Source organism: Ursus maritimus, unplaced genomic scaffold (genome assembly GCF_017311325.1).
Source record: "Ursus maritimus isolate PB19 unplaced genomic scaffold, ASM1731132v1 scaffold_11, whole genome shotgun sequence".
In the NCBI taxonomy this organism is placed as follows: Eukaryota; Metazoa; Chordata; class Mammalia; order Carnivora; family Ursidae; genus Ursus; species Ursus maritimus.
Window position 1 is genome coordinate 16,146,132 of NW_024423453.1, and position 69,273 is coordinate 16,215,404.

At 38.8% G+C, this 69,273-nt stretch overlaps 1 non-coding gene across 1 annotated transcript; it reads right to left on the reverse strand.

Annotated features, from left to right (window-relative positions):
* Positions 1 to 46,426: 46,426 nt before the first annotated feature.
* Positions 46,427 to 46,535, reverse strand: LOC121101913. The gene has a single exon (XR_005833952.1). It is a non-coding gene; the product is annotated as a U6 spliceosomal RNA (small nuclear RNA).
* Positions 46,536 to 69,273: the final 22,738 nt, after the last annotated feature.

Sequence of the window (69,273 nt, forward strand, 5' to 3'; positions counted from 1 at the left end):
TTGAGACCAAACTAGAGGAAGGTGAGAAATGTACACTGAAAGTGTGTTCTGCGTACATATCTGGTGCACATACCAGGCACTAATATGTGCCACAAATAAGGTGACATTTCAGTAAGGTAAAATGTGACACTGTTTGGAGTAATTGACTGACACACATCTGTAGAAGTTTTGGGACACTCATTGTCTTATTATGTTAACAAAGCGATATTGCTGCCCTGACAGGGCTCGTTGGAGAGGCTGCCTTGCAAGTGAAGGGGAGGGAAGATGGACAGTATTTTGTGCCCGTCCACCCCTGCTTTCATCAGAGAAAATCCTCTTTTATCTGTTTCACACATGGGGTCCTGTGTAAGATCTAGTTTTAAAAAAAGGTTTACCCTCTAGGAAAAAAAAAAAGTGTTAAAGTGACTGATTGAGCTTCCTATTTACCGAGCCCAGGGTAGTGGAACTTCTGCCCATGCCCAGGTGTTCTGCCTTGGGTGAGGAAGCCACACCATGGCCCACAGAGGGTTTGGCAAGCCCACTTTTGCTCCGTGGCCCATGGGTTGCTGATAGATCATTACAGTTAACGTTTATTGGGTGCATATTCTGTGCCAGGCGTTATTCTCAGTTTTGTACATATTCTACCTTTTAGTATTCTTGGACAATATATTCATGTATTAATATATCATAAACCAGGCTGCCTCTTACAATCAATGGCAACTTTGAGTCAATGAAGTACAATAAACCACCTAATCCTCACCTTTGCGAGGCAACTATTATTATCATTCATTGTAGAGATGAGAGAACAGGGTATGGGAAACTTGTCCAAGGTCACACCTGTAAGTGCTAATGTGATGTCTGCTGCTCAGACACATTGGCAAGGTGGTAAGAGGCCCACGATGATTCCTGTTAGTGCTGGGAACAGACAATTCAACATTGGAACCAGTGGCATTCTATGAAATTATGCGTAACCTGCCAGGAAAAGGAAGCCTAAGACTCACAATTCTCTGTATTTCTATAAACTCTGCCCTCTGTCACTAATCTTATTCACAGTAAAAATCATCAGTCTTTTAATGAGAAAGATGACAAGGAAGTTTTTGCCTTTAAAGGGTATATAGTAAGACCATTAAAACTGATCCTTGCACATAGCAGGGACCCATTAGCAGGGATCCTCATGGATCATACTTTTAAAATGTCATAGTGGTGGCTGCCACATGTTAAATTTATTTGCTAAATAGGCATTGGGGAATATTGTGGTTAGAGCTTTGACAATCTCAGTTGATTTCTGAACAGATTCACAAGATATAAAACAGTTTTCCTGACTACTCGAGAAATAGGAAAGGCCTTTAGGCAAAGGGGGATCATCTATAATTGTTCACTATAAGCTCACTGGAATAAAGGTGAAGAGAATTAAAATGAATCGCTCTGATCAGGTACAGAAAGTCTTAATTGTTAGAAAGATGAATAAGAACAAGACCCACAGGGGAGCTCGGTATACTTCTGCTTTGTGTGTGCGTGAGGTGGGGGAAATACACGGTTTCCCTGTCACCTAGTGAGAGCAAATGGGCAAATGACGTGAATTTAGCGTATGTCACCTAGGCGGCCTGTGGCTTAGGAACATGCTGAGTCAGTTTGCTACTTGTGAATTTACATCACCTTGATGGCGGACTTCCCCAAAAGTGGAATTCTAAGCAACCTCACATCCCTACCTGGGGAGAGCAGAGATTTCCTTTTTCCTCTCTCTGACAGTCCAAATAGTGAGGTGGATTTAGACCAGACCTTATTCCCTCCACCCACATTTTCCTTTACATAACAACAGAAAAAGATTTTTCCTACAGCTTAGTCACTGGCAGATTAAATAGCATTCTGAAAATTAGGAGGCAAAGTGACAAAACTGCTTTCAAGGAATTTGTTTTTCATGTCTAAGTTGATGAGTCTTGAACTCATTATTCAGCACTTACCATAAACATGTACCAACCCAAAAGATAAAATAAGTTGCTACTTAAAACAATAAATAGGAAGCATTACATCATCAGAAAACACTCATGGAGCCTGTGTGTACTTGGTATTTCTTGAGATGCTATCAGGTCACTGCTTTGTGAAGACACACGGCAAACCTTAATGACACGCGTGCTTGAGAAAATGAAAGCACATTGGCCTTTATGTGTGAAAATGACACTAAATGTGATCAGACAAATGTGCGCTCGAGGTTTGTTTTTCAGTCGCACTGAGGTTTTTTTTCCCATAATTTCTGTTCACATTTACTGCTGGTGACCCATGTCATGATTTTAAGATGATTAGCAAGAGTTAGAAGTATCATCTTTGCTCACAAAATGTTTTTTGTCTTCGAGATTTTCACAGGAATTAAAACCGTGAGCAAGTGCTTCGCATCACGCTATGAATCTTCGGTAAAAATAATCTGGACTTACATGAATTTGGGGACAGGCTAGTAACACACACGTTAAGACATTGGTAAGATATGGAAGTCATAACAATATTAGTTACATTTGAATTAATCTGATAAAATTAGGCGAATTATTATGGAATAAGAATTTCAGCCATTTAACATGCTGGTGAGATTCCTTCCTTAGGCTTAACATTAGAATTCATCTCGATGATATTGGGTTAAATTCCTTGGTCATTTTTTCCCGTTTTTAGGCAGCACCTCAGATAACTGCCACCTGCCACAGTGTAAAGACACTGTATGACTATCTCACTTGCAACTTTCTTTCCAGGGTCTGGCACAATGTCTGGCACAGAAAGGTACTTAATAAATATTTGTTGCTTGTATGCATGAAGGATTGATTTATTGAATGATTGAAAGACTCAATTCATTAACTGATTATTGGCATGTACAGGAAATGTAATTGGATACCAATCACCTGCCCAACCCTGATTCTTACAAATAAAATGAGACTTAGGCACCAAAATGAGAGAGAACAAACCTTAGTCTTTTAACCTAAGCATCCAGAAAGCGGATAACTCAGGTTCTAGAAAATAGATAGTGACTTCCCTGCAGTTATAGCCACCCAAAAAACCCTGCAGGTGTACCCTAGATAAGACAGTTTCCGCTCATGAAACAAGCACTCGTTAATAAACGTAGAAGCGGTCACTTGAACAGAAAGCTAGGCAAATGTCTTGAGCCGTTAAAAAAAAAATTTCCTTCAGAAAAGCATTTCTTTTGATGATAACTTTTTAAAAATAATTTATGTAGTTTCTTTTTCAGTAGCCGTGCTCGATCTGTATCGTGCAGCATTATTAGCATTTGTTAACAACAGAAGTGGTAAGGAAATTACTCACCACAATTGTTAGATTGGGTTATTAGAGGCAAGGAGGGAAGAGTGGCCTTCATGAGTACTCAGTTCAGATTGCTGCAGTCAGCAGAGGTGTGGGCCATAGTGGGGGAGGATGTGAGAATGGAGGAGGGAATTGGCTTGCCTCAGTTTCTGGTGAAGCATTAAAATTTGTAATGCAAGCCACCTAGCTTGCAAGAACAATTGGTTTCCTTTGTTCTAGAAAAGAAGTGTTGCTGGGGAATACATTCAGATGAGGAATAAACACGGCTCTAAACTTTTTTTGAGTTTGAATTTCATGAAAGCCTCACAGAAGTAAGGTGATGGCTCAGGAAAGCAGTATATATACTAATTTTTCATTTTTAAGATTGGAAAATTAGATTATATCAGTCATTTCTCAAGAATGGTTTGGTGCCATGGCTTAGTCTCCAGTGACAAATTTGCATGTTCCATGCGCTTTGGTCCCTGTGTGTCTGCGCATAATGAAGACATCTTTGTTTATTTAAAAATCATTCATTCAACATTTATTTGTTGAACAGCAGCTAGTCACACTTTCTCTATTTTTTCTCTGTGTGAAAAAATGGAATGGTCTTTAACTGTGTTTTATTGCATACAACTAGCAAATGTTTTAGCAGGATTTTTGTAAAAATGAAAAAAAAAAAAACCCAACCCCCTCTCTCTGCAAAAGAATTATTTTTGAAAGTGCCCCTGCCTCTGAGAGGAGGAAGCCCTACGTCCTGGCTGAGGGGAGTGTATTCTGGATTTCAGCCCCTAGGTGGGCACCATTTTGCAGTACACAAAAAGTATCCCTATATGTGGAATCTAGTCTTAGGTGCAGCCTTACAAAAACAGTTTGGGTTTTGTCCACTTTTGGGCGATTTGGACCAAGTATCGGGAGAGTTCCTTCAGTCTATGTTAGACAAAGAATCTGTATACCAAAGACTCTGGTCTCAATTGTTCATCTGCCAAATGAGGGAGTTGGACTAGATTCCTTTTTTCTTCCCCTAAAAAAATATGTATTTTGGTTATATAGTAGGGAGGTCAAGAGCATGGGCTTTGGAGTCAGACTACTTGAGTTTGAATTCTGGCTCTATGTATGATTTAAGAGCAACTTCATCTTGGAGAATCTCTCTGACCCTCAGTTTCTTTATTTTAAAATAAAGATGATAGTACCTAGTACCTAGTTCATAGAGTTATTATGAGAATTAAATGCGATATGGCATGCAAAGCACTCAATACAATATCTGGAATAAGTATTCAATAATCATTATACATGACAATGTTTATGATGATGACCATGTGATTCCATATCTCAAGAAAACCAAGGGCAGCTAATCCCGTCTTTTGCCTAACAGAGTTCTTGCATCAGTAATCTCATTAACACTCAATAGTTTAAATTATCCACATTTTCTGCTCAGCCAATTATAACACCTTCTGGGTCACTTATCTACAATAAATACGGACACTCATTTCGTAGGCCTCGATAAGGTTACTGCCCTCTATCACCTAATACTATTGTAATACTCCTTTAGATACTATCTTTGCTATCTTTCTAGAGGAAAGTCAACTAGCGCGCAATTTTGCCTGCACCAAATAATTGGTGTTTGGACTGACACCTCTTCATACTTCCGAAAGCAGCCTCTAAAGATTCTCAAGAATACACCCTTAAGCAGATGAGTTCCTGAAGCTCCTGAGAACCATAATGTATCAGTTAGCCATTGCTGTATAACCAACAACCCCAAAACATAGTGGCTAAAAACAATGACCATTTATTATTTCTCGTAAGCTGTGGGATAGCTTAATAGCTCTGCTGATCTGGGGTAGACTTAACTGATCTTGGCTGGGCTCACTCATGTGTTTGCAGTCAGTAGCAGATTGGCCTTGGTCTGGACACTAGGTTCTCCTTACATGGCTCCCACGTCTCTCCAGCCTAGGCACATTTTGATGGTGGTGGCAGGGCTCCAAAAAAGAAAGTGGAAATAACGAATCTTTTTTTTTAAGTCTTTCCTTGGCTCAAGTTTACTACTATCTCATTAGACAAAGTAAATAACATGGCCAAGCCCAGAGTCAGCATGGAAAGGTACCACCAAAGGATACGGATAGAGGGAGGCATGAAAAACTGAGGTCACAACTACAATCTACCTCATACAGTAAATATTACTTTGAAAGATTTCTAACTTAGAATTTTATCTTATAAAATTATCTAGTAGCCAGCTTCATTGTTTTAATATTCAGTCATATATATATACATACATACATATATATATACACATACATATATATATATACATACATATATATATATACATACATATATATGTGTATGTATATATATATATGTATGTATATATATATATGGTTGTTTCTTGCTTTATTCACAAGAAATGTCTTGAAAAGCATTACAAAATCTAGAAATAAGTTGCTGGTTTCTAATGAAATTATAAAATAATGTCTGAAGCATTCTGTTTTGTTTTCTACTTCCCTGCATAGCTTAGTCAAGATCTTCAGAGAATTAGTCATCTCAAAGATATAATTGTCACCGCCCAGTGCAGCTTAAAGACTTTCCTGTACCCCAAACATTGTTTTATGGAGGACCCCTAAAAGCCCCATTGCACTTTGAAGAACAGAAATTTGCGTGTTAAAGATTGAGCAAAGTCTTGATCAAGTTCTCTTCATGAACTTCCTCTATATGGTCTTTTAGAAATCAGTTAGCAAAATCCTTCTAAAGAAGATAAAAAAATAAAAATAAAAAGGGAGGCTGAATTTATCCCTGCTAAGGTAAAACTGAAGCATTGAATTATGCAGTTAAGTCATACGCTAGGGGATGACACCTAAAACAGTATGAAGACTGGGCTTCCCCTTTTCATAACAATTAGGTGTCCTGGCTGCATAGAAGCCAGCTCAGAGAAGGGAGATAGCACTCATTAAAGAGCTGGTTCGAAGTGGCTTGCAAAATCCTAGTTATCCAACCTTCAAGTCCTCCAAAGTGTAAGTTGTCTATTAGAATTCTCATTTGGACCTTCACTTTAGGATCTGCAAAAACACTGTTGAAATTGTCAAATATACCTCCTAATTTAGTTTATATCTCCATAATCTGTCATAGCAACACAAGGGCTCAGACCCTTAAGAAAACCTCGACATATTTCAAGACACCATGTGGTCTGCTGTCCTCTAACTTATTAAACCAAGCCAGTTTAATATTTTCTCATAGGACCTAGTTTCCAACAATATCATCATTTTGTTCTCTGTTTTTCTCTAGACCTTGCAGCTCTTTGTCACATCTGCTCTTAAATATGGTGACTGTGCTGCCCAGAGTATGATAAATTGGGACAGTTCCCAGGTTCTACACCTTGTGTGTCCCCTCCCACCACCACCACCACACCACACACACATTATAATGACAGGTGGCTAGGAAATGACTCAGGAGGTAGAGTGTGCAGGAACAAGAGGAGATTTCCAGCACACATGTAGAAAAACACTTGAAGGTTTCATATATAAATGTACGCCATCAATAAATTCATCCTTCCTTACCACAACAGTTAGTAGCAGAGTCCTTCCATTTTTCCACAGACTCTGTAAGATAAAAGTGACTAATTAAAGGATTCCTATCTCCTTCCAAGTCTACCTTTAATATTCACTATAACAAAAAGTCATCTGAACTAAGAGTCAGCCCCAAATGATGTGATTTACCCCCACCTATCTCACTGCACCAACAATTTTTGGTAACCACCAATTATAAGTTATTCTTCTAACCATGCAGCCTGATAGCTGTTTCTCTTTTGATCAGTACTCCAATGCTTACTATATTCAGTTGGACTACTATAACTCCCTGGTCTTTTTCCCCTTGTTCCTTTTTTCTTTTCTTTTTTTTTTTTTTCTCTTAAGAACTCAAATCTTAGTATTTTCTCACAAAAGTAGCAGGAGAGAGTTATCCCTATGGGTCCCGCTTTGCATACTTGCCTCTTCCTCATGGAGTATTGCATGGGACAAGTCCTCCAGGATCCACTCTGAGAACTCTGGCCTAACTTATAAAGGCACATCCCCAGCACAGAGCACAAGCATCCCTCCCAAGGGAAGTAGCTGAACAGAACAAGCTTCCCCCACTCAGGTTTTCTACCTAGTCATTGAATTCCAACAGACTAAATTTAGCTGCCACCACTCAGAGGTAAATGGGGAGATAATATAAAATACTCTTAAAGATCTCTTTGTTAGTAATCTAGCATGTAAGTAGGGATATTTCCTGTTTTCTCCCACTGATTTTTCAAATCTAGAGTTTAGGATCATTCATTCAATCAATGAATATTTGAATACATATTTTGTGCCAGGCAAATAAAGCAAGAATGTCAGAACTCATGGAGATTATATTCTGGTGGGTAGAAACAGATAATGAACAGATAATAACACATAATGTAAGGTATGTCAAACTCTGATAATTGCTTACCAGAGAAACAGTAGGAGAAGATAGGGAATGTGGGGGTTGGGAATAGATGCTGTTTTTCATAGGTACACAAAAAAGGCCTAGGAATGAAAAAATGAGGAAGTAAGCCATGTGAATATCTGCTGGAAGAACACCACAGGCAGAAGGAATAGCCAGTGGAGATGTAAAGTAAGCAGTTAGATGTACAAGTCAAGAGTTTCAGAGAAAGTTCAGGTCTGGAAATATAAATTTGAAGTGATCAATGTGCGTATGGTGTTTAAGCTGAGAAGTTGGTTGAGATCACCAAGGGAGTTAGTGTAGATGGAGAAAAGAGGAGGTGTGAGAATTAAGCCTCAAAGTTTGAAGTTTGGGGTGATGAGGAATAATCAGCAATGCACACTGGAGGAGGAATGCACACTGATGAAGGAGAAAAACCCAGAGAGTGGAAGCCAAATGAAGAAAGATTGACTGATTGATCCTATGAAATGCTAATAGATGAAGTGAGCTGTAGGCTGCAAACTTACCTGGTTATAGCAGTGGGAAGTTGTTAGTGAACTTGAAAAGGGCTATTTCAGTGAGTTCATAAGGACAAAAACAGAGTTTAAGAGAGTAAGAAAGGAGAGAAAATAGAGTCAGTAAGAAGAGATCATTATTTCAAAGAGTTTTGCTATAAAGGGGAGCAGGGAAATGAAATCATAGGGAGAGAGGGGTGAACAGTCAAAAGTACTGTTTTTAAGATTTATTTATTTATTTGAGAGACAGCACAAATGGGAGAGGCAGAGGGAGAGAGAATCCCAAGCAGACTCTACACTGAGCCTGACCTAGGGCTCGATTTCACAACCCTGAGATCATGACCCAAACTGAACCCAAGAGTCAGATCCTCAACAGACTGTGTTGCCTAGTTGCCCCAAAGCTATTTTTAAGATGGGAGAAATAGTAACCTGTTTTTATTCTCATGGAAATGATCTATTAGAAATGAGAAAATTGATGGTTAGGGGGTGGGGAGAATTGCTACAGTGACGTCCTTGAGTGATTAAGTGAAGGTGGGATCTAGTGCACAAGTAGAGGGCTTGCCCTAGAAAGGAGTACAAACTGTTTCTTCGGTGTAACAGGAGGGAATGCTGAGTATATGGGTACAGCTACAGCTAGGTAGATAGATATATAGGGTGGTAAGAGCATGAAGAAGTTCTCTTCTGATTGAGAAGAGAAAATGGAAATAAGGTCATCAACTGAGAATACGAATGGGGAAGTAGGTATTGGAAGAGAAGATAAGATGTCTAATAATCATATGGGAGTGGGAAAGAGTGAATGAACTAGGGAATTTTGTGAGATTATTGGGTGGCTCTGTGGCCCATTTGAGGTTGATGGTCATGTATTTTTAGTGAGACCAATAGACATGGATGTGTGTTTCTCTGCAGCCAAGGTCAGCTGTGTGAATGTGAGCCCAGAGTAGGTATAGAGGTGGATTTAACCATGGTTGTACTTTTGCCATGTAAAGACAAGGGAGTAAGGGGATGATAATGGTGGATAAGAGGCAAGTGATGGCATGAAGATGGAGTAGGGGACAATCCAAAGTTAGTATGATCAATAAGTTTCAGGAGGTGACATGAAAGATTGTTGGAGCTGGGGCACTAGAGAGTATAAGCTGAAAAAACAGGAGGTGGTGGTCAGAGGGTGGGATGCTTAGAATTGAGGTTATAAAAGGATTAAAAGATATTGATAACAAGAAGGTCTAGTAGGATATGACCATGGAAGTGAGTGGCAGAAGAATGGTATAGGCAAGATCTTTGAGAGAGGTGAGTCAAGGAACTGACAGGCCAGAACATCAGGAGGATTATTTATGTGAATATTTAAATTACCAAGAATTGTCAGGAGCAATGTTGAAGGAAGTAAGTGACAATTAACTAAGAGTTAAAATTTCAAGGAATGAGGGAAAGGGACCTGGGATATGTTGTTAGGTGGTGGGGGCATTGGTTAAAGACAAACAAGGAAACTAGCTGGTGGTATGGGCATTATGGCATGCAGTTCAATGCACATGTTTTGTTGTTAGGGTGGAGGAAGCAAGAATAATCTGGAATTAGCAATATGGAGCAAGTCATTTGCATCTTGTCTTCTTTGTTCTTCATCTTTTGTATCTCCTGTAGTATTTCTTTCCAGTTAGGTATTTTAGAGGCATATTGCTTCTTGGCTTTCTTTACTCCTAATCTTTTTTTCTTATTGTGTTCACTTAGCGCCCTAGGGATCTAATGCTTAGGCCTGACTGTACATTAGAATCACCTGTAGAGATTTTTGAACATGATACTATACCTAGGCCCTTTGAGCTCTACTGATTTAATTGTCCTGGGGTCAGGTCTGGGCATCTGTAGTCTTTAAAGTTCTCCAGGCGATTCTAGTGGACAGGCAAGTTAAGAATCACTGCCCTAGGGAAAAGTTTGAAAAGGTTTGAGTCTTTGTAGACATATGCAGTGTTATGGGGAATGGGTCATGGTTTTCATCATATCCTTGAAAATATTCTTGACTCAAGAAGATTAACACTAAACCCCTTATTTTTCGAACGAGAAAACTTTAACCTTAATTGATTTTTTAAAAATCTTTTTCATTAGAGATGAAGAAGAGAATTGGGAAAAGGGAGAAATCTGGAAAGAACCATACCAAACTAGGTAAAATGATGGAGTCTTTTCCAAAACATCAGCAGGAATTTGAAACCTCCATGAAGTGGAATCCAGGAGACTAGCCCACTACCCTGTGCATCCAAGATCATCTCTGCCTCCCTTCCTGCCCTCTAAAAATGTGAAATGTACACAGGTCGCTGACTCTGGGGCTCTCTCACGGATGGTTTCTGCGTAGGAGTGTTGCACACACCAGGCTCACTTAGCACCTGCATTTCATGATGTGAAAACTGCACATCCATCATATGAGCATCACCTCAAATTATATAATTTTTTTCTCACAAAGTGGAAAAAAGAGGTTTCAGAATATGCATTCAATTTCTGCTGGCCTCCTGAAGGAGCAAGATGGGTCAAGAATGAGGTCGCAAAATCGGGGAGCTCTGGAGGCAGAGGCCCTCTTGGGCTGTGACGGCTGCCACTGTACTTTGCTTGCTGTGTCCACACTCTTGTCCCTTCACTGCTGCAGCAGGGCCAGCTGCCAGTGCCCTAGGTTTTGTGAATTTGCTCACATATTAAAATGTTTGCCAGCATTAATTCTATGGTTCTGGTTCCTTCACCACAGACCTTCTGATAGGGAAGACAGGAATGTCTTGGAATCACGTCCCTTAATCATTACCATCATTTTAGCCATCCTTTATCTTTTCAGTTTGGATTCTGAGATGCTCAAACCAAGCTATGACATTTCTAAGCAAATGGTACAAAGATAATAGGGAACAATTTATAACTTGTTAGAAAAGAGAGGTTCTGGTGAAAGTGGTAACCGAAGAAATTACTGAATATATCTGCCTTGGCCATGAAATTGCCCATCTCTAGCCTAGTGAGTATTAACACTTGCTTGGCCCTGCACATATTAGGGGGAAACAATTGGCAGAGAGAACAAATGCAGTGGGTAAATTACAAGTGGCTTCTTTGTCTCTCTTTTCTCTCCCTTTCTTCCTATCATTGGCTGTAGTTCTCCCTTTTTTCTTTCTGCTTCTAGTCCTTTACACCGACCTCACACGCACACTTGACTTCCACCCCCACATGTCATCCACTGACTCATGCTCTCATAGCCACCCACACAGTGGCTCACTGTGTGCTCCTTTCATGTCCATTTCTGTCCAGATGCCTTGGCTTTTTAGTTTTTGCCTGATTCTCCACAGGAGTAGCCTACAGGTCTGCTAACCCACCATGGGTTAATCTGTCACTCTCCCCACTCCTCGATAGTATTTGGATCAACTTGTGGAGGAGCCTGTGATGCCACACATAAATCTAAAGAATTCAGCACAAGATCTCCAGAGTGGAGGCTGCAAATTAGCAGCCCTTAGGTGAATCTGGTCAGTGTTCTCTTTAGCCTACACAGGATCTTAAAAATACTCTTGGGGCCATATTATCTTTAATAAAAATATTGAGTCAACATTTAAAGTTAGGAGATACTAATCATTGGTTAGAGTTGATTCACTTCTGTGCCCCTAGATAGGTTTAAATTTGCCAGTTTCCCACAGTCCCCACTACCCCTCATCCATCCCAACTTCCTACTTCTTCACTCATTTATGGTACTTTTCTTGCTTGTGGAGGCGTTTGTGCTGGGCGTCTTCTCTACAGCAACCACAAAGGAATCCAACTCAGTTGGCCTAGAACCCAAACTCAAAAAGATAAACTACCATGGTGGTTGTGAAAACCCAGAAGGAAGAGCTGCCCTCTGGCTCTTTGGTATAATAGAAAGAGCATCTGCTTGGGAACAAACATGTCTAAGTCTAAGACCAGCTACTTGCTAATAGTTTAACTTTGGGTGAGTCTCTTAGCTGCTACAAACTTAAGTTTTTTTTTTTAATCAAATGGAGATATTAGTTGAAACATTGCTGTGAAACAATTTATTTAATAAAATACCTTACACAGTAAATGCTAGCTGCTATTAGTATCTACTTCCCCTCCCCTTTCTGGCCATACACATTCTTGAGTACTAATGAGTACATGTGCACAGTACTAATGAACATGTCAGCAGGGGCGAAGGGGTGATGCCAGCAATATTGGCTGATGATGAAGCCAAGAAGGTTCAAGAGTATTCCCAAGATTTGAGGGTGCCGCAAAGAGTTAGATGGGCAGAAGCTCTTGTCATAGTACCTACAAGCAGGACACTAAAATTCATCAAAATTTTTTATAATAATTTTTATTATGTTATGTTAGTCACCATATAGTATATCCTTAGTTTTTGATGTAATGTTCCATGATTCATTATTTGCGTGTAACACCCAGTGCACCATGCAATATGTGCCCTCCTTAATACCCATCACCAAATATTTTGTATCTCTGCTATGTTGATAAGCAGAAGAGAGATGCCAGGGATCTGAACTAGAGCAATGGTAGTAGTGAAGGAAAGAAAGGGGCATGTTTAAGAAAACTATAAGAATTAAAATTGATTGATATGTAAGGATTATGTCGATTTTGTACTCATCAACATTGCTTAGTTGGAATCACATTTCCCAGAATTTCCTTCTCTGTATGGTTCTGGTTCAAGGGTGGCCACATAGGCATTTGGCCATGATTTGGAAGGTGGAAGTGAAACAGCAGCCATCATGTTGTCACTGATCTGACTCACCTGGGCAGCACCTGGCCCACACCTTGTCTAGCTGTTGCTCATCTCTTCCTTCAGCTTCTCCAAGTACTAGGCTGGGCACATGAATGGCCCTCAGACTTATGGTAGCAGCTTTTCCTACTTCATCATGATTAAATGCAGTGAGAGAGACATGAGTTCCAGTATTTCGTTTTAGGTTCTAGTTTATTCTTTTTTTTTTTTTTTAAAGATTTTATTTATTTATTTGACAGAGACAGAGGCAGCCAGCGAGAGAGGGAACACAAGCAGGGGGAGCGGGAGAGGAAGAAGCAGGCTCATAGCGGAGGAGCCTGATGTGGGGCCCGATCCCATAACGCCGGGATCACGCCCTGAGCCGAAGGCAGACGCTTAACCGCTGTGCCACCCAGGCGCCCCTAGTTTATTCTTGATTCTCGTTTTTCCTCACTCTTCTCCGCATATGTCCATCTTTCCTTCCTAACTGCTAGCCCTCCTGACCAAGAGTGACCCCAGGCTTACGATCAGATAGTTCACTAGGATTCACAGAGGTGGTTGCCACAAAGAGCCAACAACCTTCCATAGACTTCAACGTTAGCCTTCTTCATAGTTCCACTCCAGCAACTGGTTAATGATTTTTCTCTGATCCTTTCAGGCCTTTATTTCCCTAGCTTCTCCTATAATTGTATGAGGTCTAATTTCTACAATGAATTCCTTAGTCCTTAATGTCCACAGTGTTTCTGTTTCTTAAATGGAACCCTGACCAGTATGGGGAATAATGGAAGGAAATGATGGAAGGTTTCCAGGTCACTGGTTTGGAAGATGAACTTGGATGGACGTATATGAAGAATGTCCAAAAGATAGCTAAAGACACCTATCTAAAGTTCTTGAAATAACTCCCCTAATGGCTCTCCAAAGAATGGGAGAAGCATTGAATTAATCTAGAGAACCCAGATATCTAGGGAAGCTCTCATTCCCAACTCGGGACTCACTTTCATCAAGGCTTCCATCTCTAGGTCACAGCTTCATCCACGTTACTACTCTGGCTGTGCATACTCTAGAGATGAATCTGTCTTTAGATATATAAGATACTATCCTCAGAGAAGTAATGGCTGTAAGTATCTTATGCTAGATTTTCACTTCTTTTTCTTGTTGTTGTAACGATCACTTTCTGATATCTTATATAATTTACTAATATGCTATATTTATTTATTTTCTGCATCCTCGCACTGGAGTGTAAGCTCCATGGAATCGGGTCTTTGGCTTTCTGTACATTGATGCTCACAAAATACCCAGAACTGTGGCACATAGTAAGGACCCAAAAAATAATTGCGGAGTTAAATTGAATGCTATACTACATAGTAAGTTTCAGCAATTATAGTATAATGGGCTCTACTATATGTATTCAGAATCAGAAACAAATGTGCAGAAAGATAAGAAAAAAATTGGTTGTAGAAGGTATTGGCCACATATGACATGATATGAATCAGAGTTAACGTGCTTACTGCTTTTGAGTCCAGACATGATGAATGTTATTCAATGCCACACCAATATCACAGCCACCTGTTGTCCTAACGGTGATAGAAGCAGCTCTCTCAAAATATGAAAAGAGTGAAACAAAGCAAGATTTAGAAGGGTACTCAAGTACTGGCATCTGAAATAAGTTGCCCTTTTGGTAACATTTCAGGACACAGAATTGCTAATAATTGAGATCTTTTAGACTTTAATAGCTATTGCATGCTTCCAACTTGGCAGGCACTATGTGAAGCACTTTTTGTGCTTTCACTCATTTTATCGTTCCACAAGCCAGCAAGTCAATATTATCATTTTGCAAATGAGGAAACTAAGATACAGAAGTGCTATCTAACGTCCTCAGTGTCACACAAATAGTAAATGATCTTTCCTGTACCACGCTACAGGCACAGCCAGAGTAGTAACGTGGATGAAGCCAGGTTTCCTGAGCTGGTTTCTTTGGTGAATATATATATTTAAAAAAAAAATTACAGAGAATTTTTATTTTCTTATTTGTAGTTGCAACATGGACAATCTCACTCTCCCTTCCCCACTCTTTCCCTCTAAAAGAGGATTCTTTGCTTTCGGGAATGGTTCCTGAGCTCTCCTTTGCTGTTGTACAGAATGTAAATACTGAGAGGATACGAAAGCTGTAAAGACAAGAGGTTAATATAGATCCACATAATAAAACCCTGATCAATGAAGGGAGTGACAAAAGCCTACTTGGCTTGAGTTTATGGTACACTTTTTTGGGAAGATCTTGAAGACAAATTTTGAAGCTAATTTGGTATCAAGGCAATATGGAGTATAAGATAGGGAAATGAGATTTTAAAGAAATTTAGCTAAGTATTTTGAGAGTAGTCCTCCTTCAGCACATTTAGGAGAGACAGTTGTAAAGGATTAAACAGAGTTTATCTACTTTTCAGTTGCCAGACAATTATTTCTTTGAATGAAAGTCCACACGGGTTTGGATCACAAAGTGGCTTGCTTATATGGATTATGTTTTGAAAAGAAGGAAAATGGGTAATTAGCTCCATCATCACCTGAGTTTGAAATCATGAAATAATCTGATGCCTCCTCTATTTGCTATCTATTGTTACATCGTAAATCATCCCAAAATTTAGTAGCTAAAAACAATAATAAGAACTTATTATGTCTCAGAGTTTCATCCCCATGTGGACCTCTCTACAGGACTTTTAAGTGGCCTCACGACATGGTGGCTGGCCTCCCACAGAGTAGGCAAACTACGAGAGGCAGTGAAAGCTGCCTTTATGACCTAGCCTTGGAAGTCTCATGTCATCACTTCCACCATGTCCTACTGGTTGCACAGGTCAGCTCTACTGTGAGAGGGACTCACCAAAGCATGAATACCAGTAGGCAAGGATCACTGTGGGGAGGGGGCTCATCTTAGAGACTGGCAACCAAACGTCCCTTTCTCTTTCTCCCTATATACAAATGGTCCTGAATACTGATTGTTCTTCCTCTATGGCTTTTGCCATTTCCACTATCTCCACTATTCAACTCCTACACCTTATCTTGAGTATGCCCTGACTAATGCAAGGGCCTCTTAATTGGTTTTTTTACCTCCAGTCCATTCCATATTTCTTTTTATCATATCTGTCATTCTTCTTTAACAGAGCTCGTTCTGTAACTATAGTTAATTATATTCATCTCTATCCATTTATTCCCCAACTAGGTTGACCGGTTTTGAAGGTAGTTATTGTTGCATGTATTTGCATATCTCCACAGCCCCTAAACTGCGCCTCGGAGAGGTATGATAAAGGAAAAAACAGTAGAACCTAGTGAGTAAGTGCAGAGTTGGCTGAGCCAGACAATGCTGAATTTAAATCCCAGCTCTGCTACTTTCAAGCTGTGTGATCTCAGGCAGTTATTCAACCTCTCTGAGCTTCTGTTTTCTCACTTCTAAAAAGCAAGTTTTTCATAACTAATAATTAATATTTATAATAACTGATATGAGTATTAATAATTATTAGTAATAATGATTATTATCAATAATGTCTGCATTTCAGAGCATGAGTATTAGATAAATGATGTGTGCAAAGGGCTTAGCATTATGTCTTGCACATACAATGCTTAATAAATTGTAGCCATTCGCATGTCACATAGTTGGCATTTAATGGTCTTTTAAAATATTAAAATTGAAGAAAGAAGTATTTGGCCTGAAGGCCCTGACTCTGATAGTTCTTTTTCTCCAACTTTCAGGGCCTTTCTGAGGCGTTTGGGAGCAACAGCATCCAGTAGAACTCTCTGCAGTGATGGAACTATTCTATATCTGCACTGTTCAGTGGGGTGGTTACTCACCACATGTGGCCGTTGAGCACTTGACATATGTGGCTAGTGTCAGGAAGTGTGTTTTTAGTTGTATTTAAATTTAAATGGCCACATGTGGTGAGTGGCAAGCACAGCATTCAGGACAGTTCAATAATCTATAGTTCTCTAGTCTATAGTCTATCTAGTTCTATAGTCTATATTTCTATAGTCTATAGTTCTCTGATTTTATAGCACCATGTTAGGCATTCTGCTAGACAGACCTGCTTTCCTTCTTCTTCATGGACAGGTATGGTACTATAAAAACCGCTTTGCGAAAATCTGAAGTTGAATGCTTAGAGATAGAGCAAGGATCATGTTATAATTCCCTTACTCAAGAAGTACTGACTGACTTATCCTCTTTCTGTGTCGATGAACCAGGTCTGCCAGAGAATAAAAAGAAGATGTGACTTCTGTTTTGAGGAAGATATGAGGATCTAGGACATTCAGGCTGTATACGCACCAGAAAATAACTTGAGTTACTATGATAAGTGAGAGAATAATTAGCATACAATTGCAATTTATGATTTTATTGTGAATTAAAACTATTTTAATCTAATCACATGTATATCATCCTCACCATCTTCACCATCTTATCCCCAGGACCTCTGCCTCATATTGTGTTTAATCCTCACAACACCCTGTAGTGTAGATGTAATACTCTCCCTCCTTTTTATAGATGGGGAAAGCGGGGCTCAGGAAGGCTGGGAAACTTTCCTATGGCCATACTGTAAGAGGGTGGCAGAGCAGAGCTTTGAACCCAAGACTTTCATGATCCAAAGCCTATTTTGTCAACCATTCTGCTGCACTGCCTCATTCTTTATAATGTGTCCTTCACAATGCTTGCTTGGTTTTGAGTGTCCATCTATAATATTATTTTAATTGTACAATTACATGTGTTCATAGAAGGAAATTTTTAAAATATAGAGAAGCTAAGGAAGGTAGGAAGGGAAGGGAAGGGAGGAAGGGAGGAAGGCAGGAAGGAAGAAAGGAAGGAAGGAAGAAAGAAAATTTAAATTAGCATTAGTTGTAGCCTTGTTGACCCATTTTTACTACCAAGCTGTCTCCCCGAGGGAGAGAGGGCCAACCCAGTGTGAATTTCTTTACAGGATCAGTTCACATGCACACAATGGAACTTCAGCCTCTGAAGGGATTTACTGAATACAATTGATTCTAGGCTGATTTCCTCACTCTCAAAGAGAATTAAAGGCCCACAAGTTTGAATAACTTGCAATGATAATTCTCAAGAAGGTAAAATTATTCCTCACAGAGAAAAGGCAGCAGAGCATTCAGAAACTCCTCTATGCACAGATAGGTTATATTTGTTTTATGATATTCCATAATTCATTTGTTCATAAATTTGGTGACAGTCTATAGGCAGCCACTACTGCCATCTGTTGGTGGTGGGCAGAGTTGATGCATTTCTACATAGGTGCATAAAATGGTTCTTATCTAAATCTATTAGGTTGAATCGTCATCACAAGAACCTCTGTATTCATGAAAAAAAAAGCACATGTAGAATCAGATAGACTTGGGTTCACATTTTGGCTGTGCCTCATGTGAGAAGTGTGACCACTTTCATTTTGGGTTTTCCATTTGTTCAATGGGGATACTATCAAGTTCATATGAATGTTGTAAGAATTATGTAATGAATGTATATTAGTTTGGATAGATGCTAGCCAAAATCTCAGTGGCTTAACACTGTTTCTTGTTAACATCATAGTTCTTGCTCGTAACACAGTTCAAAGTGGGCGCTAAGAATCACTAGGCAGCTCTTCTCCAAAAGGTGATTCAGGACCAAGCTTCTTTCATCTTATGACTCTACCACCTTCAACTCTGGCCTCTAATCACCCTGGAACCCAACATCAACCATCAGAGCAAGAACAGAGGGCATGGATGTGTGCAAGGAGGTTTTTATGGGCCAGACCTGGAGCTACATACATTACTTCTATTCTTCTGTTTTCATCTCACTGCTGGTAAGACTGAGAAACATGGTCCAGCGGTCTCTCTGCCACAGCCATAATTTTATTTTTTATTTTATTTTATTTTTTTAAAGATTTTATTTATTTATTTGACAGAGATAGAGACAGCCAGTGAGAGAGGGAACACAAGCAGGGGGAGTGGGAGAGGAAGAAGCAGGCTCATAGCAGAGGAGCCTGATGTGGGGCTCGATCCCACAACGCCAGGATCACGCCCTGAGCCGAAGGCAGACACTTAACCGCTGTACCACCCAGGCGCCCCTGCCACAGCCATAATTTTAAGTAATAAAAACATAAGCGTCACTTTAATGCAGTGGTGAATTTTTCTTTATGTATTATGTAATACTATTTATAATCTCTATGTTATTAGCATGATGCAGGTATGAAAGTAAAAGGCAATGTGGTGTGATGAAATGGGCAGTGGTAGCTTCTAATTCCATGTAATCTTGGACATATCACTCAGTCAAGGTGAACTCCAGTCCCTATCTGGAGACTGACAGGGGTAAAGCCAACTCTGCATCTGTGCTGTCTGTCTCCACCTGCATATCCCTAGCTCTAAAAGTTTACAGCTTTTTGCACAAAAGTAATACAAAACAAAATGTACAGTGACTCTCAGAGTAGACAAGTGATAGAACACAAGTCTTGGATGGGCCTAGATGGGAAGATTTCTAGAAGAGAAGCAGCTTAATGCTCATTCGTGAAAGAAGGGATGGCCCCCAATAGAGGGAATGAAGTATGGAAAGCCATGCAAGGAAGGCATAAAGAAGATCATAAATAAGAATTTGGGGGAGGGAGCATGGTACAAAGAATAGCCTGGCTGAAAATGAATGTGTTAGAGTGAGGCTGGGGGGAATTTAAGAAGTAGTTTGATGGGTTAAAAAAAAAAAAAAGAAGAAAAGAAAAGAAAACATTAATGGTAAGCTGCCAGACTTAGGAACTCTTATTTTATCCAAAAAAATCCCAGAAGAAAGCCAAATATGGTTTTTGTATGGGCAACTGACATCATGAAAATCTTGTTAGTCATTATGAAAAGAAATGTGATTAGATCATAGCATTTGACGTGACAGTACCTTCTATTGAATTGCTGAATGTCAGAAGTCTAAATGCTCCATAAATATTCTTCCAAATATGTTAGTTATCTGAATTCTATACCCATTTCAAGGAAGAAGAGTTTTACGTGGTAATGGAGAAAAGATGAGGATGTGGGAAGAATCAAATAGTTTACATTGAAAGAGAGCCCTCATTTCTTCGCTTTATTTTGTTTTATTTTTTTTTTAAATCGAGGATAAAAATGTAGGTAAGACATGAGTCAGAGCAAACTCAGAAAGTACCTAGAAGCCTTCAGCATTTGAAGCCTGCTGGCTAGTTTCATGTGGGTGAAGTTCGGTTTTCAGAAAGACAAATTGAAAATAGAACTGTTTTGTTTAGATTTTGCCATTCTCTAGGGGACCTACAAGAATGTTCAATGAACTCTGAGGGGGAAGAATTTCTTCTTGGGAACTGCCCCAGAGAGCCTTGTTTGTAGAGAATATGGCCCTGGAGCAGAGCGTGAGCGCATTGCCGTTTTTCTCTGGACCAAGTCTGAGGAGGTCAGCAGAAGCAGAAGCTCAGTCCCATCCTCCAAGCAGTTCTCCAGTAAAGGTCCTGTCACACTCTCAGGAAGCATGAGAGGATTGAAACATTCCCCCGGAAAGCTATTGATGACACCTTTGACTCTTCTTCAGCTCTAATAAGCTCTCAGGAAGCACTATTTTTGTTTCTATTTTTAAGAGAAAGGTTATTTTCGATGGGTAACTTTTTGTGATTTACTGCATATTAACTTTTTTACACAAATGAAATATTCTATTAGTAACTACATGACTGTGGCAAGTCACAAGCCTTTTCGGGGCTTCAGGCTTTGGTTTTCTTCTCTGACTAGATTATATAATCTCCGAGGCCTCTTCCTGATCTGAAATGATAAGTTCTAATTCAAACAACTTCCTCTTTCTGGTGAAGTAACATGAAGCCTGAGGTTACTTTATCACATTGTTCTAAATCTCTATCACTCTTAAAACGTATTGGAAAAAAACTAACAGCCCATTGAGCATGTACTGCAAGAAGAACTCTCTATTCAGCTCAACGGCATGTTGGTTGGGAGCACTGAGCTCAGAGCTACTTCCCTCCCACCCCCAGGACCAGGGGGAGTTCACATCTTTATGCTTCTTAGAAACACCAGTGTTTTTATTGTGGCTGTACAATGGGTTCTCTGGCTGCACTTTCCAGTTTGGCAATAGTTTATTTGCTATCTATTCTTATTCTTTATTCTATTTCCATGTTTTTAAATGGGTTCTACTTCTTTCTCAGGAGGTAATTCCCTCTAAAGAAAGACCATATCCTAAATAGAGCAAGTTTATGTATGGTGTCCAGGACAGAGTATGTGTTGATGATGAGATAGGCCATGAAGATGAGAGCCCGAAAAACATCAAAGATTTCAGAGCTGGATTAATATGATAGCCATTAGCCATATGCGGCTTTTTAAATTGAAATTAGCTAGAACTGAATTAAATTAAAAATTCAGTTCCTCTGCCATACTAGCCACATTTCAAGGGCTCAACAGGCACATGTGGCTAGTGACTACCATTTTGGACGGCACAGATATGTTACATTTTCATCACCACAGAAAATGTTCAATTGGCTAGTGCTGCCTTAGAGATCAGCTGGTCACAGAATCATATTCTTAAGGGATGTCGGGAAACTTAGAAACCACATAAGACATTTTTCTATCCCCGGGTGGTTCGGATCTTTCCACTACCAGAGAATTTATCACCTTACAAAGGGATCTATTTCATTTTTTGAAAACTTTATATTAGGCAGTTCTTCCTTAAACTGGGTCAAAATCCATATCCCTTTAACTCCAGCTGTCTCTCTAAACACAGGATAAGTGAATGGTTCTTCCAGCAGGAAATTTATCAGAGCATCAGTGCCTCCATTGTACCTACTTAGACTCCTCTTTCCCAGTTAGCCCATGCCACAGGCGAGGCAGCTGAAGCTTGGGGAAGTCCTGCCTCACCACTCCACGGCAAAGCTGGGACTGAATCCCTGTTTCCAGTTGGTATGTTCCAGTCCAGCCTTACTGCTTCCAAGTCGAACAACTATGTCATTAAAAAATGTATGCCTATGAGTTTGCAGAGTTGAAGTTCTTGGTCTTTATCTCTCTTTCCATTTTGTTGTTGTTGCTCCATTTTTTTAAATTTTCTTTTTTCACTGCATGCTTCCTAAGAGACTCAAGGTGATTTCTTCCCCAGTAGAACAAAGAATATGTGAAGTCTGCAGGAATATTTCAGAACATAAAATAATTACCGTCCCCCAAAATAACCTCAGCTGGCTAATGCAGAAATCACACAAAATGGCTTGCTTTAGTTCGCTAGTTTCAAAGAGTATGAGGATACAAGAGGAAGCTAGAAGCACTGAAGAGAAATGACCTACTTCTAAATGGTGTCTAGTAGAGAGGATGCCCTTGATGACTCTTCAGTAAGAAAGGGCATCTACCTCTCCATTGAGCTCTGTGGAGACTGCTGGTGAGCTATTGTAAATGCCAGTTACAGCTTCAGATCTGGGCGACAAGCACTCACTGAGGTGTGGGGTCTGTGCTGGAGCAACAGAAATGATTGAACCATTGTCTTTACCCTCCAGTCACTGGCAGGGAGGCTAGGTGGAGTCAATAAACAGTCAATTTCCACTCTAGACCACTCCGTTGAGCTCAGATGGATATGTTTCAAAGGAACAAGAAGATCAGTCGTGGAGCTCAAATGGTCACAGAAGTTGCTGTCATGGGAGCAACTTCTGAGAGTCACTAAGTAGGGGGACCCACAGACCAGGATTCCTAGGAAAAAGACTGCCCACACCAGACGGGGCCCAACAGAAGATCTGGCACTGCATAAATAGCTATCTCTCTAACAACAAACAGACTGCTCCCTGATTCACTTCGTTACATTTGGCATTCCGTCGGAAGTAATGCCATCAGTCTCTACCACCAGCCATGCCCCTTCACATTCAGGTCCAGGTTGACTATATATATATATGTGTGTGTAGGTTTGTGTATGTATGTATGTGTGTGTATATATCCATATGTATATATAAACAACACATATACATAGGACAGACAGGACTTTATATAGAATTATTTTATATATATGTATATATACAAATACATATATGTGTATGATTTTATATGTTATGTTTTATATTTAAATTGTCTTATATTTGTATGTATAAATATTATACATACATACTTACAGTTATTTATGCATACTTCTGGTTGTATACACTTATATGTAATATTTTTATATAACACATATGTATATATATGCACATTTCTGAAGGACACTGAAGACATTTCTGGAAGGATACACAAGACATTTTTCATGGTAGTAACCTTAGGAGAGCAGGGATAAAGATCTTGGGGGGCAGTGGGGAAGAATATATTGTATTTTATTTTATAGCTTTTGTGTGTTTTATGTAGTTTTTACTGCCTATTAATTACTTTTAGAACAACAAAAACGTTTTTATTAATATTTGGTTAAACTAAGGACATCATCACCAACTTTGCCCTGTTTTCCAACAAGAACTCCAAAGTGCAAATAGAGTTAAAAGACTTTGTTCCAGGCTGGGCTCATCCAGGTACTTTGCCTCAGATGACTTAAGTCACTGTGTTTTTTCTCCACTGCTGACTGGAGATTACTAGGCCCAAATTAAGATTGTATGAGATGATATATGTGACATTGTGACAGTGCTTTGCAAACTGTAAGCCTCTACATATGAGTCCATAATCCTGGCTGGTGGAAGGGTGCCCAGAACCACCCAACTCAACTGCTGTCATCTGGGTCCTGGTATGTGTGTGGCACACGGGGATGGTGATGTAATGACAGGGAAAGGAGGGGGAGCAGGAAGAAAAGAAATGAAAAGGGGCAGTAGAGAGGTTGAGATAGGATAGGGTGGATGGGAGGCCTCCAGGAGTCCTGATGCAAAGTGGGCCTCCATGCAGAAGGGTACTTCACTCTGGCATAAGGCTTGAGCCGCCATAGCTTTGCCACTATTCCCAGCTGATACCTGAATACCCTCGTGGGGACAATGATATATCATTCCAGATAATGTCATGAGAATAGGGTGAATTCATGTCTTTTTGTCCAAAAGCAGAGCCTCCTCTCACTGTCGCCTGCCAGAGTCCTTTTTTAACTCTCTTAAATCCTCTAATTATTAGTTCAGCCAGCATTTATTGAGTTTCTCCTCTCAGCTAGGCACTATGCTCCATCCTAGGAACATGGGATGAATATAACATTGTCCCAGCCATCAGGATAGTCCTGTTAATAGTGGGTTAGGACGGGGAAATAACAAGTGCAGTCTGGCATGCTTTTACAGTGGCGAGATGTGCAAGGTGCTATTATGGGGACTCTGCATAGGGAGTGGGAAGAGATATTGAGGGATAGGTAGGAGTTTGCCAGACAGAGAGAATTTGAACAGAGAGGCTTGAAAATGCATGAGGGATTCAGAGGAAAGTGAGTAATTGGGTTTGGCGGAAATAGAGAGTGAGGGCAAAGGCTGGGCTGGGTCAGTTGTAAATGGCATTTTGTATTGTGCTAAGGAGTTTGCACTCTGTCCAATCAGCTAGAAGGGGCTCAGGAAGATTAGAATCAGTTCATTTGATTTTACATCTTTTGTGAGGGAAAATTTATGTAGCTACACGGTTATTTACCTTTAAAAAACTAAAACTTTATTCATAATAAGAACCTCTCAACCTACTTATTCATTCCAAAGGGCAATTTGTCATTTATATTCTATTTCTCTCAAATAATTGATTAGCCACTCACTATTATTGGGCATAAAACACAGAAGAAAATTTAACCCTGTTTGGGAATCAGAATCCCTGATTTGATGAATTGATAAATTTATGATTTTTCTCCCATGAAAATGTAAATACAAAATATTGCATATAACTACAGGGAATTCATAGAATTCTTTTAAAAATTCCTAAGTTCAAGGGTTGTATAGACAATCAAATGACAGTGTTGCTTTGACAGTTTGTTTTTTTTAACAAGAAAATTATGTAGAGAGTCTTAGGTACTGACCTAAAGCCTCATATTAGATTTCATAAAATGAATTCAAAATCTTTTTTCAGTGATAAAGTCTGAGGTCATCTCCCAAATACAGTGTAGAATGTTGAATTATTTTGAAGTCTTTTTGATTAAATGAATTCTAACTCATATTTTATTAATAGAGAGAGGGTCATTAAGCTATCTTAGGATGCCCAAACATGAAATGAGAGAGGAAATAATCTATAAAATAAGATGAAAAACAACAATTTGATCAGATATCAAATTTTCAAAAGCCTTCTCCTGCTGCTGCCACATAAATGCTAGAATGAGTCTAGCCATAAATACAGATGTCTCAAATTTTAAGGCTTGCTAACATTCAGAGTAAAATATGATTCCTTTATCGATTTATTAGCTCAAGAGACCCTTGAAATTGCAGCTCTTTTTGCACACGGAACAAGGGTCACATCTTTCGGGAATGTGTTACTGGGCTTTCCTATTTGGAACCTGCAGAAAAGGCCCGGGGCAAGGGCGGGGCTTGAGGTGGAGGGAAGGTTGTGTATTTGAACCTTTTGTGGCAGGAGTGCAAAGAAAAAGATTCACTGTTTGCCTTCTGAAAACCAAAATAGGATTTTTTTTTCCTGATCTTATTGAAAAATAAAACACTTTTTCTAAACACCTTATTGTCCTATTAACATGGGAAGAACCTGATCTGGTGACTTGATCTTGAAGTTTGATGTGAGGAGGGAGGATTGGACAGCTGGAAGAGGGCTGTGGCAAGAACCTGTGAACTGGTACAGGTGGGGAAAGAGGCAGGTGAGGAAACACCGAGTCCTGGCCGCCTCCTCTTGGGTGAAGCCCTGCAGGGACAGATCTGCTAGATAAGCAGAGCGGCATGGTGGGAGAGCACTGGTTTGCAGGGCATGCCTGGCCACTACACGTTTGGGGAGAGTACGAGCTAGCCCTCTTGAGCTCCCCTTGGCCCTCAGACAACACAGTGAGTTCTAAAGTTTCTGCTGGCAGGAGGAGTGAAGAAGAAAGCCGATGGTGTTGGCTGTCCAACTTGGTGGCAATCTCCAGGCGAAAGCAAAATGGCTTTGAAGCCAGGTCACAGCCAACCTTCAGGGGCCAAATCACCAGAGAGAAACCTTGGTCTCAGACCAATGTGAGAGAGCACAGACCAGTCACGCCTGCCTCAGACCTCAGGAGCAGCTACCAGCGGGATGCCCAGGGGAAGAAGCAAGGCAGCCAGATTGCAGAGGACAGCAGCCAGTACATGGCCAGGGATGCCACAGTGAGCACAGTAACGCCCCTCAGACACCCAGCTGCTACCCAAAAGGGAAAGGAGCATTCGGGAAATCTGAGCGTTTACTGAAAGATGGAATCACCCAAAACAAAACATTAAAGCTAGCTCTGATGGATGGTATCACATCATACTTGAAGAGATTGAAATTTAGACCAAAAGGATACTGTTTAAATCATCAATTATTTGTCGGTGCATCTAAATGTCTGCTCCATCCAGCAGGATGAAGGCTCATAGGAGAATGAAGTCAACCACAGAGAAATGAAGAAGCTACATTTCCTTTGCACATGTAAGTGTGCTGTGAGTGAATTTGGAATCCAGCTACATCTTTTTCCTGCTACACAATTCTACCACAAATTCGGGATTATACCATAATTTATTACTTTTTAAATACACTAGGCAAATATCATTATATGTGTTTAATAAATTACTGACTTTTCTGTTACATAGACCATGTATTTTGTATATGCGCATGTGTGTGTGTGACATACACATGTATATATCTTACTATTCTCTATTTCCTTTTTTTTTTTTTTTTTGGTTACATTTCCTGTGTGCTGAGCTGGGGTATTTATTCTTCTGAATGATGCAATGGGTTAACAAGATAATAGGAAGGAAATCTTTTAAGGTACAAGGACCTTGACACTACAGTTTGTTTCGGTTTGATTAAACAGATGGAATTCCACGCAAGTGGAAAGTTGTGAAGGCGGACACCTATAGCACATACAACATCACTGAAAAAAAGTGGTGGGAAGTCACTGAAATGAAAGGCGGTAGAATGGTTTCTAGCATCTCACCTTTTACCAACAAGACTCCGCTGCTGTGAGCCTTCTTTACATTCAAAATCCAGGTTTTGTAACAACAAGAAAAAGTGCTATTTTTGTTTGTGAAATGCTAAATCCTAACCGTCAGAGAATGGAGTGGGTGCTTGCCTGGAAAACAACTCATACATTCCTTGAACTTCTCTCTCAAAGAGTAATCCATTTATGAACATGTAGAAGAACCCCTGGGAACTACAGTAAATGTGGGAGTTTTTTTCTGAATAAAACTATTGAAATCTATGATAAGAATTATTCTTCATTTTGTCATACATGTTATTGAGATGGCAAAAGTCAACTTTAAGTGTCGTATTTTAGAAGGTTTGGGTACGACCTAATTTTACTTTACCAGAAAAATTTCTAATTAAAAATGAATATATTTGAAGTGACAGAATGCTTAAAGGACACTTTCTTCCCAACTAATTCTGTAATGTTGAAACAAGCATTAATGAAAAACAATAGTATGAAGACCCAAATATAACTTTCGTCATTTTTAAAAAGGATATAAATCTTGTCATTTTAACCAGAACCTATTTTTTCTCTGCTTAGTTGCATTTTTGTAACACACAGAGTTGAAGAAATTATCAGCACCATGGTAACTATTTTAGCATCATTAATTTTAGATAGATTATTTAAAATGAAGAAGAAATCTCCAATTTAAAGCAGAGAAAATATGCTTAACATTAGTAGATGTCGAAGGTATGCTCCCTGTAAAGAACACAGCAAAAGGAGAGCGTATGTTTTAGAAGGGTATCCACCAAGGGGGTAAACGGAGAAATTATGATTCTTGCCGTTTAACACTCGCACCATTATTGCATGCTTGATTTCCCTTTGTTTCTTCTTCTGTTTAGTGGCACCAGTGGTTTGTGGCCAAAGAAAGTGCAGACTGCTTCACTAGGTGCCCTCACCGACATGCACCAGCGCTCCGAGGAACAACAGACTGCTCGGTGATGGTAAACGGCACTCACGAGGAAACCACTTCAAAAAGCTCAGGTCAGTGTTCACAAGAGGACAGTTTTCCCGCCAAGTGCCATGTAAAATGAACATCGCTTCTACACGGGGGAGAGCTGGGGGAATAATGCTACCAAGGGAGGAAGGAACAGGAAGGAGACTCCACAAACTCAGGGGTTTGTTTGGAGGAGTGATTGCCCTGGGTTTCAATCCCAGTTTCAGTACCCGCTGGGAAAAATCACTCAAGCGCTCTGCACCCCTGCCTTCTCAGAGGAAGGATAAAAGCTTTATGAGGTGGTTATGAGTATTAAATAAGTTAAATGGATAAAGTGCCTGGACTTTAGAGGAGCATATCAGGTCCCCTTCCTGGTATTCCTGCTTCCATTAAAGAATAGGTACATGGGGATTAAATGCTTTATAATCACCTGCTTGTTCACATGTACACACGTGCCATCCTTGGGCTCTCACCCTGAGGAGTCATTTGTCCCTACCCTCAGCAGCTCTAAAAGCCTCACATCCAGAGGCTTCCCTGCCCCACCTCCAGTTGTAAGGCAGATAATTCAGATGAGTCTTCTGAGCTATATCAGTTTTATGCCTCTGTTCTGCTCATTCAGAGGAAACCAAATGTTTTTTAATTCTTTCTAGAATAATTTGGAAATTATCTACAGAGGGCCCTCCTTTGCCAGGGAAGTTAATTTCCCTCACTTCCTTCTCCCATTTAATGTTGACAATAATGATAACAGTAAACACAATGACAGCTATCATTTAGTGAAGGCCTGCTAGGTACCAAGCACTGTGCTAAGACTTTGTGTATATAATCCTTTCAATAATTCGGAGAGATGGGTATTTTTATCCACACATGGGTTTCTTGATATCAAGGACTATCCTTCCAAAGGCAACATTCCTGAAATATTTTGGACTCCCTTAGAAGAGAGCTTTCTGGACATTCTGCTTCTGCCAGCCAGAGGTCCCCTCAGCTGACAGATCACTTCTGCCACCTGCCATCAGAGACAGCATGGATCCCCAGACCATGTGGCCTCATCCAGTAGCGACTTCTAATTCTCTTCTGCTACCTGATGTGGCCATACTTCCCACACCCGTCCCCTGAGCATGGGAGAGAAGAAAACCCAATGCTGGCCCAATTATACCCTTTCTTATTAGTGCAGAGGGTCCCTTAGCTCTTTGTGTCACCTTTTTTTAGCCCAGAGCTCTGGGGCAAGGTCCTTGAATGTCCTCTTGACTCTCTCACCTCCTTCCACCATGCACTTTCACTGTACACAACATTAGTGATTCCACACCTCCCTAAATTGCATCAGTGTAGACAAATGCCTCTCTGTACTGAGCACTCTCACATTAAATAATCTCTCTCATAATACTCGTAATAATGTTCAGAAATTATAGCTAAGGCTGGGACTGAAGTGTAGAGATACCAAAGAGTTTTGTTTAAGATGACCCTGTAGTGACAGCTGGGACTAGGATTTAGATCTTTTTTTTTTTTCCTTAAAGATTTTATTTATTTATTTATTTGACAGAGAGATAGAGACAGCCAGCGAGAGACGGAACACAGGCAAGGGGAGTGGGAGAGGAAGAAGCAGGCTCCCAGCGGAGGAGCCTGATGTGGGGCTCGATCCCAGGACTCTGGGCTCACGCCCTGAGCTGAAGGCAGATGCTTAAGACTGAGGCGCCCCTAGGATCTAGATCTTTTGACTTAAAATTCAGGCGTTTTTATATTTATACTATGCTATTCTACTGGTCTTGTCAACAATTAATATATTTTCTGGGATGTCAGAAACAAGACACCATCCTTTCATATCTCATTTCAATACTTAATTCTATGGAAAACGATGATCTTACAATGCTATCTAGCAGCATTCAAACATAGTAGCATTTAGCAAATGTGTTAAGTGTTGAATGCTAAGGAACATTAAGTACTTAAAACATTTTAAAAGAGTGATTCACTAACATTACTCAGAAAATATGCAATGAGGATGATTCACCAAAGAAAGTTTAAATGAGACTTTGAAGGAGACAATGTACAAATCATAAATAAAAAAAATTTTTTAAGAGAGAGAGAGAGAAAAGAAAAAAAAACCTTTGTGGTTGCTTTTCTTACAACTAAATATCATTTTACTAGAAAAGGGCTCGGCTAACATATTGATTCATCCTGGACGGATGCTGTTTTTTGTTTTAGATTTTTTTTTTAAGATCTATTGTTCATTTTAATAATTTCATTTCTTTTTCTTCTCCTTCTCATTCTTGATCTACTTCTCTCCTCTTATCTTCTACCTCCTCCTTTTCCTTTTCTCATTTTTGGGTGTATTAAAATTAGTTCATACAAAGAAATCACATATTGTACTACACAATTAAAACCTATTAAAATGACCTTTACATTTGGCTTCTGTTCTTTCTCATTGTCTGTGGATAATGCCTATTATTTTTCTCCAAGAAAAATAAAGGTATTAGAATGGTCTGTCTCTAAAGGTAGAATGGAGGAGAGACAGTGTTGAGACATTATGAACTCACTCTTCAGGGAAGTTTCCAAGTTTACATAGGATAGGGTCTTAGGACTCTCCAGAGAATCAGAACCGACAGAATGTGCACATACTTATAGAAAAAAAAATTTATTTTAAGGAATTGATTCACACAATTGTGGAGGCTGACAAGTCCAAAAGCTGCAGGGTAGACTGACAAGTAGAGACACAGAGAAGAAGTGTCCATGCTAAAGTTCAGGTCTGAAGGCAATATGTTGGCAGAATTCCCTGTTATTCAAGAGAGGTCAGTCTTTTTCCATTAAGGCTTTCAACTGCTTGGAAGAGATCCACCCACGTTGCAGAGTACTGGTAATTGGTTTTACTCTGCTGATTTAAATGTTATGTCGTCTTAAAAAAATATTTTCACAGAAACATCTAGAATAATGTTTGATCAAATTTCTGGGTAACATGGTCTAGCCAAGTTGACACATAAAATTAACCACCTTGGATGCCCAGATACTCCAATACTCCAGAGAACATTACCGCATGTCCCGTTTTCAACATTATCAGAATAAGTAGAGTAGTCCCTTGGTAAATGGTTATCAGATACAACTCCTGTTCTTTCTCTGGCTTAGCCAGAAATGTTTACCTTTCTATAACCTAAAACCTGGTTCCCTACATTTTATGGAAATTCAGAAAAGAAAGCATACCTCAAACCCAATTGGGGTGTGACAAATCAATAGCAATTTTCAGAGCTGGCAAAGCTGGTGAAATTCTTTCCTGCAAGCTCCAGAGATTTAACCATTTCTTCCCTGCTAGTCATTATGAACAAAGGTATAAATTTATGGAATTATTAGAATCACTTTCCCAGAATGTCATAATTCCAGTTCTCCATTCCTTTCTTTAAGCTTCTAATGTTGACTCATTCCTTACTCTGTTCCCCATTTCTTGTAGATGTAAGATTAGCCCAATGGCAATTAAATCAGACTTGGGCAAAGCAGGGGAACTTGTGGATTCTGACTCCTCACAGTCCTAAGTAATTCTATCCTCCCCAGGGCTAACACCTGAGGAAGTTGATATATTCTCTCTTTCTCTCTCTCTCTCTCTCTCTGTATCTTTGAGGGTGAAGATCAGAATTCAAAGAAAGCTGCAGATGACAGAAAATAAAGAGGGAATTGCAAATTTTGTGTGTGTTTTTTCCAGTTCACCGTCCCTAAGTGCCTAAAAAATTGGGACTGAGTAGGTNTAGGGAAATTTAGAAAAGAGATGTTCACTGTATTGTAAAAAGTTTCTCTAGATCTTTCTCCAGCAAGATTGGCCTCACACTGGTGCTGCAAAGGATGGGGTGTAAAAGAGTGAGTCTGGGTGAGGGAGGCATCCCAGGCCCTGGGAGTATGAGCAAGTGCAGCAGTTTGTGAGAACGTGACCAGGTCACCAGTATGGACAGCAGGGAGAAATAAGGTTGAAAGAAATAAGGAGCATAAAGCCACATTTTGGAAGTCTTGGAAATCCACCTAAGATGAGACTTGTCACAGTTGCATTGTGATGGGGGAGGAGCAGGATGAAGAGGAATGAACGGAGGGCCACAGAGGGAGCTTTGGGGAAGGCCCAGGCCTAGAGGGTGAGTGGACATGTGGGTATCTTGTTTCACGACTGATTTCCTCCCTGGAGTTAGAAGGAGGTCATCTGATGACGGTAAAGGCAAGAGGTTAGGATTGAGAGCTTGAGAGAACATTGTTCAGTAGAATTGCATAAATTGTTTTTGAGCTTCTGCTCTGACCTGGCTACAATGCTAGGTGTTAGAAATATGAAAATGAATAAAATATGTCCTCTCTCTTCTGGAATCTCTCAGTCTTTCAGCATCAATAACAAAAAAAAATTTTTTTTAATGAGGTAGCAACACAAGCCAGAACTCTACTTGATCTCCTACTTGACTGTGAGCATTGAGATGTGGCAGTTTAGTGTGGGGTGTGGGCAGCTTACCATGGAGGCGAGTCTGGTGTTGACAGGTCATGTCAGAGTGAGCTGATGACTGAAGCTGGACAATTAGAGGTCCCAGGTGAAAAGCAAGTTCCATACATGGAGGGAGCTGGAAGAGGCTCATGTGTAAGATGGTTGTAGCTTAAGATTCAGTATAAATTCTGAGATATCATGATGAGGTCTAGGGAGTGAATATGCAGATGTGCTTCTGCTCTGTAATGGGGATGGAGGTCAAGAACCAGAGTGGGTGAAGAGCCGTGAGAGTCGAGAGTAGGATGAGTTGTTAATGGATAGTAACTTTTGTGCACTTATCACAAGGTGAAATCGCTCTTCAGACTGGGCTGAAAAAATATTTCTTTATATCTCCATAAGGCATCTCAATTTCTTCATGACTTCATCCTCTAGATAATAGGGGGAAAACCCTAAATATTAGTTTAGTCTGTAAATAAACTTAGTGCATTGTAATGAGAAGAAACAGCTACATAATTTGCAGGGCTCAGCACAAAGTAGGAATGCAGTCTTCCTTATTAAAAAATTCAGAATTTCAAGATGACAGTAGAGTATTCGGCAACCCAGGGGTGCTTCTGGTAGCACACTCACAAAACTATACCTGGGAATAAATTCAACAATCCCTTTAGGTGACTGCCCGTCTCTTTAAAGTGCTTAGGGTCTGATTTCCTTTCCCTCCCTCTCCCTCCCTCTCCCTCCCTCTCTCTCTCTCTCACACACACACACACACACACACACACAGAGTTTTTATCTCACACGTAGCCATCAGTGTAGTACAGCCAGCTTGCACCAGCTGGAGAGAATCAACAACTACACATCCCTTCCCATCTCTGTAGTTCATGATATTATGTGGGTAACTTGAAATCATCCATGTTGGGAGAATTTACAGCATGAAATTAGCAAGTACTAGAAAGCAGAGCCTTTTTTCTCCAGAGAGCCAGTTATTAACAATTTACTAGCATACCATTGTACGTATGTTCCTAAACAAAGACAGCCTCTTTTATTAATTTGCTGTAATCCTAACACGCAGAATGATGCCCACTGCATAAAGAACACTAAGTTGTTTAACATATGAATAAATATCTTTCTCTGTCCCTAGAACAGCATGTTCATGACCCAGATAGCATAGTAGAAGGTATCATTTCTGCCTCCAGAAGAAATTCTATCATTTGAGAGCTAAATGAATTTAGAAAACTCTACCTCTTTTCATAAAGCCTGGCTTCAGCAACTGTTGTCTTCTACCTAAATCCTATAATATATAAGCTGAATATTACTGTTTCTGTTCTCTTTGGATTCCTGCTCTGTTAGCTGAATAGATGACTCTGTAGAAAGACTGGCAGGAGTAGTCTGTACGAGGGCATGCAAAAAGAAAAATATCTCAAAAAATATTATCTCAGATACACATTAATTTTTTCAAGAGACTAAACCAAAGAGAAGGCACCATGGCAGCATTTGTAAACACTGAGGAAGACTGGATGCCATAAAAGGAGCCAAGGAGAGAGATTACATTTCTATCAGGGATGTGTCTTGGAGTCATTCAAATCATTTCACAAAGGTGAAGGTCTGTTTCTGTAATGTAAAGGGGGAAACCATACTCTTCTTCTGTGTCTCTCCTTTACTACTTACACAGCACACTTCACTTCTGAAATTTATGGTCACCAAATGCATGAGGAATTTTTCCCCCAAGCAATGCTTCTGAGACAACAGCTGGGTGTCCTACAATTCAATTCAATTCTGATGCTAACTTGAGTTAGCGCAGGACCCACAGGTTGAGGATTCAGTCCCACAAGACTACTCCCCAACTTCAGGCACCAACCAAAAATTGTAGGCCCTAGATTACCCACACTTCTATCCAACTTGGCTACAAATCAGAGGTTCCTATGACCTTTCTCCTTGAATTCAATCATTCCCAGAACAGCCCACAGAGCTTAATGAAATACTTTTTCCAGTTTATTATATAATAATAAATAATGATATAATTACTATATGATAAGGAATATCATAAAGGATACAGGTTAACCGCCAGATGAGAGGAACATAGGGTGTGGTCTGGAAAGTTTCCATATACAGGAACTTCTGTCCCTGTGGAGTTAGGGTGTACCTGTATGCAGATGTGTTTCCCCACCTGGAAGCTCCCCAAATCTACTTTCCTCATGGAGGCCTGATCTATCATTAACTCCATTTCTAGCCCCTCTCCCATCTCTGGATAATGGGGGATGGGCCTAAAATTTCTCAGCTTCTGATTATGGTTTGGTCTTTCTGGTAACCAACCCCCATCCAAGATTCCACCAAGAGTCACCTCATTAAAACATAAGACATTCCTATCATCCAGGAAATTCCAAGGGATTTAGGAGTTCTGAGCCAGGAATTAGGGACAGAGGCCAATATATTTTTTCTATTATTTTACATAGGCAGGACCAGTCACACTTCTCTATATGTATGAGGCCATAGTCTATTCGTAAGAAATGCAGAATTAAGGAAATGCTGTTTAAGTTTTTAGATAATCTACTAAAAACTCAAAGCACAAATGCCATGTGTCTTGCCACTACTGCTTCCTTTTCTCCCTCCTCCTCTCCTCTCTTTTTCCATAGATGTGCTCCTCTCTTTTCTTTCCCCAGTCTTTTTCGTTCTCCCCTTTCTCCTCTGTACTTCTGCCTTGGGTGCCTTCCTTCTACAGGCAGTCCACAGTGAGGCAGCTTGCTGAGTGTGTACAAAAGGAAAAAAGAAGGAAATTGGGCCAGAGTTCCATCTCAGAGCATTTTATATTCCTAAGAGTTGACGCGCTGGGACCTCTGGGTGGGCATAGGCGGATCTATGACTAGGTGTATTTACATTTTGGCATGTTTATAGGTGTATTATACATTTTGGAAAATCTTATATTAACTTTTTTTGGAAAAAAAATTAATCCTGACATTTTATGCATCTTTCAGTGGCTCTATTATTTTACTTTTTCCCATACCCTCCCTCACATGGCAGAAAGAGTCCTGTGTGTTTTTCAAATCTTATTTCATTTTCTTCTTCCTAGACACATAGAAAGACTATATTTTTCACATCTTTTGGAGCTCAGTGGAAGCCATGTGACTGAGTTTAGGCCAGTGGAAATAAAGCAAACCTAGCCATACAAAATTCATGACTGACCATGTTCTCCACTTTTGCATTTGCTTAAAATGGCAGGGTACAAGATGCTAGATCACTGGGGAACTCCAAAGGGATGTCTCCCTCCCCTCATCAGACTGTGACATGAGCAAGAAATAAACCTTATTGAGTTAAGCCCCTGAGATGTGATATTTGTTACTGCAGCCTGGTCAATCCTATCCTGACTTTGTTCTCAGGAACATCCTTATAGGTCCTAGGATTCATTCTAATTGTACATACACAGGTCATATGTCCATTCCTGAAACAATTATTGTGGCCAGGGAGGATCCGGCACATTGAACAAGCTTGGGTCATATGCTGTACTCCTGGAGTTGGACATTGTACCTTGGAAAACAAGTGGATTGATATCGAGGTAAGAGTTGATATGCCAGAAAAAAATCATGGAATTAGTTTGTCTTTTTTTTTTTTTTCTAAGTGGGGGAGGCAGGGAAAGACTGAAAGTAAATGCTGGAGTAAAAACATCATGGGCTTTTAGGAATTATAAGTAGGCTATTTTTATTCTAATAAACACTGATGTTAAGAATTAGTTTGTAGATAAGTCTAGAAGGGCAAATAAAATACAGTTTTAAATATTCCAACCTAGAATGTCAAGATAGGTTGTCTATTCTATAAAATTTAGGGAATCATGTATGTTTTTGAGGTGGTTAGTTATTTAATATGTTTAATGACAACAGTTTTTTAAAGAATAATAATTTGGTAGCAGTATGCAGGATAGATTGAGATTGAAAAAAACTGAAATTGAGAAAATTGTAAGAATCAAAAAATGCAATGATAATTGATAGTAGTGGTGGTGGTGAAGGGAATGACAAAGAATTGACATAATGAGGGGCACCTGGGTGCCTCAGGCAGTTAACTGGCCGACTCTTGATCTCAGCTCAGGTCTCAATCTCAGGGTCACGAGTTCAAGTCCCACATTGGGCTCCATGCTGGGCATGGAGCTTACTTTCAAAAAAAAAAAAAGAAAGAATTGATACATTGAGTTACATGAGAAAGAAGAATTCACAGGACTTCATGTCTGATATGATGTGGGGAGATAAGGAGAATTCAAAGATGATTTAAATGTTTAAAACTCACACAAGGAAATTATATTTGGGGAAGATGATTATATTGGGGAAGATGAAACTGTATTTGGGGAGCATGATGTACTGATGCTTCAGTACATTGAGTCTGAGATGACTATTAGATGTTCAAATGGAAGTTAAGCAGTTCTGCAGCTGTAATGTGGGGAATGATCTGGTCTAGAAGGAAAGATTTAGGAGGCATCTACATAAAAGATACTTATTGATAAGATTACTCAGTGAGAGTGAAGATTATGTGAAGCAAAGTTCTGAGGACGGCTTCTTGGGCAATAATCACTGTTGGGACAGAGTTGAGGTAGGACAGATTCAGTGAAGAAGGAAGAAACAGAGGAGTAAAAGGACAAGAAAGTAATGTGTGTCAAGGGAGGGGAAATCTCAAGGTTTTCTTAAAATTGCCCAGTGCGGCACGGAGTGACACTGAGTCACTGAGGATCTTGAAGTTTCAACAGAGTGAAGATACAGTTTCAGGAGAGCTAAATTTTGAAGTGTTAACGAGATGGCAAATGGTAAGGAAATGGTGTTATAATGTACAGAGGAGATAAAATGGTGGATTGAAGGCACATTGTAGTTGAACCGAAGTTTCTCCAGGCCTGAACAGACATGTGCATTTTTAAATCAGAGGAAAAAAAGCCAGGGAGGAGGAGTGGTTTTTGTTGTCATTTCATCTGTTTGGGTTTTTTTTTTTTTGGCTATTTTTAGTTTTTTCAGAGTACTATTAATAATGATACCTTTGATTGTCGCTAAATATGTGTCAGATACTGTGATAGATGCTTTTCAGTTATATTTTTCCAATTATTGTACTCATAGAGGAGGAAGTGAAAAATCAGAAAGGGAACTTGACAAGATCAATCAGCTGTTAAGTGGTGGAGCAGAATCAATTCCCCTTTATGTGAGTTCACCTTCAATGATGCCCCACAGTCTCTGAAGTGCCCAACAGCGCTGGCATGATATAATCTGTTAGAAAGTTCTCAGAGAATGGTAGATGATGTCTAAGAGCCTGGGTATAACATGAAAGTCTTGCAGGGATTTCTAACAAGGGCCCATGAGAGCAAGCAAGGCCCCTGTCCCTGGAGGTTTCTCTTTGCCCATTTACTAAAGCCAATAACATGTAGTTACACATGGTCTGAATTTTGTATCAGGAATGAACCAGTATTTAAAGATAAACGAGCTTACTTTGTTTAATCAGATAAAAAAATGATATAGTTATCTTGCCTTTTAAATTAAGAAAAGCCAAGAACCAAATTAAGAAATCTTCTGAGGTAAGAGATCAACCCAAATATTTGAACACATCTATTGCCTAGTGACCTTTTTCTTCCAGATGCCTTGTTTTATATTTATTTTGCATTTTTTTTCAAGTTCCTTTGGGTATCCTTTGGGAAAGTCAGTGGTATATGTGTGGATTTATGCTGTATATACTGCCTTTTGGGGGGGGGGTTCTTCTCTCTGGAGAGAGCTGAAGGATGGATAAGTTTTCAGCAGGAACACATGTCAGTGAGAAAGACATTCCAGATGAAAAATAGCAGAGGCAAATAAGCAGAAGCAAGCAAGCTCATTTCAGATTATAAGAAGTAGTACAGTTTGATGTTATAGAAATACAGAATAAAATGTTTCCATTAAGAAGTTATTGCTTATCATGAAGAAAGAAGAGAGAGAGAGAGTGTACTGGGTCCCCAGGTGGACGGCTCCACACTCTCAGCTCCCCTCGAGACTACAGGTATCATTGGTACATACATATTGTGTACATACATACATATGCAGATTCAATATGCACAGCTAGTGTAGCAATGTGAGCAAACCGTTGGGGACTGTTATCCAAGAACTGTCTCTCTTCCCAAGAAACACTTTGTTTGGTGCATCCAGAGGTTTGTGATAACACAGTGAAGTTGTGGGCAGGGATACTTTCAACCATGGTGGGGAGCATTTGGACAAAGTAACTCAAGTGTGGGTTGTAACTGAAGACTGAATGCCAGAGTGAGGAAGAGCAGAAGCTCTCTTAATAGATATTCGATCAATCAGCATCATAGATACTTGATTCTTCTCATTCCCTCTGTAGACTTTGTTTTCTGATGCCTCCTGCTCCTGAACTCAGGAGACAGTCACCTCTCTCTCCATGGCCCCAGGCAATTCCACTTCCACCATCTGAGTTCAGGGCTTACCAAGAATTGGTTATCTTTGTTCCTAAACCTGGTTGTATCTTTCTTTATTTGTAACTGGAATGGCATAATTTCCTTAAGCACTATGTAACCTGATGAAACGTGAATGGGAGGGGGAATGACAAGGGAATAATTTCCATGATCACTAAGTAGAATGCTTTGGAAAGAATTGATAAAAGTGAGTACCTATAATAATTGATACTAAATTAGCTATGGATGAAAAAGTTATTTTAAAAATTGGAGAAAACATATAAAACTCCAGAAGCACTCTGGCCTCAGGTTGCTTCACAGATATCTTTCAGGTCTTGTTCCACCATAAAGAAATGAAAGTTCAGATCCTAAGGTGGTGCATCCTGTATGTGGCATGGTAAGGAGGCACCTCTGAACTCCACCAGAGGACTCCTGCTCGGGACTTGGCCCTGGCTCCGTATGGTGTGTGGCTACCCATGCTTCAAAGCAAGGATAAAATGTTAAGGGGTATTTGTAGCATTTTCTATGATTCCTCATTTTAATTGACTTCTTCAATTAATCATTTAGTTAGGGGTCAGTAAGGAACCACTGGAGATTTTGACATAAGGAAGTGACATATTCACCACAATTACAATGGGATTCATTCTATTTACTAAACATTTTCACCTACCTCTCAACATGAAATAGTTCAATACACTTGCATTAAAAATCTATCAGCTTGCAGTGTGGGTTAAATAGAATTTCCTGGGGCGCCTGGGTGGCACAGCAGTTAAGCGTCTGCCTTCGGCTCAGGACGTGATCCCGGCATTCTGGGATCGAGCCCCACATCAGGCTCCTCTGCTATGAGCCTACTTCTTCCTCTCCCACTCCCCCTGCTTGTGTTCCCTCTCTCGCTGGCTGTCTCTATCTCTGTCGAATAAATAAATAAAATCTTTAAAAAAAATAGAATTTCCTCTACAACAAATTTGACATCCAGGTACAAATGCAATATGATGTCATGGGTCTGGAAGAAGACTAATGGATTTGAGTCCTGGCTTTACCACCTAGCAGTACACGATTTTGGACAAGTTAGTTGGTCTCTCTTTGCCTCAGGTTCCCCATCTTGTAAAGGAAGGATAAGAATAGAACCTATCTGGGCTGAGATTAGAGATAAACTTACTCCAGAGACTTAAGAGTATAGGATACTTTGCCTAATGTAGGAAGATAAGGATTTTGGTGAATTTGTACTCTACCTTTCTAAAATATTATTAGAAAATAATTCTGCAAAAGGAACACAAAATCCATAAAACCACTACTTGATTATCTTGCTGCTCAATTATATACCAGCCTGGCCAATTGTCAGCAATTTGAGTATCTATTCATATATAAGGGTGATCTAGTCAATTGGGGATCTCCTGTGTGACAAATGAAGCCTTCCCTCACTTCTTATACTGGATCCAGTTATCTCTCTAGACCTATTTGGATACAGATGTGCTATATCAATTTCATCCCAGAAGGAAAGTGTTTGCTAAGTCAAAAGCAAGTATTATAATCTTCCATCGGCTGAAGATCATGTTATAAATAAGAAGCAAAATGTTTCCACTGTGTTACAGCTTTCTACAAGGAAGACTGAATATCAGTGTCTTTAGTAAAGATATAAAATGCAATATATCAAAATATAATTTTTCTAGGTACCCAGTCTTGCTATGATGCTCTGACACTCAAAAGATTTTTTTAAGGTTATATGTGTATGTATGCATATATGAACCCAGAATAAAAGACACACAAGATTCAGAATTCCTCACATCCTTAAGAAGACATTCCTTTTTTTTTTTTTTAAGAAGATATTCTGAGTCACAGTTCTGACAGCTTTCATGGTTATAACAGCTTTTATAAATATCCCTGAGCTGTATGGCTGCCTGTCACATTCAATCATGGTCATTCTCACCAAGTTTCATATGAACAGTAACAAAAAATTTTAAAAGAAAGAAGAAAAAGAGAGGGAAGGAAAGTAGAGAGGAAGGGAGGATGGAAGGGAGAGAGAGAAAGAGATTCATTGCCCATTGTTGCCACAAGTGAAAAGGAAGCAAAACTGTAAGTGGAGATAATCTTTCTGGGACATTCCTGCATGTAAACAGTCCCCCAGATACCAGCAGCTCCTTCGGGACATGTCCCTTTTCCTCTTGTTCCCTACTAGCTGAGCTGAAGCTCAGCGCCAGGAAAGCCCCGGCAGAGGGAGGGCAGAAAGGGTGTGAGGCAGCCAACTTTTCCATTTCCCCTCTTGGGCTCTGTTTTTCCATCTTATGGTTTACTTTGATTCAGAACGAGAAGATGAAAACATGCAGAGGGAGATGGCATCAGCCACTTTCCCTCTGTGACTAGACCACACAACAACCAAGCCTTGATACCAAAATTCCATGAAACCAAGGCCTGGCCATTCAAGACAGTCTTGTTTCAACTCCTGGTCCAGTTTTGTCCCATGAATGTTGAACTTCCCAAAGGATGTTTGGAGCGGTTGTTGAGCAAACTTCCTGGCAGCCACAGAGGCATTGGATTCTGTAAATTCCACTTACAGCCTGCCCTCACTGACACTGCCTCTACTGGTCCTGACTCCCCTGTATCATTAGCCACTGCCAGTGATGCAGGCGTTGTTTTCCTTTTACTCACTGGCACCCAAATCCATGGGGTGGTGAAGGTTAGCAGCCTTTTTTATTACTAAGAAACTGGTCGGCCCTGTGGTCGCAGAAACAAAATGAATCATGGTTAGAAATATCTGTCTCTGGGACGTCTAGGTAGCTCAGTCATTTGGGTATCAGCTTTTGATTTCGGCTCAGGTCATGATCTCAGGGTCGTGGGATTGGGCCCCACACTGGGTTCTACGCTGATGTGGAGCCTGCTTGAGATTCTCTCCTTCCCCCTCTGCCCCTCCCCCTCCTCACACTCTTGCTCTCTCTCTCTCTCTCTCTCAAAAAGAAAAAAAAAAAGGAAATACCCATCTCCCCCCTCCCTTGCTATGATGGCCATCAATTAAACCATCTATATACGGAAAAAATCTCTCTAATTTGTAAAGCCCTAAAAAGAAAGACTGAGTTTGAAACTTTCCTTAATTATGCCAATATTTAACAATAAACTTTGTAGTATGGAAATCTCAGCTCACTTCCCCATATATTCATTGACTTTCCTTTTACATCAAGAGAAAAATGTGTTTAAACTTTCTTTAATAACGCCAAGGCTTAACAAAAAATATATATAATCTAAACATCAAGAATCACCACTCAATATAATTTACTGATTATATTTTTAAAGATTAAAAGATTCAGTTATAAGCAGAGAATGATGTTATTAGAGTTAAATGTTACTTTATGCAAATGTGTGAAATTGCTACTCCTAGGTTGATAGGAATCTTCTATGTTAGCGTATCACCAGTTTGTGGGGTGAGTGGGAAGAATAGAAACTTCTCTCTCCCTCCTGCTACTTCATCAATTCCCATCTCAATGCTGTCCTCTCTTGGCCCCTTTCCTCATCCATCCCAGGAGAGGAGGTGGACTTTGGGGAAGATTGTTTCAAAAGTGGTCTCAATATTTTCTCTCTCCCCAGGCCCTTTACAGTATGACTTAGCCATTTCTCCCATCCAGCGGTGGAATTAATTTCTCCACCCCTTCAATCTTAGCTGGTTTTGGGATTTGCTTTCACCAACAGAGTGCAGTGCAAGTGATGGGTTGTGGCTTCTGAACCTCTCAGCCTTGAGTGGCCTTGCAGCTTCTGCTCTCGCCCCTTGTATGCTGCCACTACATAAAGAAGCCCATTAACAGAGAACACATGAGAAAAGGGCCCAACCAACAACCAAAGCCAACCACCAGCTGTGCAACAGAGCTCACCTTAGACCACCCAGCCCCAGTGAGCTGCCGATGATGGCAGCTACACGTGTGACCCAGCTAAGACCAGCAGAAAGACCTTCCACTGGGTCCGGTGCAAAGTGATGTCCCACGTTATTTTTTAATTGAGATATAATTTACAGATAACATTGTGTAAATTTAAGGTGTACACTGTGTTGATTTAATACATTTATATATTGCAATATGAGTATTGCCACAGCTTAAGTTAATATGTCTATAATGTCACAAAATTATCACTTCTTTTTTGTGGTGAGAACATTTAAGAGTTTCTGAGCAATTTTGAAGCATATAACATGGGATTGTTGACTGTAGTCATTATGCTGTGCATTAAATCCCCAGAACTTACTCGTTTTCTAACTGCAAGTTTGTGTCCTTTAACTACATCTCCCCAATTCCTCTACCCACCAGCCCCTGATAACTATCATTCTACTCTGTTTCTATGAGTTTGGCTTTTTTAGATTCCACATTTGGTGATATCATACAATATTTGTCTTTCTCTGTCTGGCTTATTTCACCAAGTGCAAAGTCCATCCATGTTTTTGCAAATGGCAGGATTTCCTTCTTTCCCATGGCTGAATAATATTCCATTGTATATGTATACCACAACTTCTCCATCCATTCATCTATTGAGAGACACTTAGATTGCGTCCATATTTTGGCTATTGTGAATAATGCTGCAACAAACATGGAAGTACAAATATCTTTTCAATATGCTGTTTTCGTTTCCCTTGGATATATGTCCAGATGTGGGACTGCTGGATTATATGACAGTTGTATTTTTAATTTTTTTAGGAAACTCCACACTGTTTTACATAGTGACTACACCAATTTACATTCCCACCAATGGTACATAGGTCTTCCTTTTCTCCATCCTCATCAACACTTGTTATCTCTTGCCTTCTAGATGATAGCCATTCTCACAGATGTGAAGTGACACCTTATTGTGGTTTGTATTTGCATTTCCCTGATGACTAGTAATGTTGAGCATCTTTTTATGTATGTGTTGGCCATTTGGATATCTTTTTTGGAAAAATGTCTATTCATTTCTCTGCCCATTTTTAATTGGTTTGTTGGTTTTGTTGTTAAGTTGTATGAGTTCTTTATATATTTTGGATATTAATCATTTGCAAATATTTTCTCCTCTTCCAAAGGTTAACTTTTCATCTTGTTGATTGTTTTTTGTTTGTTTGTTTGCTGTGCAAAAGATTTTTAGTTTGATGCAGTCCTACTTATTGATTTTTGCTTTTGTTGCTTGGACTTTTCATGTCATATCCAAAAAATTGTTGTCAAGACCAGTGTCAAGGAGCTTCTTCCCAATGTTTTCTTCTAGGAGTTTTAAAGCATAAGGTCTTATGTTTAAGTCTTTAATCCCTTTCAAGTTAATTGTTATGAGTGGTGGATAATAGGGATCCAGTTTTATTTTTCTGCATGTTATTATCCAATTTTCTTAGCACCATTTGTTGAGGGGAATATTTTGTCCCCATTGAGTGTTCCTGGTTTCCATGTCAACTATTGGTTGACAGTATATGTGGGGGTTTATTTCTGGGCTCTCTATTTTGTTCCATTGGTCTATGTTTCTATTTTTATGCCAGTATCATGCTGTCTTAATTACTACAGCTTTGTAGTATAGTTTGAATTCAGGAAGTATGATGACTCCAGCTTTGTTCTTCTTTCTCAAGATTCTTTGGCTATTTGAATCTATTCTAGTTTAATACAAATTTTAGGATTGTTTTTCCTATTTCTGTGAAAAATGCCATTAGAATTTTGATAGGGATTGCACTGAATCTACAGATGGCTTTGGGCAGTATAGATATTTTAATGATATTAATTCTGCTTATCCACAAACACAAGATCTTTCCATGTGTGTCTTCTTCAATTTCTTTCATCAAAGTTTTGTAGTTTTCATTGTACTGATCTTTTACTTCCTTGGTTAACTTTATTCCTAAGTATTTTATTATTTTTGAAGCTATTGTGAATGGGATAGTTTTCTTTATTTCTTTTTTAGACATTTTGTAATTAACATATAAAAACACAATTGATTTCTGTATGTTAATTTTATATCCTGAAACTTGATTGAATTCATTGATTAGTTCTGGCATTTTTGGTTGAGTTTTTAGGATTTTCTACACACAAGATTATATCTTCTGCAAATAATGACAATTTTACTTTTTCCTTTCCTATTTGGATGCCTTTTATCACTATAACTTGCCTGATTACTCTAGAGAAGACTTCCAGCACTATTTTAAAATGGGGGTGGTGAGGATGGGCACCCTGGTCTTTTTCCTGATCTTAGAGAAAAAGCTTTCAGTTTTCCACCATTGAGTATAATGTTAGCTGTGGGCTTGTCACATATGGCTTTTATGATGTTAAAATGTGTTTCATCTATACCCAATTTGTTGAAGGTTTTTTTCATGAAAAGATGTTGTATGTTGTCAGATGCTTTTTCTGCATCTATTGAAATGATCACACAGCTTTTCTCTCTTATCCTATTAATGCAGTGTATCACATTTATTGATCTGTGTATGTTGAAACATCCTTGCATCCCAGGAATAGAACACTTAATGTGTTGTTGAGAGTTTTGGCAATTATATTCATTAGGGACACTGTTCTATAGGGTTTTGTTGTTATTGTTTTTGTTTGTAGTATACTTATCTGGCTTTTGGTATTAGGGTAATGCTGGCCTCATAAAATGAAGATGAATGAAAGTGTTTCCTCCTGTTCAATTTTTTTGGAAGAGTTTGAAAAGGATTGTTAATTATTCTTTTAATAATTGGTAGATCTTACCAGTGAAGCTATCTGCTCCTGGGCTTTCTTGTGTTGGGAGGTTTTTGATTACTGATCAATCTTCTTACTTATTGGTTTATTAAGATTTCCTATTTCTTCCTGATTCAGTCTTGGTACATTGTATGTCTCTAGGAATTTATCCATTTCTTCTGGTTTTTCTAATTTTTTGGTCTATAATTGCTCATAGTAGTCACTTATGATGCTATTTATTTCTGTAATATCGGTTATAATGTCTCCTGTTTCATTTCTGATTTTATTTGAGTTTCTCTTTTTTTTTTTCTTAGTTGGTCTAGCTTAAGGTTTCTGATGTTGTTTAACTTCTTAAAAAAAACAGCTTAGTTTCATTGGTCTTTTCTAGTGTTTTTCTGGTCTATATTTTATTTGTTTCTGCTCTAATCTTTGTTATTACCTTCCTTCTCCAACTTGGGCTTAGTTTGTTCTTCTTTTTCTAGTTCCTGGAGGTATAAAGTTATGTTGTTTGAGATCTTTCTATTTTCTTAACATATGCATCGATTGCTATAAACTTTCCTCTCAAAACTGCTTGTGCAGTATCCCATGTGTTTCCATTTTCATTTGTTTTGACATTTTTTAAATATACTTTTTATTTCTTCTTTGACCCATGGATCTTTCAGGAGTGTTGTTTAGTTTCCACATGCTTGGTAAATTTCCAGCTTTCCTCTTGTTGTTGATTTCTAGTTATACTCTTGTGGTTGGAAAAGATACTTTCTATGATTTCAGTCTTCTTAATTTACTGAGACATGCTTTGTGGCCTACCATATGATCTATCCTGGAGAATGTTCTGTGTGCACTTGAGAAGAATGTGTATTCTGCTGCTGATGTTCTGTATATGTCTGTTAGGTCCATTTGGTCCAATGTATGGTGCAAGTTCAACATTTTCTTTTTGATATTCTCTCTGGATGATCTATCCATTGTTGAAAGTAAGGTATTGAAGTCTCCTACTATTATTGTACTATTGTCAACCTCTCCCTTCAGAATTGTTACTATTTGCCTAATATATTTAGGTGCTCTTATGTTGGGTACATATATTTACAATTCTTGTATCTTCTTGATGAATTGACCCCTTAACAATATGGAATGTTTCATGAATTTGTATGTCATCCTTGTATAGCGGCCATGCTAATCTTTTCTGTATTGTTCCAATTTTAGTTTATGTGTTACTGAAGCTGGAACAACCCATGGTATTGTAAACAGATAAAACTGTTGTTGTTTTAAAGCCACTAAGTTTTCAGGTGAATTTTAAACAGCAATAAATAATTGATAAAGACTTAATCTGATTGATGAGTCAAGAAAGAGAGGTTGAGGATGCACAGCCCAACCTCTCTCTCATTCTTCTTTTGGAAATAAGCAGTCCACTGAGAATCCGTGTTCTCTTTTGGTCATCCAGGCCATAAGCCTTACAGGACTGAGATACACGGATATATATTTTTTCCAAATGCTAATAAGCCAGGAGTGAAAGTTAGTATTTGGTTGAAATCAAGTCCAAGACCAAATACTGCCATAAGAGAAAGGAGTAGGAATCAAGAATATATCTGATAATAATTTAAAAAATTAGTATAATAATTTAGGAGTCACAAATTGAAAGATGGTTAGTGAAATGAAAATATTTTAAATATTTTCTCTAACAATATATCCCATTTTCCTTTCTCTTTACATTCTTTATGATGTCAAAATTAAAAGTAATTTATCAAGATTTTGAATTTTTTCCTTCGCATAAAATTTTAAGGTGGTAAAACTGTAATTTAATTCATCCTCACAAGATGTGAAAAATTCTCAGATAGGACCTTTTATTGAAAACATAATATCTTTGTATGGGTTTTGGCCTTGACACATTTCTGTTACTCATTTTTATGTGAATTTAGTTTTCCTGATTATCAGAAGGATATTTGTTTTAACAACTCCAGTGTTTCTGTGCAGTGTTAAAAAAATTTTTTTTAATTTTTAAGGTGATTTTTCTGAGTTGTTTCTGGTTTTGTTTTTTTGCTCTATTTGTCCGCCCCACTTTCCTTCATCTATGTTGTTCCTTCCCAATCAATTTTGATTTAGTCCCTCCTATTTTGCCTGAGTATGAGCCCCTTGGAGGGTGGGAAGGTGATGCTGCTAAGCTGCCAGCTGGCTTATTGCAAGGCCCCTTGCCTCATCTGCTAATCTAGGGACAGATCCCTCTCATTTCTACTGTTGCTTTCACTGGCCACTATGCCTCCCCATAACTGGCCATTTTGGGGCCTCCTACTGTCATGTTGGCAGTCATCCCATGGCTTCTCTATGCTTTCTCCTAAACAGATGCTTATAATGCATTGGTCTTATGGCTCTTGCTGGTTTGCATTTTGGGGTTCCTGAAGTACCTTGTCACCTAGTTTTCTTGTAAATGCTGCCCGTTGTTTTGTTGTTGTTGTTTTTCATTTCGCTGTCTTTTTTATGTTGAAATTTGGGAAGATCTAAAAGCTACACCTCTTCAGCCCCTGCCATCTTAGCAGAATTTGATAAGAAGGGTTTTATCATAAGTGCAATCTTGACTGCCCATAATTTGAAAGGGAATATTCAGATATTTATTTAGATTAATGATAAATCGAAATGACATTCTCTTGTTCACATCTCTTGTTTGTGTTACTGCCACTGTTACACTGACTAGCTGTGACGGTTACCTATACTATCACATGATCTCTGATTACCCACAAGTTTGAAGATGTGAGAAATGCTGTGACAGTAGGCATCTGTCCTTTGTACCTCCTGGCAAAATAACCAGGGATAAGGCCAAACTTAGGTGCATCCTTATATCTCAGTGATGTATCTGTGATCTGGCTGCCCTGGCACCACATGGGTAAGTTGAATCCTGGGCTGCAGTATTATGAAACCCACATGCACATAGATAGAAGCCATGTTCTCTAGCCCAGCCCCTACCAGGTAAAAAAAAAAAAATGTTAAAGTTTACCTCCAAACGCTAGCCAACTCCTTTATATCACTTTCTGATTACTTCAGAACTTGGACAGGAAGAGTTTTTCCCTTTATTATATGAAAAATAAACTAGGAGTAAAATATTAGAGAGCACTTTAGCACATGCATCCTTAACACATGGAGATTGAGACATCTGGCCGGTCTGAGGAGGGTAACTTTAAGTTGGGTGGCTCTTACTGAGTGTTGCGGGTTGCATTGTGCCCCCCAAATAAGATATGTTAAGGTCCTGACCTCAGAATGTGACCTTATTTGGAAATAGGATAGTTGTAGATGTAATTTTTAACTAATTACATGAGGTCATACTTGAATTGAGTGGAGCCCTACTCCAGTGGGGGCTGATGTCCTTATGAGAACATGGCCATGAAGACTGAGAGAGAATGCCACGTGACAACAAAGGCAGAGATTGGAGTTATGTAGCTGCAACACAAAAGATTGCCTACAAACCACCAGAAGCTCAGAAGAGGCAAAGGATTCCCTTACAGGTTTCAAAGGGAATGCGGACCTGCTAACACCAATTTCAGACTTCTAGACTCCACAACTGTGGGACAATAACTTTTGTTGTGTTAAGCTACCCAGTTTATTGTGTTATGGCCCCCTAGGCAAAGAATACTCTAAAGGCTCATGGGGGCTTCTTATCTTCGTGTTCTGTAGCCTGTATCGAGCAATGCAGCTGGTTTTGTAGTCATGAAAAGACATCATAAGAATCTCACTAAATCTGGTGAACACAGAGCTCAACACCCCAAAATTTGGAAGTATGGAATGTTGACTAACATCTCTTGCAGAGAATCTTTTTCCTTTAATTGAATATTGGCCTTAGCCACACCAACTAAGAAAAGGCTCGTTAGGTTCTAGTTCAGTGTCAAATTACAGCAGTCTGTTCCTTGCAATAGAAAATTTACTAAGTCATATGATGTAAATGAGCTTGAGGACAATGTTGGGCAACTATAAATTTAAAAAATCTCCTGCCAACCAAGAGAAATTCTCCATAAAAGTAGAAGGGAAAAAACAATTCTATATTGAATAAGGGTTAAACCAGAATGTGATGCATGTCTCAAGCAATCCTCTGAAAGATTGTAAAAACAGAAAAAAATCTCACCTTTTTATATAGACAGGCAGGTACAATTCATTCTGTAAAAGTTGTCAGGACAAACAGTAACTAGTCCTCAAATAAGAGGACTTGACAGTACTACGTGTCACACAGAGTTCACCCTAAATGTAAACCTGATAATTGGGGTGACCATCTATGTTAGTAATTGGCTCTATCCAAAGGAAAACAAACTTGTCATATCTTTATGACAAGAGGTCAATTTGTAATTTGGATCAAGGTGCCCACTCAAGTTAAGCTCCTACTTTCGACAGAAACTGGGAAATAAGGTTTCTGTCTTTTTTGACAATTACATCTCAAAGAGATGGCTTCTTGGTACTTAGGAAACTTTCAAATAAATTATTGCAGTGGCTAGATTCAAATGAAATAGTATTAATTCTTCCTTTTATGCTTCTGGTTCCTGTAAGAATGACTTAGTAAATCAGTTTTTCAGTCCTAGTTTTCACACTCTTCCAATGAATTCCCTTGGACATTGATTCTTAACAGTTGAGAAAATACTGTCAAAAGTACTAAGGGCGCCTGGGTCACTCAGTCGGTGAAGCGTCTGCCTTCAGCTCAGGTCATGATCCCAGGGTCCTGGGATTGAGCTCCACATCTACTCTCAGGCTCCCTGCTCAGGAAGGAGTCTGCTTTTCCCTGTCCCCCTCCCCACCCCCTCTCATGCTCTCTCTCTTGCACTCTCTATATCAAATAGATAAATAAAATCTTTTTAAAAAGTAATTAATTTATATCAACACTTTCACAATTTTATTTTGTGACATGTTCCATGAAATAAAGAGTTTCATGGTTGTGGCAAAGATTGTTCATCGTCCTCTCCTCCTCTACCACAAACATAGAATTTTTAACCAGGCATGTGGCTATACAGAATAAAGTCTACATTTTTAGCCCTGTCTTTCAAGTAGGTAAGGTCGTAGAACTAAGTTCCAATCAATAGGATATAATCAAAAGTAGCTGTGCAACTTCTAGGAAGTATCCTTGATAGGTTAGGGGATTCTCTTCCTTTCATTTCCTCCTTCCTGCTGGATGGATTGTGGATGTATTATTTGGAGGGGGAGCAGCCATGTGGAACCATGAGGTGGTCTTAACAATGGAAGACTGAACTGTGATACTCTAAAAAGCCAAAGTTGCTCCAGACTATATATCTGTGGAATTTTACTTAAGAAAAAAATAAACTTTTATCTAGTTTAAGACATTAAGACATTTATATTTTAGATTTTTTCTGTTACTCCTAGTTAAACTTAATCTTAATACAATAGTCAAATATATCTAGGAAAATCTGCATATCTTATCTCCTGCTCTATTAAGGGATATTAGCATATAAAGACTTCCAAAAGACCTGCAGCAAAATAAAATTTTTAATTTTGTTTAATCCTCTATTTCCAGTGTTTTCTTTTTTTATTAACACACTATAAGGAGAGTTAATTTCCATGTTACTAGTACATAATAGAGGGCCCTACTACAAATACAGTAGATTTTCTATAACAATACAACTTTGCTAGCTTTGTTGCCATTTGAACAACTAGGATCTCCATACCCCTGAGATGTAGTCTAATGAATATTTAGCTCCATACTTTCTTCAGAATGATTTTTCAAATCTACATCATATTACCTGAATCCTGTGAGCAAAGGTGGGTGGGTGGGCAATGCTTCCAGAGTCTGAATTAAGTTGTTGCTTAAGTGGTTAAGTCATCTATAGACATTTCAGGTCATGTACTACTGAATTCTGTTAACACTGATGTCAAGAGTTTATAATGGAAAGTATTCATTCATTTCTTTAACAAGCAGTCTTATTGTCTAGGGTCTATTCTTCAGTCGGATTTGGTTCACTCAAGAGGAATCACTGGATGACTTGATCATGAGCTACAGCTGTAAGTCAATTTTGTGACACATCATCTAAGAGATACCTAAATTACAGTATTGAGACTTGACCTTAGTTCTTCAACAAATATAGCTTTAAGTGTAGCTTTAGCCTGACCAGGAATATATGTTATTCGTGCAACTTTAATATCTGGTGTTACTGAGAAGAGTGTCTTTAATAGTTCCACAACTCATCAATATTACTTTTATTTATTTAAAAAAAATTTTTTTTATTATATTATGTTAGTCACCATACAGTACATCCCTGGTTTTTGATGTAAAGTTCGATGATCCATTAGTTGCGTATAACACCCAGTGCACCATGCAATACGTGCCCTCCCTACCACCCATCACCAGCCTATCCCATTCCCCCACCCCCCTCCCCTCTGAAGCCCTCAGTTTGTTTCTCAGAGTCCATACTCTCACAACTCATCAATATTACTTTTAAACTCATATGAGGGTTCCTGGAGGGCCATGGCTTATTTTTCTTTACAGCACCTTTGGTGACAAGCACTGGGCACATGTAGGAACTGAGGTTATTGCTAGGTGGGATGGAGTGGAATCACAAGGGTTACCTTACCAAGCCCAAAAGTGGTTTTGCAGAAGGTATATTTCAATACTTTGTTTTAACACTGCCTCTTTTTTTTGCTTCTCATGAAACAGTTAAGGGTTTGTTGGTTTTTTTATTAAACAACTTAATAGAATCTATGTTGGTTTCCTGATATTTGAACTAGTCTTTTTTTTTTTTTAAGATATTTTCTTTATTCATCTGACGAGAGAGAGAGACAGCCAGAGAGAGAGGGAACACAAGCAGGGGGAGTAGGAGAGGAAGAAGCAGGCTCCCAGCGGAAGAGCCCGATGTGGGGCTCGATCGTGACCTGAGCCAAAGGCAGAGGCTTAACGACTGAGCCACCCAGGTGCCCCTGAACTAGTCTTGATGCGCATACTCAGAAGTGAGAGACAAGAAGGTTTTAAATTATGCTGAGGTCCAAGTCTTCGGTAATCTAATTAATTGGGTTACACTGATATTTTTAGAATCTTTAAGACCAGAGGCACATTCAGTGTGCTCCAGAGCTCAAGTCTCTCTGGCCCCAAGAGCCGTGGAGAGGCCCTGTGCCCTGCACATGGTTTGCCACCTTGCATTTTTCTGTAAGGATAATGCTATTTTCTGTCATGAAAATGTTTATTTGGCTTCAGCAGAATGGATGAAGCTTAGGCATCTTCTCTCTTAGAATTAGTGTTTTAAGTTCTGAACCATCAAACAAACAAAATAACATGTTTTTGTTATTGTTAATTGTAAAAATGAACAGATCCCCATTAGAGAAGGATTCTGACTTTAATTCTTCCCTCTGAAGCAGGAGCTTCTTGGGAGAGATTCTGTAGCTATCATTCAAAATAGCATCGAAGGTCAAGTCTTACTGTGCTTGGAGAACCAGATGAAAACACTCTCAGGTAGTTTCTTTAAATGAAATACAAGATAATCCTGCCAAAACTATACCTGCATTTGAAGCCATTACACCAGACATACAGGGTATAGTTTTCCATGGGCCATTCCCTATTAAATTTGAACTAGATCAGTGTTGTAGAGCTTTCTTTTCTTGCCTTGTTTAATTCATGTTTTCCTTCCCTTTTTAATAGTCTCAAAATATTTTTGTGACTCTGGAACAGTGATTTTCAAACCTGAGTATGCATGAGGCTCAAAAATCACAGACTGATTCAGTACAACTGGGCTGAATTCAGGAAATCACATTTATAACAAGAGCCAGATATTTATTTATTTTCTCTTCTGTAACACACTGGGCCTACATCTGGCCATTTCCTATCACTGCCTCTATTTCCTTTCTTTTTCCAAAATCATCTGGGGACAAGAGGGGCAAGCTTGTCCCCTGCCTTTTGATATCTGGACCTCCCTAAAAACTCCATAAAGTAAAACCATATTTGGCCAAGTCTGTTCCTTGATGTGCTAAATGGGGAACTAAACTGGTGGCTGTGATTTTATTTAATACATTAGTTAATGAGGGAGGCAGTAAGGTTAAAAAACTGTTTCAAAAAAACATACACATGTGCGTGTGCACACACTCACATCATTAGGAATGCTGAAATAAATTTGCAAATAGATTGAAAACTGGTCAACAATCCAGAGCCATAATCAATTGTATTCTACATGAAAATATCCATTTGCATTTCTGTGAATAAGAATAATTTTCATTACTGTAAGTTTTCTAAGACTTACGGAGTTACACAATAGCTCAAAGACTGGTCTCAGAACTGGACAAGTTCTGGTGTGCAAGTGATTTTTTTTCCCATTTAAATGTCTTCCAAATTTTTCCTGACACAGCCAGAGACCTAAATTTCCTTATCAGTAAAATCAGAGATTTGGACTAGTGACTTTTTTAAAGAAATATTTTATTTATTTATTTGAGAAAGAGAACAAGAGCGGGGCATGGGCTGGGGCTAGGACACAGAGGGCGAGGGAAAAGCAGGGTCCCCACTGAACAGCGAACCCAACATGGGGCTTGATCCCAGGATCCTGGTATCATGACCTGAGCTGAAACACTTAACTGACTGAGCCATCCAGGTGCCCCTGAACCAGTGACTTCTTAGACCCTTCAATTCCTACATTCTATTTCTCTGATTTCTTGGCTATTATCTGTGTATGTGCATAAAACTCATGGAATATTTTTATTGCACTGTAAGAACTACTGCAGTCATTTTTATTAGTCAAATTAGTCATAGCTATGAGTGCATCCTCTTGCAGTCTCTAAAAATAAGATCGATCACAAATTCTGCCCTTCTCCCAGTTACTGTTAGGCCATGTGTTCATATGTGTGTGTGTACTTGCAAATGAAAGCAGAACCTGAGCATAGGTATTCTAGCCATATTTATTCATTGTCTTTACCAAATCCTACCTACAGAAGAAACTGGTAACTTCGTTAATATGATGAATCGGGACAATATTGTGTAGATTTTGCAGATCTCTGATAAGGAATGAATTAAGAGTTCTCTAATTCTTGTAGACTTTCCTGTAGGGCAAATACAGCAAACTTTTTAAAGATTGCTTTGTGATGGCGAAAGTGGTCAGAATAGTGTTAGGAGTGTCAAAAATTGGCAGTGATGGGGCACCTGGGTGGCTCAGTCGTTAAGCCTCTGCCTTTGGCTCGGGTCATGATCGAGCCCCACATCGGGCTCTTCCGCTGGGAGCCTGCTTCTTCCTCTCCCACTCCCCCTGCTTGTGTTCCCTCTTTCTCTGGCTGTCTCTCTCTCTGTCAAATAAATAAATCTTTAAAAAAAAATTGGCAGTGTTGTTGGAGGCCAGTGTTAGGCAGTAGAGAATTAGGAAGATACTGACGTGTGATTTTTGTTTGTTTGTTCACTTCATTTCTCCTCTCTTAGACAAAGCTTTAAACTTTAAAGTAATGGAGAAGAGGGACAGAGCCTATTTAGCTTTGTAATTTGACAAATGTTTGTTTAAAGAATAATCAAACTACTTTCCTTTCTGGCAACAGAGAGCCCAGGTATCATGAAAACTCTCAATCTATTGAGTTTACTAAAATTCTACCACATTTGAAGGTGTGAAAGCATGCATTAATGATTACATGCAGCTGATATTTTTTGAGAATAAGTATTCTGCTTTGTAGATTTTATCAGGTAAAACCCCATTCAGTTTAGAACTCATCATCAAAACTTCTTTTTTATTTAAATTTGTTTATTCTCATTTGAATGGTCTCATTTTAACTAAAACAATATTCTTGATGGTAAAACATAAAAACAATCACATTTCTTTGTTTCAATCTTTCTTTTCTTTCATCCTAGTCATTTCTGTAAAAACACAGACCAAAATGACTGGGTAGCGTTATGGAGGATTTCTGGTAATAATACACCTACACAGTGTGCTGCAGGAAGTAGAAAGTCCATACCTGATACCCTCAGTAACTTATGACTTGAATCATATAAGAACATAGGACTATTGCTACTGAATGTTGAAGATTTACATCCCAAATACATTTTTCTGCACGAATAACATAACATGGATTCAAGGGGCAGAAATATCAAAGCCTAGATCTTATCATACACACACATGTACATTTACATCTGTCTACATAGATACGCACATGCATGAAAGTGGTTGCAAGTGAGGTGCAGGAGATAGACATAGAGGATGGGATGATGAGAAAAAATAACTAAGAGTAATTAACACAGTTTATATGGGAGCCAAGTGACATTCATTCATTAATTTTACCATAACAATAACCCTGAGAAGTAGTTTCTAGTAACACCATTTTACAGATGAAGAAAATGAGACTCAGTAGTTAGTAGCAGAGCCCAGATTTGAAACGTTCTGCCTGATTCCAAAACTAATAGGACATATAGGAAGACTCTTCCCATTGTCCCTGAACTGCAGCTAGGGTTGCAAACTAAAGCCAAAAATCAGTGAGTATGTCCACATTTTAAAATCAGAGAGCTGCCAGCATCTAGAGCCAACCATATCCTCCCAGAGTTTCAACTCTGAATTGCTCCTGCCACCAATCCTATGCACCTCCCACTTCTGCTCCCCCCACCCAAAGGACTGAGAGGGAAAGAGGTGGAACTTTCCCTTCCCCAAAGCTAACGGGAAGGAAAAGGGAGAAAAGAGAGAATTTTTCCTAAAGATTGGGGTACCTACAAGAAGTGGAGGACAATATTTTTATCCTCATAAGAGGATCTGGTTCAAGAGTGGACACGTTGCTTGGCCCCATGTGAAGTGAATAGGGGCAGAGATTTGGAGAGAGAGGGCAAGGTGAGATCTAATGACCACTTTGCCTATCATCTGTCAGTTTCCATTAGAAGATGGATCCCATGTGTCCCTGCTGAGCTCACAGTTTGCTAAAAGATGAGAACCATGGCTATAGCTTTGGGCAATGTAAGGGGTGTGTGTGTATGTGTGTGTGTGTGTGTTGGGAAGCAGGATGGTAGCAAACAGGGTCTCCCTTCCCCACCATTAGTGAAGGATGTTGGAGCCTCCTCATCAGTCTGTCTAGACCTTGCACACAAGTGCAGTCATGGTTAACCAAGAAGAGGTCTGCAACTCTGCCCCTCCTCCCCCACCGCCACTTGAAATACAGTTGGAAGAGGGAGAAGGGAGTGGGTATGGATGCATCCATGATCCTTCCAGGCAGATCTAGCCTGAGCTGGAGGTAGGAGAAAATGAACTTTGAATCATGTTTGAGAATAAGACTGAATCTTAAATGCTAGAATTAGACTGTTCTAATAACCAAAATAAGCTGAAAATTTGTAAAGATTGGCCAAGATGTTGTTAAGAAACCTAGTACTAGAGGAAAAGATTGAAGGGACAGGGTCTTTTAGCATAACTTCCAGGAGAGTTATAGGAAAATATAGAATCTTCTCCTTTATATTACCCACATTACAAAGTTAAGCATAGTTACCAAGCCAATTATTCTACCATTTTTTCCTTTATGTAATCCTAATATACGTATTGAGCCAGAGGCATATCTCTAGCACTTCAGGGCCCTTCTTAAGACTTCCCCAATGAACTGGGACTCCTCAAAGCTGGTAAAGGTCTACCTATTTCCCATAGTTACTTTCCCTTTAGGTGTCCCTGCCTCTGTTGGGCATCCATCTCCCATCAATCTGATGGGAACGTTCTTGGCTCGTTGTATTTGTCTCGGCTCTAAGATGGAGAAAGGTGACTCCAACTTTCTGTGCAGGACCAGTGGATTAAATGCTTCAAAATATTCTCAGATTCAAGGAGTCTTAAGTGTTTAAATGGCAGGTTTAAACATTTGCCTTTATAAGACATGCCACTCAAAACCTTGCCCTGCCTCCCTTTCCCTGATCCCTAACTCCTATGTACTCACAGAGATACCTTAATCTTCAAGGCCTAATAGCTGGTTTAAGTTTATTGGTCCAGTGATAACTGTGCTAAATTGCATCATTGGTTCCAATTCTCTGCCCTTTCCTGTGTCCATGCCTTTTGCAATTGACCTTGCAATCCTGCCCACTAAAGGAGCAGAATATATTTCCCCAACCCTTGACTTTGGCTTTAGCCATGTGACTTGCCTTGGGCAATAGAATGAAATGGAAATGACAATGTACCAGTTATGAGCCTAGGCCTTATGGGGCCTTGCATATTGCCTTTTATAGACATGTAAGTCCAAGCTTTGGTTTCAGCTACCACATTTTGGGATGGACTTTATATGCACTGAAAACTAACTGATACAATTATTTTTCTACTACAGGGAATAAATATAGAATTTAAACCAGAAAAAAAATGCTGTTATTTGCAGAATAAATTCCCTTTTGATTTCATTTGCTAGCTTAGTAAGTGATTACATTAATTCCTATTTGTATTATTTACCAAAATAAACGTATTTACTGGCATAGTCTCAGAAGTAAATATATCTATACCCTCATTCTGTAGAACTCTGGGAGGACTGTCCATTCATTGCTGACAAAGCATACTCCTAGATATGTCATCATAGTGCAGGATGTATGTGCAGTTCATTTGAAAAGCAGCTAAATCTGCTTGATGTGTTGCAGTTTAGAACTTCATTTATGAGTCACTTATTTAGAATTCATAGAAACAATATTTCCACATAGAAACAATATTAAAATGTTCCAAAAGGCCATTTAGTCCCATAATAAAACTGAATGATATCAATAATGCCAAGGCACAAAAAGGACACTTTTTCTCCTACTGCTCAGATTTCCTTCTCTCTTTTGGCCCTCCTTTCTCTTCATTTGCTCTTTCCAGAGGAAGAGGAGCAGTTGATTGGTTGAAGCCTACTGTTTGTTTCTAAGTAGGCAGGATCACTGCAGGAAAGGTGATGAGGACCCTCACTATCTCAGCTCTGTCATCCTCCCACAATTGTTTGGCTTCATGGACTTGGAGTCTGTTCTGCAGTCTCTCTTTCTCTCTCTCTCTCTCTCTCTCCACCCCCCTGCCTCTCCCTCTTTTCCTCTCTTTTTCTTCTTCCCAGACATACCTGAGCTTACAGTTCCCACATTTCATATTTGCAAAGGCAGCAGGAAATTGCAATTTAGTCTCAGGCCTAAGATGGGTTTTCCATCACAGAATACTTCAAATTCTTTTATCAAGGAGTTTAAAAAATGCTTGTTCAGATTAATAAATCAGTGCTTAATTTCTCTTATTTGACTGGTGGTCCTTAATAAGTACATCATCAGTCAGAAAGCTGAAGGGCCAGGGATAGCTGGCATTTAGAAGTCCTAATACCCAACCCTTAATGCTCCCTATTCCTGTAGAAAAATTCTTCCTATGTTCCAACTGAGGAAGCTGGGGCCTATCTCAAATGCAACCTCCTTTGATGTCGTCAGTGGGGGACCACTCCATTTCACAATGACTCCTCTTTTGGAAGAATCTCCACTTCTTTTGTTAAGAAGTAGTGGTCATGTTTTGTTAGAAGAGGGACATAAAATTTGATTTTAGAGAAACTAAGAGAAGTAGTAGAAAGTATATGTGTGTTCCATTTCTTTAAAAATTGCATAAAAATGCATTAACTTATTCTTCTCTGTTCAGAATGCAGTGATTTAGCTGTTTCCTAACCTTGGCTTCAACTGATACAAATTTATTCTAATATAAACTCTCAACATCATTTTTTCAGAGAACTCTGACATCCTTCAATAACATCACTATTTTAACTAACATTACTTTTTTTAATAAAAATTTTATTTATTTGAGAGAGAAAGAGAGTGAGAGAGAGAGAGAATGAGCAGGGGGGAGGGGCAGAGCCCCAATGCAGGGCTCAATCTCAGGACTCTGAGATTATGACCCGAGCTCGAGGCAGCCACTTGACTGACTGAGCCACCCAGGCACCCCATAACATTACTTTTTATTCAATTAAAACTTTATTATTAATTTTGTCTCATATCTTTAAAAAATCAAACTATTTAGTATAGACATATGACCTTTCTGTCTATAACCAGAATTTTGTCCTTAAATTCATTCTGAAAGCCATTTCTCCCCATAATCTATATCTCATAAGAGCCTTATGTACTGAAGAAGTTAATTGAATTATCATTGAGCTGTTTTCCCTGCAAATTTTATAGCCAGTAAAACTTTACTGATAATCATATATTTTAACTATAAAAATTTAATAACACTATTAAAACTTTGAGATTATCCGGCCCTCATTTAATATAGCTTGTATTTAAAAATGAGCTTAAATCTATGTATCATTTCTTATATACAGTTCAAATACTTGTAAAGGCCATTGTAAGACTTCACCTCTAGATAACAGGTGACTTGAGCCAAGGGCTTAAAGCCTAAGTAAGGTTATCTTGTAAATCAATTCTGAGTACCCAGCAAAAGCACTTTAAAAACTCTCTCAGGAGTGCCATATTCTCACTGTTGAGTGGCCCACCCAAGCTGGACCAGTGGAAGTTCCACCCCTAGCCAGGTCAGTTGCACAGGTCCTGGCTTATCTCTGTGGTACATAGAGATGCGAGGCTTTGCTGCAGTGGGTGGCTGACTTCTCCTGTGCAGAAGAATCTCTTCTGTGGAAGAGCACAAACAATCTGAGAGAAGCAGGGACAAGCAAGGGAAGGAGAGAGAGCTCTGGGAGGATTTGATCCTGGCTTCATGCACCCAAGCACCAGATACATCCCTGTGCCTCCCATAGTTACATGAGTGACTCAATTCTCTTTAAAACAGATCAAAATACTCTTCTCTTTGAAGAGCAGAAATAGGGACATGTCTAGAGCCTGGCACTACTTTTGGCCACTCCACAAACCATGAGAGAGCTACCAGCTCATGAGACCTCAGAGAGACCAAGGAGGAGGGTGGGGGTCCCAGGGTTAGTTTTCCACAGAGAACATGGGCGTGAGCCACACCCTTTTGAGATGCCCCTCTTCCCAAGCTTTGAAGGAAGTAAGGGATGCCATCCCAGCCCTAGTACCCAACAGCTTTCCCCTAAAATGCATGGAGTGTTTCCTTCTTTTAGAAATCATAGCAAAACAACTACTACTAGTAGTTTACAAGTCTCTTTTACAAGAGATTTTAGTTTACAAAATCTCTTCTACTGATTATAGATTTTTGGGATGTAGTATCATATATATAAAGAAACCATTAACTAACCAGTATTTCAGTATAGAACTAGGACTCTATTGTTACTACTATCAACAATATTAATAAACAAAAATAAAACATTTTGCTCTTTGGGGTTCCAAAGACAAAAAGCATGCATCCAAAGAAGCAAAACAAAATCAAGAAACTGTAGATATGAATCATTTGTTTCATGAGTGTGTGTATGTGTATATAAGTATACACATATACACACACCAATCACAAATGTAAAATAAGGATTATATACATAGGAATGTGTATAACATAGGAATTATAAACATACAATTCCTTTTTAGTGTTTAAGGACTTAAGAATGTGGTTCTTCATGTTAACAGCTTAATTGAGGACAACTTGGGGAGAAATTTTACCTATTGACAGCTTTTATGCTTTTGGTCCATTTATGTAGCTCTTTCTTCTCAGGACTTGTTTCGTAACAAATAATGGCAGAATTTACTGGTGTTTCTAAAAAAAAACAAACAACTATTGTAAGAGAAATGAAATAAAAAATTTGGTAAATGACCACTAAGAAATAATAAATGGGAGCTAAAAACATAGACTGAAGACACAGCTGTGTTGCAATAATTAAAAGGGTTTTACTCTAGCTGGATAACTGCCTTAATTCTCTGTCCCACTTTGACCCTAATAAAGGAATGAAGAATGACATTAATTTTAATAGGTTAATCAGTGACTTCAAAAGAGGTGTCCCAATAATGATCTTACTAATGACCCAATTGAATTTCTAGCTCTAAAAATGATGCTCATTTGCCCTAGTTATGTATGTATATATTCGAGCTATAAGATCCTTTTTATATAGAACAGCTCCTAAGGAGTAGAAATTAAGGTTGTGGCCATGAAGAGCCAAACGGCCTGACATATAGAAATGTTCAGGTTTTCCTTTGAAGATGCAAACACCTTAACCTAAGTCTTTTCATGTGTATTATGTATATTGCTCAATAGTGTGGCATAGAGACATTCCTCCCTCCCTTCATAAAGAGCAGCATTACAGTGATTTCTTGATATTTCATGCCAAAGACAAAGGTAGGTTATCCAAAAATGGCCTAATTTGAGTATGAGAGAAATATTCTAAAAATTCAGGGTCTTTGAGATTAAATAATAAAGATCTAAGGCAAGAGGAATGTAAAGCTATTCAACTACCCCATGTTGACTCTTGCTCAGAGAACTTTTTTCCCCAGATAATTCAGGGAATGTGCATAGCACTAATTAGACAGGTATTTATTGGTTCATCACTCAGAAGGCTACAGGTATGTATAGGATTATTTATGAAATGATAGCATGTATTAATTTTTAATATTTTTTGTAGATTCTGCTAGGTTAGACAGGCATCATGTTATAGTGATAAGAATAAGGAATGGATAAACTGACAGACATGGAAAGAGGGAACAAGGGACAGTGAAGGGGAAATGGATTCATTATGACGTGCAAATATCAAGTTCCCTAGCTAAGAACAATGAAGCATTAAAAAAAAATACATGTAAAGGTATTGTGGTACTTTTCCATTAATTTTTCAAAGGTCTTGACCTCCTAAAGAAAAATTTCTGACTAAAAGGGGTTTTCCTCTCCACCCAGTTACTCCTTCTGCTGGGTCCTACAGAGAAATAATGCTCCTATATTTGGCCCTTCAGACAGTTGCCACGGAAATGAGAGCTGCAAACACTTTCAGCTTTCTGGCTTCGCTGTGGGATCCAATGTAACCATGATTAAGCTGTCAGAGAACCTCCCTAAGTAGAGTTTTACCTGATAAGTAAGAGTTTCCAGAAAAATGGTGACACATACAGGAAGGAAAATAGATTGTTTAACTCACTCTGAAAAATCCCTTTGATTCATAGACTGTCTACATGATTGAAACCATCTCTTTCTCTAAACAGACTCTTCTCAATTCACAGACTAGTACCTCAGGGGGCAAATAGAACGCCCCTAGCTTTGCATGAGGAAGTATTACATTAACAAAAGGAAAATAGGGTTCCTGAGTGCTGAAGAAATAAGAAAGCAAAATGTTAAAATTGGGGGAAGTCAGAGTGAAGGAGAGAGAGAGAATCAAATGCCATTTAAACCATTTTAAGGAACATTAAATACGCTATTGGAAAAAAGAAAAATCACCGTGGATGATAAAGAACACTGGCTTTTCACAACTGGAACCAGAGATGATTGGATCTGAAGGGGCTCTACTGCAGTGGGCTTGAAACTTTGTTATCTTTTGTTCCCAGCAAAGGAGACCTGGCTTCTCTGGAAAAGAACACTAGCTTTCACTTTGAATCCACTGAGTAGTTCTACTCCACAACACTGACCCCTAAATGAAACTATTGATTCAGGTCAGTGTTTTTCATTAGTTTTGGGATTAGAAAAGAGAACACACCACTTCATTGCAGTATCATGGCTGCAAATGAAAGAACTGGTTGGCAGAAACCAATGTTTAGACAGCTACTTGGAAGAAGACTTTCCAGATAATGGTGGAATAGGAAAAAGAAGTTGCAACTTAAAAAGATTGTACCCTCTATCTTAGATTCGGAATTTATAAGTTCTTTTAAAAATACCCCCATCATCTATATGCTTGCTGGTGGGCGTCTAAATTATTGCAACCATTTTGGAGAGCAATTTGGAAATATCTAGAAAAGTTGAAGACGTGGATTCCATATAAACTAGCAATTTTACCACAAATGGATGCTATGGACTGCATTGCGTCCTCCCAAAATTCATATGTTGAAGCCTTGACCCCCAATATGACTATATCTGGTGATTGGGTCTTTAGTAGGTAATTAGGGTTAAATGAGATCATATGGGTGGGGCCTTAACTGATAGCATAAGAAGAGGTATATCTCTCTCTCCCCCTGCCTCTCATTACCCCTCCTTCTGCCATGTGATGACATAGCTAGAAGGTGACTGTCTGCAAGCCAGGGGAGAGCTCTCACCAGAGCCCAACCATGCTGGTACCCCAATCTTGGACTTCCAGCCTCTAGGACTGTGAGAAAATAAATTTCTGTTGTTTAAACCACCCAGTGTATGGCATTTGGTCATGGTAGCCCAAGCTAAGACAGTGGCTATCCTAGAAAATGTAAAGATGTTCATTATAGTGTTTTTCCTAGAAGTACAAATATGGAAACAGTCTAACTTTTTGTAAAAAAATAAATATATACACTGTTTGTTCAGGTAACAGAATTGTACAGAGAAGTTGAAACGAATGAATAATAATAACAAGTATCAATGTAAATGAATCTCAAAAGTATAATGTCAAGCCAAAAATCAAGCTGTAAAGGATATTTACATATGCTATCATGTACATTTTGAAATACCTAAGACAATACAATAGTTTATAATTTTAGGGATACATACTTGTATAGTAAAAGTAAAAGCATTTGTCTGGAAGTTATACATACCAACTACTTCTGAGAAGAAAGGGAAAAATAAGAGTGAAGGCAAGGGAGTGACTTTTGCTATATGTGTAATGTTTTATTTTTTCTTAAGAATGAGATTTGTTTAAATTTCAGCAAATTGCATCTTTTAAATCTAGCTGGTAAATGCATGGTGCCTGTTATATTATTTTCTGTGGGTTTCATATATTTGATAAATAAAAGTTTTCCCTTGTCATCTGAGTTTTCAGCAGTATGATAGTACTTTTTAGACAGATAGCTCTTATCCACCTTTTATATATGCTGCAATAGGAAACCCAGAGAAGTTAGGTGACTTGGCCAAAGTGTCCAATCTAGTAAAATGGTGACCTGAGGACTAGAAATGAGTTGTCTGTCCATAGCACACTCCATATGTCTGTTAATTTTCTGCTACAGAGACAATGACTCCAACTTTATCATCTAAACCAGAAGTAATCCTAGTCACACCCAGCTGTGGAATAGCACATTTGAACTCACTGGACCTTTTCTGTACCCCTAGTCATACTCCATGGTTGATGTGTTACCTATTTTGCTTACTCACAGGCATCAACACGACTTAGGAGAGTTCAAATTTTCCACTTTTGAATAAAAAGAGATGAGGAAACAAGACTGCAACTGACTACAGATTTTCTGAAACAATTGAGAAGTTGGCAGAAGCTTTAAAAATGTGAGCTTTACTGATTATAATTTTGTTTAGTAGATTTTAGTTAGGAAATTTATATTCTTTGTAAGGCAGATTTTTAATACTGTTCAACACAGATTAACAGCACGAGAACTAGAAGCCATTTATACTGAATTTCCAATTAATCCGAGTAATTACGTTTTTGAAAAATGAATGGCATGAAGGATTCCATGATATAATATTGAAACAATAGGTAGGAAATATTCGGGGACATTAAGAATGAGTGTTTTTTTCCACCAACACCTAACATATTCAGACAAAAATAATCATTATTTAATCTTTATCATGTTTTATGTAGTTGGGGCAAGAAGTTTTGGCTTTGTAAATTAGATCGTGTCAATTCATGTTAGGTAACTGATAGGATTCTTTAACCTACATTTTATAGTAAATAAATAATAAATAGGACTTGAAGGAGGACTGAACTTATTTTGAGAAATAATTACTAACAGTTTATGCATAATTTCATACTAAAATGTACTAAAAATACACAGCTGGGGAGAGGTGACATTATTTACACACAATGGCTGGTGCACACGCATGCGCATGTACACACACCCACACACACACATACACACTACATGCTCAGCCAACCATAGGTAAGAAAATGGTCTCTACACTTGCTCAAATTAGATAGCTGTTTTTTTCCTCATTATCTACACTCTGCTGATTCTTTAGCGTGTCCCAGAGTATTCTCATCTGTTGTTTCTATCATCAGAGGCCTTATTTCTATTTGCTTATCTGACTGCTCAAAATTAATTTTAAATTTTAACTTGATAAGTAGTATTCCTAAAATGTTCTCTCCTTTCAACATGCTTGGCAAAAAGTTGTGTGCCCTTTGTTCTCTGGCCAAATGCCTCAGTGATATTCCCATACTGTGTTGATGGAAGGGATATTTCAACTCTAGTCCTTAGGGCAGAAAGAGTGCCTTTTGATTGGATTAGCAGCAAAAACATGAGAACCATGACACTTCTTGTGTCCAATCCCTTAGCCCCCACCAAGGGCACAGCAGTTCAGAGGTGTTTTGTAAGTGATAGCATGGGGTTGCTACTCACATGCTACTTTATGGGTTTTTACTTCATTATTTTTATATGGTTTGATAGGTGAGTTATCCACAGTATTTCCAAGAGAAGTAAAAGGTACTTACCTATTTCTAATAAAAAGACAGAAAGAAACAATGTAATACAGTGTACTTACATATTTTTTCATTCCCTTAAAATTAATTTAAAGGACCTTATTTGAGAACATAATTTACTTTGACTATGGGTGTTTCTTTGTTTATACGTAGTTAGTTCTTTTGTACATGCTGGTTTTTCCCAAACTGAATTCTATAAAACCATGTTAAGTGTGAAGAAAAAAAGTATTCAATTCTCAAGTAAACTGGTATATTTAGGGCTCGAACAAATTAAATAAGTTTCATTTTTTAAGACCTCAGAGCCTATAGGTGACTAACCAGTATACAACACAAGAGATGCTAAAATATACAGTGTAACACCTTCCTTTTTGATTCTTATTGTAGAATGCTTATTTGTATCACTTAGACACTGTATTTATTCATATTTAGGCAGATTATATAAACTTGGACTTACATTTCTAATTAATTTTAAATTGGCATCCTAACCCAGTTTTTAAATGCAACTGAATTTTTTACTTTTTATTTAAATTATAAAATTTATATTCATAAAAATTCAAACCATATGTAGTTATGGTGAATAAAAAGCAAATACCTTTACCTTCTCCTCCCCCAGAAGTAACCACTGTCATCAGTTTAGTAAGTCTCTTCTTTCTAGTCATTTTTGTATGAAACAATTTTATTCCTACTTCATAGAGGAAAATGTCAAACATCTTCAAAATTACATTGGAGGGAAAAAATATTTTTAAAAAATCTTCAAATAATATATTTCCCCCATAATTCCATGGCTTACGTTTTGAGTAGTGTTAGATTTGGTTTTAAGTGCAATTCTTGACTTTTAATTAACATGATTAATTATGAAAGTGAGATAAAGAATAATACAATTTATGTAAATCTTTCCCCAAATTGTGCTAGATGAATTACATCTTTAACTTTGTTCTTTCCTTGAATCCTCTGATTTACATCAAACTATCAAAATAAGCATAAAATCAAACCACACCTTCATTCACCAAACTGAGACAAGACCTCAACGCCCTCTAGTGGGGTGACCTCCATCCTCCATCATGTATGACCAACCCCCTGATTCCAGTGGGTTAAGATGAAGTAACATGAGCTTTTACGGTTAGAATTATACTTCCCTCTTGCTTCATCCAATAAATATTTAAACCGGTACTTAAAATTTTGTGGTTAAAATGAGCCATCACCAAGAAAGCAAGGGAAAATGATTTTGGGAGGAAATGTCCATATATAAAATATCAAGTAATAACTTTTTTTAAAAAAAAAAAGATTTTATTTATTTATTTGACAGAGATAGAGACAGCCAGCGAGAGAGGGAACACAAGCAGGGGGAGTGGGAGAGGAAGAAGCAGGCTCATAGCAGGGGAGCCTGATGTGGGGCTCGATCCCATAACGCCGGGATCACGCCCTGAGCCAAAGGCAGACACTTAACTGCTGTGCCACCCAGGCGCCCCTCAAGTAATAACTTTTATCACTATAATCAGTCTCTGATCTTCCAAGTTATCCACTTGCCTTGACTGCCTACTCTTGGCCACCTCATGACTCTCAACTATTGAACTTAAAAAGATTTAAATCTATTCTTTCATTTAAAAAAGAAAAACAAATTCATCTTTTTCATTGGTTTCACTTCTCTGGATTTATCACTTTCCTTCAGTATTACTCCACTCACTTTTCCAAACAATAACAAAAAGTGTTCAGGAACCACTGAATCCATTTGTCTGCTTTTCTCCCTTTGGAATATGGGCTATCAACCTTCCCCACTTAAAAGATAGCACCTGTTGCAAGGAATGATGAGAGCACAGTGCTTAAGAACACAGAGGGTGGAGCCAGCAGGCCTGACTCAAAGTCCAAATGAGCCATTTATTTATTGTCCAGGTGATATTGAGCGACTCACTTAAACCATCTGTATCTTAGTTTTCTTGTCTGTAAAATCAAACCATATCCTATCCCTTGGGATAGGATTTAAGAAAGTCCATGTACAGGAGGTAGAACAGTACCTAACTCAGTAACTGTTACTTAATATTACTCTTTCATCAGAGTTCTGTGAATGAAAATAAGAGAGCATGAATGAAAGATTTGAATCACACCTATTTTTTTTCCAAACCAAATGCAGCTGTCTGTTAGATCCTTACCATCCCTTGTTTCAATGATTGCAGTAGCCTCTTAACTGGCCTTTCAGCCAGCAGTCTCTCCCAATGCCAGGCCAGGGGGATCCATCAGATTTATTTTCCTGAAAAGAATATTGATATTTCTAGTTCAGGATATGATGAACTCATCTTCCTGCTGAAGAGAACTGTAAAAGCTACTATATGAAAAAACTGGTGAAGGAGCAGGAAAGTACCCAGTTCAGGCAAGATTGGAAAGGAAAATCTGCAATCCTTGAGAGAAGCGAAGCACTGGAGAGGAGCGCTATACTCATCATGACTTTTTCCCTGAGAGCATTTTCCAATTCAAAAAAATTGGGGAAAGATCCCTGATGATGAGTAATGTTGAGCATCTCTTCATGTGTCTGTAGGCCAACCTACATGTCTTCTTTGGAAAAATGTCTACTTCTGCCCATTTTTTAAAACTGGATTGTTTTTTGGGTGTTGAGTTTTATAAATTCTTTAGCTATCATCTCACACCAGTCAGAATGGCTAAAATTAACAACACAAGAAACAAGAGGTGTTGGCAAGGATGCAGAAAAAGGGCAACCCTCTTACACTGTTAGTGGAAATGCAAACTGGTAAAGCCACTCTGGAAAACAATATGAAGATTCCTCAAAAAGCTAAAAATAGAACTACCCTATGATCTAGTAATTGTAGCACTAAGGTATTTACCCAAAGGATTCAAAAATACGAATTCAAAGAGATACATGCAGCCTGATGTTTATAGCAGCATTATCAACAATAGCCAAATTATGGGAAGAGCCCAAGTATTCATCAACTGATGAGTGGATAAAGAAGTGAATAACGGAATATTACTCAGCCATAAAAAAGAATGAAATCCTGCCATTTGCAACAATGTGGATGGAGCTAGAGAGTACTTCCTAAGTGAAATAAGCTAGTCAGAGAAAGACAAATACCATATGATTTCACTCATACGTGGAATTTAAGAAACAAAACAAATGAATAAAGGGAAAAAGAAAGAGAGAAACAAACCAAGAAACAGACTCTTAACTATAGAGAATAAATGATGGTTACCAGAGGGGAGGGGGGTTGGGGGATGGGTGAAATAGGTGATGGAGATTAAGGAGCACACTTGTAATGAGCACTGGGCATTGTATGTAAGTGTTGAATCACTATACTGTACACCTGAAACTAATATTACACTGTATGTTAACTAAATGGAATTTAAATAAAAACAATAAATAAACAACTAAACAAACAAACAAATAGGAGAACTAGGCCCCAAGCAGAAAGGCAGAAACCTTATTGAGCTGAAGGAGAAACAGGTTGGAATTTGAGGATGCCAAAGTATCTAGCACTTGGGAAGAAAAATTACACAGAGCGGAGATTCAGGTAAAGTTAACTGAAAAACTGCCCAAATACACATCTCCTCCCATCACTGGCTAACTCCTTAGTTACAGATGCCGAGGGTGAGACTCCAAAAATGCAGCAGAAACAGCATCTGAGAGAATAAAGAGCTAAGCAAAAGTTTAATTAAATAGTTCTGTGATGCTGCAAAGATTAAAATTTGAGTTCA